The 72,089-nt window shown below is 43.8% G+C and overlaps 1 protein-coding gene across 1 annotated transcript; it reads left to right on the forward strand.

Annotated features, from left to right (window-relative positions):
• The first annotated feature begins 11,440 nt into the window (after nt 1-11,440).
• Nucleotides 11,441-14,623, forward strand: LOC115103600 (homeobox protein Hox-B1-like). Its single transcript, XM_029624439.2, has 2 exons — nt 11,441-12,101; nt 13,105-14,623. Exons 1-2 carry the CDS (start codon nt 11,465-11,467, stop codon nt 13,410-13,412), a joined length of 945 nt encoding a protein of 314 aa, XP_029480299.1. The 5' UTR covers nt 11,441-11,464; the 3' UTR covers nt 13,413-14,623.
• The last annotated feature ends 57,466 nt before the right edge of the window (nt 14,624-72,089 follow it).

Raw genomic sequence — 72,089 nt, forward strand, 5'->3', positions numbered from 1 at the left:
ACCATAACCTGCCTGGAGGGGCCTATAGAAAAGGGGGGTTGTGGGAGAGGGATTTGGGGAGGGTCATATCCTGTGGTCTAGAACATGGGTGGAGAACCGTGCTGCTGGTGAGCCAGGATAGTCCCCTCCGTCAGCACCTCATTCAGAACCTGAGCAGCCATACGAGATGACCTCATCCAAACTAAGGCTTCCATATGGCCATCCACATCATCTGAGGGAGAAAACTAACCAATCAAGGTTGTTTTTGTGTCATACTTTGACGTGATTGTGGAACACACAAAAGACAATGGAGAGTTTCAACCAAGAATCTGTGACACTTGAGAATATCACTATATACCAACCCTTTTTTCTCTCCTCTAGTCTTGTTTGTTTCCTGGTTCCTGGTGGAGAGTGGTTCTACATTCTACATTGCGGCAGTGTTAACGTAATAGGCTGCCTACTCAGCAGTCGAGAGGGAAATCTCCTCATCCAGTTGCTTATCACATTCCACGCTTTTCGGGAAAGACAGGGCCTGCTTCCAGGAATGCTGTAATGGGCCCGGAGGGTCATGTGACTGTCTAAAAGCCCAGAGTGGTTCTCAGACCGCCCTCTGTATAACGGAAGGATCCGATAACACAGCGCTTAGGGAATAGGTCGGCGACAAGCCGCACACTTCAGCAGTATGGCCATTCGGTATAGGGGCATTGTTTATCAAAATCAGTAGGTCTAGGTGTCATGATATGGCCCATACACTGTCTGAAAGTAGAAGGACTCACACTCACAGAAGCGGACAGGCTCTTTGAGGAGTGCGTCTCACACAAAGTGGGTTTAGTCAAATGACGGAGCTCTAACCAGGTCAAAGGTCATGGGGTCCTTATCGAATCAAACTGTTAATATTTACGATGAAGAGAAGATGGCATAGCAGGTTATTGCACTGAAGACACTGACTTGCAATAAAGCAGTAGATCAACAAATATGTTTTACCTGATATTGCACAAATTAAATCTGCTAATTTGACACATATCTGTTTGTTATATTCAATATTAAAATTTGGAAAATATAGAACTAAATATATAAATGGTATTTTCAGAGCCATATACACTGAGTGTACAAACATAAGGAACACCTTCTCTTTCCATGACATACACTGACCAGGTGACAGCTATGATTCCTTATTGACGTCACTTGTTAAATCCACATCAAATCAGTGTAGATGAAGGGGAGGAGACAGGTTAAAGAAGGATTTTTAAGCCTTGAGACAACTGAGACATGGATTGTGTATGTTATGTGTGCTATTCAGAGCGTGAAGCGGCAAGACAAAATATTGAAGTGCCTTTGAACTGGGTATGGTAGTTGGTTCCTTGGCGCACCGGTTTGAATTTGTCAAGAACTGTAACACTGCTGGGTTTTTCAAGCTCGATAGTTTCCCGTGTGTATCAAGAACGGTCCACCACTCAAAGGACATCCAATGTGGGAAGCATTGGAGTCAACATGGGCTAGAATCCCTGTGGAACAATTTCGAACACCTTGTAGAGTCCATGCTCTGACAAATTGAGGCTGTTCTGAGGGCAAAAGGGGTTGCAACTCAATATTATAGGAAGGTGATAATAATGTTTTGTACACTCAGTGTATAGCGATGTAGTCTATGTAGCGTTGGTTATACTGTATTAGGACATCACGATATTCAAATGTGTTTTATCACCTGTTGATGGACGTCATTTTCTCCCCTGAGATACTGCAACACCCATCACAATGGTGTTGCCACCGAGCACTGTACAAATTGTTACATTGAGTGGCTGGATAGACAATAACTGTGGTGACAGCAGTTGACTAATCATCCCTGAGAAATACCTTACTCTGAAGTATTGACACACAGCGTGACAGGTACCATTATGAAATGAAAAACTAGCTGTCAAAACGGACTTCATCCTCGCGTTGTGAAGAATAAAAATTGCTTCAATGTCTTACCATCTGGTGTAACTACAGTAAATCAAGTCAACATAAGCCACAGTCAATTGATACAAAGGCCGGAATAACTATCTTTTTTAAAGACATAATGAAGGACAAAGAACAAAATAAGATAAATATCTATCTGAAGGGTAAGTTAAGAAGAGGGTGTGGAGGGAAATAATGTATGGGAAATACAAGAAAGCCCTTTCCTACAATAAAAATGTTTTAAGAGGACATTAGGAAATACTGGTAATGTGATGTCATAGAACAGTGGCAGCCGCTGGTTGGCTGAAAACCCGGTGAGCAGGGTGGTTGGAGTTGTCAACAAAAGCAGCATGACAGAAATATGATGCCATATTTTCAAACTACCGGTAGTTTCTTTGAGAAGATATATAAAGCGATCTGTGCATTTCAACAACAGCATAAATACACCTATTTAACTTTTGCATGTAAAAAAAAAATGAATGACCACTGCTGCACATGCGGACACTGTTTTGAACAGATTAGATTATACTATTCAGAATGAGCGGCCAGCTCACGAACTGAGGAGTACACAGTTGAGTACTCAACAAGCATGCAGATGCAATAAGTGAAAACACAATATCCCTAACTGGGGATAGCTAGCTGACATAATGTCATAAAGCATGATGTGCTAGCCAGTTAACTTCCACTCTGAAAAAAACGCCATATTTTTGAGTAACTGAAATATTACTTTAGAAAGACTTGAAATTGGCATGGGAGCTCACTAGCTAGCAAAGCTACTAAATAGCTAGCTGCTTATCAAAGGTCAACTGGTTAATTTGACAAAAGAAATGACTGAACTATTTCTCAATGTTTCTCAAAATGACTGGAGCTGGCTAATTCATTTGATCGTCCTTTGCGCTACACCCCCGGTTTTATGCTGTTTTCGTCGACACAACATGTCAATGTCTCACCCACAGGAGAACCTGATGAACAATCAAATTGGCCAGCCACCGTCATGGCTTTTTTGTCCTCCCAGACCTGCGATGAGAAAGTTCTAGCTAGTGTATCCCTCTGTCCTTCGACTCTTGTCGGTTGTAGTCGTCCGGTTTATCAGGTCCCAGGCTCCCATGACTGTTATGATTATTTATTTACAAGTTAATTACAGTTGGCTTTTTGATAGAGCAGATCTAGTCTCACATGCACATTTGGTGCAAGAGGCTTATTGGGAGGGAGAGCAGACCCAGACGCTCTGACGGGACTCACATTTGAGCGACCCAGGACAGTCCAATTACTTTGCGCTGTCACAATTTGTGCTAGAAAAATCTGTAATTTTTAGTTCCCCCTCATAGCAAATAGCTGGCAACACAATCCAAGCAATGTTTGCATGGCCTATGCACCTGCGGAGCTGCTGGCAGTCACTGAGGGGCAGAGTAGTAAGTAACTGAACAGCTTGTTTTTAACAAACAGGTAAATATACACATTTACCACACTTCTATGAGTATTTAAAACATACATCAATGAATTATGTAATATACAGTACCAGCCAAAAGTTTGGACACACCTACTCATTCAAGGATTTACATTCATTTTACTATGTTCTACATTGTAGAATAATAGTGAAGACATCAAAACTATGAAATAACACATATGGTGTCATGTAGTTAGCAAAAAAGTGTTAAAGAAAATCAAAATATATTTTATATTTGAGATTCTTCAAAGTAGCCACCCTTTGCGTTGATGACAGTCGACACAACAGTCGTCCTTTGGTCTGATGAGTCCAAATGTGAGATTTTTGGTTCCAACCGCCGTGTCTTTGTGAGACGCAGAGTAGGTGAACAGGTGACCTCCACATGTGTGGTTCACCAAACCTCAACCCAAATGAGATGGTTTGGGATGAGTTGGACCGCAGAGTGAAGGAAAAGCAGTCAACAAGTGCTCAGCATATGTGGGAACTCCTTCAAGACTGTTGGAAAAGCGTTCCAGGTGAAGCTGGTTGAAAGAATGCCAAGAGTGTGCAAAGCTGTCATCAAGGCAAAGGGTGGCTACCAAATAGAAAATGCATTTTGATTTGTTTAACACTTTTTTGGTGTTAAGGTAAAGAAAAACCCTGGAATGAGAAGGTGTCCAAACTTTTGACTGGTACTGTATATAGTTTTATACAAAAAAAGTGTTTACTTATTTTCTTGGACCACCCTAATGGACGGGCCGCCACTGTCATAGCATCAAAAACATCAAGCAACCACTAGCTATCAGAACATGACCCTTTGCAGTACCAGATCTAGCCAATGGTGGAGACAACTATATGGATTCCATAGTGACAGGATGCCTGGCCACATTCCTCCAACATTTTCATCAATCACCCACAGCTTGTTACGGTAAATGAATAGTATAATAGCTCCTTCAGAAAGTATTCATACCCCTTGACTTATTCCACATTTTTGTTGTGATACAGCCTACAGATTTCAAAAAGGATTCAATAAAAAATCATCTCAGCCATCTACACACAAAATACCCCATAATGACAAAGTGAAAACGTTTTTAGAAATTGTAGCAAATGTATTGAAAATGAAATACAGAAATATCTCATTTACATAAGTATTCACACCCCTGAGTCAATACTTTGTAGAGACCCGTTTGGTGGCAGTTACAGCTTCGAGTCTTCTTGGGTATGTCTGTATCAGCTTCGAGTCTTCTTGGGTATGTCTGTATCAGCTTCGAGTCTTCTTGGGTATGTCTGTATCAGCTTTGCACATCTGGATTTGTGTATTTTCTCCCATTCTTCCTTGCGGATTTTCTCAAGTTCCGTTAAGTTAGACAGGGAGCAGCGGTGAACGGCAGTCTTCAAGTCTTTCCACGGATTTTCAAATCAGATTCATGTCCAGGCTTTGGCTGGGCTGCTCAAGGACTTGCACATTCTTGTTCTGAAGCCATTCCAAATCAAATCAAAGTAGATTTTTCATGTGTGCCGAATACAACAGGTGTAGTAGACCTTACAGTGAAATGCTTACTTACAGGCTCTAACCAACAGTGCAAAAAGGTATTAGGCGAACAAAAAGGTAAGTAAAGAAATAAAAAAAGATATATAAAAAGACAGTGATGCTTTGGCTGAATGCTTGGGGTCATTGTCCTGTTAGAACATAACAATTCCCCCCTATCTAAGGTCTTGGCACTCTGAAGCAAGTTCTCAAACATTGGCCTGTATTTAGCTCCATTCGTTGTTCCCTTCATCCTTACCAGTCACTGCAGCTGAAAAAGTATCCCCCATAGCATGATGCTGCCACCACCATGCTTAACAGTGGGGATGGTGTTAGACGGGTAATGAGCTGTGCCTGGTCCCAGAAAGCCCAGATTGGGGAAGTGCTGGAGAGATTGCTGTCTTGGCAGGTTCTCCTATCTCAGCCAAAGAACTCTGTAGTTCTGTCAAAGTGGTTATTGGGTTCTATGTTACCTCCCTGACCAAGGTCGTTTGTGCACTGTTGTTTAGTTTGGTTGGATGGCCAGCTCTAGGCAGAGTCTGGGTAGTTCCATATTTTTTTCCACTTCAAAAGGATGGAGACCACTGTGCTCTTGGAAACATTCAACACTCTCGAAATGGTTTAATACCCGTCCACAGATACATGCCTCATCACAATTATATCTTGTAGATATACACAATTATATCTTGTAGATATACACACAGTTCCTTGGACTTCGTGAGTTTGTTTCTGCTCTGACATGCTCTGTCAACTGTGGGACCTTACATAGACAGGTGTGTTTCTTTCGAAATAATTTCCAAACAATTTTATTGGCCACAGACGGACTCCAATCAAGTTGTAGTGACGTCTCAAGGATGATCAAAGGAAATTGGATGCACTTGAGCTTCATTTGGAGTTTCATAGCAAAGGGATGTGAATACTTATGTAAATGAGATATTTCTGTGTTTCATTTTCACTTTGTCATTATGAGGTATTGTGAAAAAAAACCAGTTTTATTTATTTTGAATTGAGGCTGTAACACAATAAAATGTGGAAAAGGTCAAGGGGTATGAATACTTTTTGAAGGCACTGTAAATTAATTTGGCAAATTAGAGAAGTGTTATATTAGTGATTTGGTATATTGAGCTTAAAGCAACTGGTCCATATCACCAGAATACTACTAGACTAACTTATGCATGCGACACACACAAAAAAAAATGAATTTCTATCATTCTGAATACCAAACCACATAGCACCATACTTGAAAAACATTGATCAACACTACTTTCACATATTCAAAGCTGGTGAGACAAAATGCAAAAAGCCAAAGCTATTTGTGTACAGTACACAGAATGAGTTGACGTCCCTGAGAGAACACATCAAATACACGTTCTTTGCTTGGATAGAGCTGAAGGACAGTAGCTTTGCATGTAGGTAAATATTGTTGTTCGTATCTGGAGGCTGCAGGACACGTCTGAAAATAAGGGTCCATAAGGGGTCGGGGATGGTGGCATCTCCACGCTCAGCCAGCTGAAACGAAAACAGCAGGGTATACTGACGGAAATCGCTTAGTGCCATTTGCATCATCATTTGCAAAAACACTTCTGCATGGTCATTTGGACTGTGTCTCAAATGACACTCAATTCCCTATATTGTGCATTATGGGATCCTAATGGACTCTGGTCAAAAGTAGTGGACTAAATAGGGATATAGGGTATAGGGTGCCATTTGGGATACAGCCTTGGTCAGTGCCAGATTGCAGCATCGGGGCACTTGAGGATAGGAGATGATGCCACTGCCACTCTGTAGAGTCAGAGTCTGGCTGCAGTGACATTGCTAACAAAACAAGGCTTGTAAGATTGTGATGTGATGATTATGATTTTAGCCGCCCATCTGCATCTGCATGATTCAAGTCAGCTAACAAAACAACAGGGCACAGCCTGTGTTGGGGACAAGTATCCACCAACAGCATAGAAGGCCACATTCAGATCTAGAATGTAGACTGCAAATTACCCAAGTGGGTGTTCCAAACTTCCTCAGATATATTTGCCCCCCTTTCGACTCCCCTCCTCATCATAAGGACTCACGCGAGCCACAACACCAATGTAACAAACCCAGGTCTCCTGTGTGCAACCAAACAGTGTTAACCTGCTAAGCTGAAGCTCAGGGAGCCAACATGCGCACATTGGAAGTCGGCAGTTTACATACGCCATAGCAAAATATATTTAAACTCAGTTTTTCACAATTCCTGACATTTAATCAAAGTAAAAATTCCCTGTCTGAGGTCAGTTAGGATCACCACTTTATTTTAAGAATGTGAAATGCCAGAATAATAGTAGAGAGAATGATTTATTTAAGCTTTTATTGCTTTCATCACATTCCCAGTGGGTCAGAAATGTACATACACTCAATTAGCATTTGGTAGCATTGCCTTTAAAATGTTTAACTTGGGTAGCCTTCCACAAACTTCCCACATAAAGTTGACAGAGCTGGTGTAACTGAGCCAGATTTGGAGGCCTCCTTGCTCGCACACGCCTTTTCAGTTCTGCCCACAGATTTTCTATGGGATTGAGGTCAGGGCTCTGTGATGGCCACTCCAATACCTTGACTTTGTTGTCCTTAAGCCATTTTGCCACAACTTTGGAAGTATGCTTGGGGTCATTGTTAATTTGGAAGATCCATTTGCGACCAAGCTTTAACTGATGTCTTGAGATGTTGCTTCAATAAATCCACATAATTTTCCATCCTCATGATGCCATCTATTTTGTGAACTGCACCAGTCCCTCCTGCAGCAATGCACCCCCACAACATGATGCTGCCACCCCCGTGCTTCACGGTTGGGATAGTGTTCGTTGGCTTGCAAGCCTCCCCCTTTTTCCTCCAAACATAACGATGGTCATTATGGTCAAACATAATCTGTCTGTAAAGAATTGTTGGGAGAATTACTTGTGTCATGCACAAAGTAGATGTCCTAACCGACTTGCCAAAACTATAGTCTGTTAACAAGAAATTAGTGGAGTGGTTGAAAAATGAGTTTTAATAACTCCAACCTAAGTGTATGTAAACGTCTGACTTCAACTGTAAGTCTTTACAGGTCTCAAGCAAAGTTACTTATCATGTGAGCATGGTGAACGAGACATAATGGTCTGGGGAAATTAAGAGGTATTCGGGCTATGCTTCAGCGGCAATAGAAAGTCTTATAGGAATTCCTGACTCATTCTCAAAGATTCCTCTTTACACTTAGATCTGAAGTGTTCCTTATCTAGAGTCAGCTCTGGAATCTTTCACTGACCAGTAGACCAACTAAAGGGGGGGGCAAGAGAAAATCATGTTGAAAACACAACATTAAGAGATAGAGATTTACACAACTTTCTCCACTTTCTAGTATTGCGCCTTTTTTAAAATTCACTGGGCTATCAATAAAAGTATATTCACGTCGTAGCCACATTTATTATTTCTTGCTATTATCCTCCCTTATAAACTACTAATGTAGCCAGCCTACTATTGTCATGATAGTGTTATTATGATTACATGTGAAATCAAATAGATTCTAATGTGATCTTGTTATCGCTTCGAGTGGTACTACAAAGATATCTGTTCAGGAGCATAAAAGTTAAGACAAGCTGGAATGGGACTCTGAAAAAACATCGCCAAGAAGAAATCGAACTCCCTGTTGTTACGTCATCGTACCGCTAGGTGGGTCCTACCAGTGTCATTACCATTTGCTTGTATGGCCGTATCTGTTCTGTTTGTTAGCAGTTTTCTGTAAAGGGATTACACGCTGGGAAGTGTTGAAAAGGGGGCAATGATCAGAGCGTTCGATTCTAATCCCTGTTCACATTTGCATTTGAATTCATCTTTAGATGGATCAAGATTTCTTTCTCCATGACCTTTTGTTAACCTTGCAGCTAACTGGTGATTTTACCACATTTTCCTCAATGGCCTGGAAGACTTTACCGTGTAAATGACAAATTGTGTTAAGGTAAATTATATGTTTATTATAAACTCACAAACGTGGATATATTGGAGAGCATATTAGCTATCAAAAATAGTTTTTCAATGATCCAACAAAGTATTTTCATAAATAAAACGAACACAAACGATCGAAGGAATTCGTAGCCTACGCATAGTCAGATGCGGCCGTGCGTAAAGTCCATCCAATAGGAAAATTGTCCATTCAATGGGAAAATAACAATTTCCATAGTTAATGAATATTTAAAAGACATTTCACATAGCTATTTAGCTTTATTTGGAGCGTAGCCTATTACACAATGTGTAATGGTTTTTCTAATTGATTGTTGTTTTGTATGTTAACAATTGTTAGTGTTTATTGAAAATTACCATGTAAGAAATAGGTCTACTATAACCACAAACAAACATAGCCTAATGTGGGCAATTTCGTTTACACCTAGCTTTTAAATCGTTTGCAGGCTGCTCATTGGTATATTGAATAGCGTTTGGACATTTTTACCTTTTCATTGTCAGTTTGAATAACTTTGCCAAAGAAGTTGGAATACAAAAATAAGTCATGTTTTATATGAAAGTAAAGGATAGACATGTATGGATTTGATTGACTTTAATGCATAGCTAGTTTAAAATGTGTTTTATTTCATAACATATTTTTAATTAAAAAGACATCACAGATTAGAGTTGACGTCTAACACAGTCGATAACGAATATAATGTAATCTTGCCTATGTTTTGCATTGAATAAACAAAGAAATTGTGAGTTACAAAAACATAGCTATTTAGAATAAGAACAGGCTTTTTAAGAGTATATAAAAGTATTAAGCTCTAGTGTAAAACTGAAACTGAAACAAGAAAGCAAATGCAAGATAGTGCATGATTTTCATTGTTGTTATTGAGGCGTTACAACGCTCCTCAACTAATGATATGGGTCACTCGTCAGGGGCAGTGTGTTGAGTGTGTGCGTGAGGGGATGGTGGGGGTGAGCAGGTTGAGATGAGATTTTCTCCTGAGAAATACCAGGCCTGGTTGACTTACTTGCAATCAATGTTTTCTGAAGAAACACGCTGAGGTTAACCAAAATACTGATTTTTTCCCCCGATAGAGTCAATGACAAAATGATTGTAACTGAGTAGACTACTAAACCTATAACGATAGACCATATAACCCATTAATAATATTTTGAAAACTAGGACTACTTTTGCAGTGAGGCATCATATCGAATGACACTCTAAAGGTTGGCTCTACTAAACCGATAAGTACATTTGAGGGGTGGTGGCTAAAAGGCTGGAATACTCGTAAGAGAGAAAAGACATCACCGAGGTAAACAACAAGCTACTTGGTTTGAACTTTTGGCCACGCAATGCAACGGTCCGGTTCTCGTGGATGCGAGCCCAACAGTAAACATCCTGACAAGTAACAAATGACTGTGGGCGTGGTATTGTTAGTCCCTCTTGTCCACCATGTATCAACGAGCAAATATATTGGAGATTCTCCATTCTCCCTCTGAGCGTGGGCTGCTTCATGAACAGACTGACTTTCTTACCTATTGTCACCACAATTAATAATTAGCCTTCGCCATTTCCTCTTTTCTTTCCTCTCCCACCTACTCCACCTACGCTTGTTGACGACTGGTCTAGACAACTCATTCACTACACTTATTGATGGGGTCCTGGTTGTTATGGAATGTGGATGAAAAATATATATATCACATGTTAACATAAGCATTATGTTCTTATTATGCTCAGTAATGCTTATTCTGCCTTTCTTAAATTGCAACGTCATGTTAGTTCAGAATATAGAACAGAAAGTTCCATTCAACACTTATGAAACTGTACATACAATGGACTCTCCGAATCAGTGAGAAATCCTGACTTCTTTCTGCTGGCCCGGGGTTACCAGAAGGCTTGCTGTCGGCCTAACCTCGTTTCTGTAATAGATCAGCTCATTGATTCAATTAGATAGGCCAATGCAGGCTCGGGACCGACCTGAAAACGATGGCGTCACTTCCAATTCGAGTGTTAAACAGATTTCAACCCAAAAACAGATATTGGGTTCTGTGGTGAGCCCTTTTCACTTGGGTCAGAAATATCTAATGATATTACGCAGTCCTCCTTGTGTAACGCGGACCACGGAAAACCGTGTATTTTATGTATTTCGTTTTAGCAATAAGCAAAGTGCATCCACCTCTCACCATAGCCCAATCCTCTGATAGGCCTAACCAAATGGATGTCTACTTTAAGTATAAGGGAATAGGGGAGAAACGAAATGGGGGGGGTAGCGAATTTCCAACTCTTTCTTTATTTCTCTGCCGGTTCGGGAGAGGTTTCTTCAGAGGGGTTTGACATATACGTGCTGTTATCAGATTGATGGGCCGGTTTGATTGAAGTGGCTTTGTCATGCAAATGTCAGCTACGTGATCGATGATCGCAGTGCGCTGACAAACTTCTGGAGGTCCCCCTCACCATTGGCGCCGTGACGAGACACGTGACCAGCAGCTGAGGTTAAAAAAGTGTTATAGGGAATCCCAGGGTGACTGCTCAGGGAGGTGAGCGCTTCTTTTTTCCCCCTCTTCCACATGACATACCGAGAGGTTGCAGGGTAGGAGGAATCCCCCGAAACGCAGGTTGACCCTCCGTCATCAATTTGCACATGGAGAATTCTAGAATGAACTCTTTCTTAGAGTACTCAATTTGTAACCGTGGGACGAACGCCTACTCACCCAAGTCCGGATACCACCACTTGGACCAAGACTTCCCGGCCCCTTTTCACTCGGGCTCCGGCACAACAAGTGACAGCTATAACGGTGATGGACGGCTTTACATGGGGGGCAGCGCACAGGCGGTTGTGGCTCAACATCAGCACCAGAGCAGTAGCTACGCGCATCATCACCAGCCCCAGCCGCATCATGCCAGCATGGTCCTTCCATATGGCAGTACAGGCACTGCGGGATACGGGGCGCAGGCGTGCGCAAACTCGGACTATGGACACCCACAGTACTTTATCAACGAGCAGGAAGGGATGTACTATCAATCATCGGGCCTTTCCGCCTCCAATGTAGGCCCCAACTACGGCTCTCTGGCCGGGGCATACTGCGGGGCGCAGGGGGCTGTCCCCGCGGCACAGTACCAGCACCACGGCTGCGAGGGCCAGGACCACCAGCGGGGTTATTTGCAGAGCACCTATGTTGACATTTCGGTCTCACAGGAGAGGGAGAAGGACGCAGAGCAAACACCACAAGGAAAGACTTTCGACTGGATGAAAGTCAAGAGAAACCCCCCTAAAACAGGTGAGATGGAAGAGTCCAAAAAAACAATCACACTGACCCATGCACGAAATCGAAAGGTTCTTGTCAGATAATGTAATTCAAAGTTCATTGCAAGTCAACCAGGTGACCCAAACATGTCGACCCACCGCTCAGGTAGGCTATTGGGCGTGATAAGTAAATGCACATGCACTCTCCAGCCCATAATGGATATACATGACTGGGGATAGTGTTGCCTCACTCCACTATCGCTGATCCACAACATATGGGGATTTCTCAGCACCATTCCGGGTCATAGTGGTATCTCTGACCAGACATGCCTCTGGTAGATTTGCCTGATGTGTTATTTTCTCCCCGTCTACTCAGCCCATGCACTAATGCATCGAGCAGACGTGCTTTCTTACGCCCTAGGAAGTGCCCCAACTATGTTGTCTTTAACTTGTCCCAGTTCTCGTTTTTGTTGGCCTCCATTGTATTCCCCGGCCTTTCCTTCCTCGCCATGCTTGGCCCGTCTGAACTGAGTTTAACGACCCACGTTTCAACCTCACTCAGTAGGCCTACTGCTGTGGTCAAAGATCGTAAAATGTTACGGTCGGAATATGGAATTACACGTATCATATGCGTTTATATCTCCCCAAACGTGGATCAGCTTTATTTAATTCTTCAGGAGTGAGTAATGGGAAAAGAAGGAGGAGGTTGAGTCTGTGAACTTACCTATCTATATACAGTAGTCAACAGTTTGGGACGTGAAATGGTTGGGTGCGTAATTGATGACCCCCTTTAGTATGACATTATTCAATCTTCATTCCAAATAAATATTTTAATCATTAAGAATGATTTATGCGGTAGTGATGTCAAATCACACTTTTTTCCCTTTAGGAGCTTAAAAATAGAACGATGGATTGGAGAATTTAATATGACTTCGAATATGGGACAATTTTCCTATTTTACACATACAATTTTCATATTTTTAGGCATCCAATCTATTCCACATACTAATGCGTTTCTCCCCCTCTTTCTCTCCCAGCTAAAGTGGCTGACTATGGAATGGGACCTCAGAACACCATCCGCACCAACTTTACAACCAAACAGTTGACCGAGCTCGAGAAAGAGTTTCACTTCAGCAAGTACTTGACGCGGGCCAGGCGCGTGGAAATCGCCGCCACCCTCGAGCTCAACGAAACGCAGGTGAAAATCTGGTTCCAGAACCGCAGGATGAAACAGAAGAAGCGCGAGAAAGAGGGCCTGGCCCCGGCCTCTAGCACGGGTTCCTCCAAAGACCTGGAAGACAACTCGGACCATTCCAGCTCCATGTCTCCCAGCTCGGAGACCTAATGGACCAAATAAACTGCAACTTGCAGGCACTGAACTTCAAAGTGAGGAACTCGAATGTGAAAAAAAGTTGATTGATTGATAATAAGTCAAAACATTCCCATACATGCTTGAATAGACTATTCGACTTGTTATGCTACACGTCTGTAAGAGTAAAAAAAAAGATTTAAAGTCAAATAATTACTTCGAAACGCACATTTCGAGAGTGAAAAAAACGAGGTGACAAAAGCACAAATGTGGAGGAAGTGTGCAACATCTTTCCACCCCACAAAAATCAGTTTGGATGTAAAGGGTCGTACATCTTCATAACCACGACTATTGGAGTGATGCACTTTTTTGCATGTTTACAAATCTCAAAGCGAGCCTTATAACAATGTTTATACAGGGAGCCTCTTGGCAAAACATAGTATTGTTGAATTTGTTTCTATTTTGTAGTGTTTTTTGGAATGTATTATTATTTTTTGGTTCTTATTTGTATATAGGTTTGGACATGAAGCAACTTTACCGTCAGTAAGTAAGGTAGAAAGGGTTCATGTGTTACTGACTCTGCACTATGGAATTACAGGGTATTACTTTCCAGGGGAAGTTGTGTTCTTGACTTGGCGGATGTTCTTTAATTAAAATATAGAGTAAAATTACTCATTTAAACACGAGCCGGTGGATTACCCAATGAAATGCAGTCTAGTAATGTTAACACATGTCTGTATAGCCTATTGTTATTGTATAAATAGCAGACGTGAACCAAACCTATACAGGGAATGGTTCACGCAAGCGAAGTTATCCAAAATGACGAATGATGATTAGAGGGAGTATTTATATTATTAAATGGCCAGAGGATAGAACACGTTTATCATGTCAAACAACTAAAAGGAACGTTTATTACAACGTTTAACACCTGCCTGAGTGAAACCAACTCGACAATTTACTTTTGAATTGGGCCTTTTTGGATAAATACGGCTGTAACCTTTCCAGTAGGGAGTCAAAGGTTTTGATAATAGGCTAGTGGTCTTGCGAAAAACAGGGTACTCTGAAGTTAGTTTTATTTACTACGGTTAGGCCTACATTTCTATTTCAAGGCAATAGGAGTGAATTGTACTATTTGTATGTGCAGATCGACTGAGTTGTATTAGTTAATGTCTGTTTTACATGTTTTTGGAAAGGATCTCAATCAATGCTGGTTCATCTCTGTCTACCTCAAATAAAAAGATATTACAGATTTTGTTGTTAGTAATTCATGGTAGATAAGTGCATTTATAATTGGTCTTAATGATTATATTGATTGTAAAAAAAAGAGGAAAAAGTATATTCCATGAGGCATGAACATGGGCCTAGAGTAGCCTATTTGTTGCCATGGTCGATTCCTTTTGAATTCCCCAAAATGTGTGATAGCTAGTACATCACACAAGAGACGTACAGATTCTAAAGTATTTCAAATGGTATTACTGCGTACAGTAAGCCTACCCTTGGTTTGACCTCCGTGGAACTTACGAAACTAGCCCTACAAGCCCAATAGTGTTGCCCTGCACTCTGCGTGGGGTGTGGAATGCTGCGGTGCATTCCGGGTGGCACATGCTGACCTTTTTACCCATGGACGTCTCTGGGATATCTAAACATGTAAACATACTCTCCTCTCCCCAAGTCGCTCTCTACCACACACTCTCCGTATAGGCTCAAATCAAACTGGTGCGAACTTTGCACTGTTTATAACGTTCTCTGATGGGTTGGAGCGGTAAACTCACGAGAAGAAGAAAACAAACGCATTCTTTAGCGTGCAGTGTTTGTTTGTCCATGTTCAGGCCTATCAAGGAGCGTCTCTCTCTCGGTCTCATCTGTAGCTATGACACTGCTGTCCCCATGCATGACCCTATAGCAGGTGAAGACTAAAACAGACTTCAACTGGGAATAAAATAGAGTCATATACAGGTGTAGACGGCCAGCCTAGATTTATGTACAACGCCACAAGCCCCCCTCAATGCTGTTCACTAAACAATCTTCTGATAAGAAGCCAGGTGTATGATAATTAGGTATACATAGAACAGAATATATGCTATTTCAATTAGTACCATGCAGGTATGTCACAATATTGTGGTAATACAGACCACTATACTTGTAATAAAGAAAATGTTGGAAAGTTGAATTAGTGACATTGTTTGGCTATTTTAAAACACAGACCATTGATCAGCAGGCACATTTAAATAGGAATGTAGGGGTTCTTTTTTGACTGTGTGTCAAGCTCAATCATCAGCTCGTCTCTGCCACTGGGGTTTGGTGAAAGGCTGCTGTCCATCCAATACCCCCCCCCCTCTCTCACACACACACAGGCCTTAAAAGGTACGGATGTAAACTGTAGTAGCCCTAAAACGAACCGCTGCAGCATCAATTCAATTCGTCCACGTAACCTATTAAACAATGACTTAAACCTATCAACTGATAAAATACTTAAACCTATATCTAATGATGGTGGGGGATTTATTGGACAGTTGCTGAGCTTATTTTATGGTTGACAACTATAACAGCATGGTTATTTCTGGACATAGTGTATTTATATTATTTCTTAATTAGTTACATAAGTAGGTTAGTCATTCCGCAAACTAGGTGATATAGGAGTTTTTATAAACAATGCACCAACTATTGCTTTTAATGTAAACTGTTAGAGAGGCCATAACGTTGTGTGGAGAGTAAGATCACAATAACTTACATTAAAGGGACAGACTCCATTGTAATACATCAATTATAACGCAACATGAAATCATGCATGATAGTACTGTGGATCCACACAGTGGCAATGACGTGCCCTTGTGACCATCTGTGGTGTAGTTTATGTTCATTTCAAACCTGCTGTTTGGGCGTTTGTCCTCTGTTCCCTCTGCAGAGCTTTGATCCGGCCGCTGATCCCCGCAGTGTCGTGCACATCGTCACAAAATGACGAAGAAGCTATAGGCATACGGTGGTATACCGAGTTGTCCAAAGCTCGCAGCCCACCTATGAGTAGCTCACCAAACAATTCTGAAAGTACATGCAATTTTCACGTGTTTCACCACAAACTGTCGTAAACAAATATCACTGGTATCAGACACCAGTTGATGTGATAACCGTCTTGACAGAAATACTTTCTCGAAAACCTTCTCAATTATATGTTAACCCCAAAGTAGACTTACCTGGCAGAAGTATATAATTTGTGTCTATTATTTGTTATTTGCAAACTTTCCCATGAAATGAGCAGCAACAGTACAGAACCATAGCTAGACAGGCACATTAGATGGCACATTAGATGGCACATTACTCACTAGCTAGAGGCACAATTGAAAGGGTCAGATGCGCAATTAAGGGGGAATTACACTACTAATGCAAAATGTTATTTTTAAAACCTTTATTTAACTAGGCAAGTCAGTTAAGAACAAATTCTTATTTACAATGACGGCCTACCGGGGAACAGTGGACTGCCTTGTTCAAGGGTAGAACGAGAGCTTTTTACCTTGTCAGCTCGGGGATTCGATCCAGCAACCTTTCGGTTACTGACCGAAACCACTACGCTACTGCCGCAGTTTTCTTCCAGATGAAAAAAGGTCTTCAGGTGTGATATAAGCATTCACATGGACTCAGAACATCATGTTTCGTTGTTTCTCTATGAACAATTGTAATTTTGAGAGTTGAAAAACAAAACAAATCTAAAACCAAGATAAATAAAACTCAGAAAACATCATTTATAGGGCCCCACTTAGAGTTGTTAATTAACTCTTATTTTACCAGGTATATTGACAGAACACATTGCACTACTTTATATTGTACGCTAAGGACCTGGGGAAGAGTTGCAGGGGAGAGGAGAAGAGAAGAATGTGCATATTTGAAAGCTAGAAAAAAAGAGCCATTTTTAAGTAGCTGTCATGCTAGAGAAGGTTGGAGACCCCTGGTATAGGCCCAAAACCTACCATTCCCATGAATGATGCTGGCATAAACCTTTCAGATAAACCTTAATATAATAGTAGGCCAATAGGCAAAATTATTTTTATAACAAAGAATTTAAGACATTTCCATGTTTCACTAGGTGACCTGTTTTGTTTATCTGTAAAGTGGAGCCCTGAACTATTGAACTATTAACCATTTGTTAATAGTTTTTCCCCCGTTTGTCAGGCTTACAGTATGTCAGGCTTACATACTCTCCTCAAATTCAAATACTACATCAAAGACGAAAACAATATTTGCAGAAACCTCAGCCTCCTGAACTTGAGATGAGTTATGGAAGGAAAAATCAGAAGTCAGGGGGTAACCCGATGAGTTCACCCTGAAAGAATCTCAACTCACCCCCCTCCACCCAAAGCAAGAATCGCGAGATAGCCCGGTCTAAATTTGCCATGCAATTAGAATGCCCAATTTAGCCTCTCTGAGCTAACAGGACGCGCCCGCAGTGGACAGGTGAGTCAAGGGGGCAGGCGTAATTTAAGGTGTTAGGGATTGAGTTCTGGAAGGTGCTGACAACATGGGGGGGGGGGGTTGAGGAAACGAGTTCGACAAAGTTTTTTTTCCAAGCTCTCTCTCGTGGCCTCATCTCTTCTCCAAAGTTTACGCAGACTTGGCAGTTCCATTTCATCCACGACCCCCTGACGGACTGCTTCAATATTTACACAGGCGGATTGGTTTGCCCAGGCCCCTGCCTCAAACAGCCCCGGCTTGCCAGCTTCGCTTTCCCCAGGCCCAGGTTCACCCCGAGTTCAGGCCCAAATTAATTCTCGAAAGGCGTGGGTCAGCCTGTCAGGAGCCGTAGATGAGCTTCCATCTCTCCGGGGTCATCCGCAGGTCTCTCTCTCCAAGTGCCGGTCCTGGAGCAGCACTCCGGGGCTCGCTTTGTCCGGCTCAAATTCTAAAGAATCTCACCGTTGTCTCGTTTCTTTTATTTCTCTTTCCTTTGATTCTATTTAAGGAGTTCTGTACTGTACATTTTCATTTTGGAAGCGATAAAAGGCCCAGCTTTTCAAACTCATGGCCAGCGAACCTATTTCTATACGAATGACGGGAGTTTCGTTGTTCCAATTGTTGCCTGTAAAAAGGTCAAAGTTCAGGCTTTCACTGAAGACATGCATACATAAACGAGAAGCATAATGTCCCGTGCCCGCGCATAGCACAGACAGACATTGCATCAGAAATTGTTGTGTAAAACGTCACAAAAATGGTAGGCTATCGATGGCAAAAATGACATTTCAATCAATAGGAATTTAAGTTAAATGCTTAAAGCATTGTTTGGAAATGTTAATATTAAAATCATTTTATTCAGGACTAATTGCAGATTTCTACAAACAGATTTTACAGCTACAGAACTAATTATTTTACTATCCTTAATCACGTAGGTTCCTTGATCGCGCCTATGATTTTCTTCATCAAAATTAGCCCACAAACTAGTCTAATTCTAAAATAGGTTCAACATTCACTCTCTGTATAGAGTTTTCAGAGATATCATGTATTTACATTAGATGTTAGGCTAACTAATTTAACAGAATATGTCCAGTTTCCTTTAAAAATAAATTCAATCGATGTTGACCTAGCATTTCTGAAGTGGCCTTGTACAGCTACATGCTAAACACTTTGATTACCAAACCCTAATAGTATAAATGCGTTTAAAATGTGTAAAAAGGACCCATGACAACTTTATTACAATGTTAGAATTCACTAATTCAGTTTTTTTCTATTGAAAATGTAAAGGAGACAGACTGAAGCTTTGAATTGTTGTTCTGATATGCAACAATAGTTTCCACATATATTTATTAAGCTTTTATTATTATTATTGCTAATAATTGGTGTTGTTATGTGGTTCCATTCTGACAGTCACTTTGGTTGGCCAACTTCCGCCAATGCTGATTCTTCAAGGTATGTTTTTACTTTCTTTAAATAAAAAAAGAATGTAATCACGAAAGTAGATGTAGCAGTAAACCGATTAAATCTAATATTCGAGGATATCTTAATCGAAATAAGTATATATAGGTCTATAGTTATTATTGTATAGCCTAAGGATCGTAGCAGAACTATTATAGCATGAATTCATAACCATAAGCTCAAACAGCTTCTTTATTACTCATTTATTAAGCTTTAATTGTGTATTTGTTCATAAAAGATAACAGGTCTAATGAAACGACGACTTTTCTATTAACATGTTGAGACAATTGTGTTGAACATAGGTGCCTGCAAAAAAATAACAAGCTGAAACTTTTTTGTTTTATAAAACATAATGCAGAAAATATTGTAGGACAAACTTTATATGAAGGCTACAGGCCCATGACATTATGATTTACAGAGCAGCATCAAAACTTTTTTCCAACCATTTTGCTTTTGTCCACGACATGGTCAACAACGTTGAATACTCGAAAGAGTATTTTCAACTACAATGTCTCAATAGGAAATTATACAAAATAATTGTTATGATTACGTATTATGATGATCAATGTTCATAATATGAATATCAGCAGGCTACACAGGCCTACATGATCGTATAGGCTAGTAATAGTAGGCTACTGATGACTGCTGCAGCTTATTGTTATTATCCAATTATCAAATGCCATGTTTTTCCACAGCAGAGCAAATTATTCGTGCAAGTAAGTAGATGCGGCTGAGGGGAGGACGGCTCGTAATTAAATGGCTGGAGCGGAGCGAATGGAATGGCATCAAATACATGGAAACCACCAGACATTATTACCCCAAGCCCGTTCTCCCCAATTAATGTGAGTCATAGAAAGTACAGGGTGGCTTTCCAATGCTGCTCAATCGAATGAAGCATTTACAGACCTTGTGAGTGAGCCTCCCTGCAAAGACATCATTTGACGAGCACTGTCGTTGTATCATGGTCCCACACCACGTCCAATTTTGTACCATATTTAGAAACGAATAACAAGACCAGTCCATGTGGAAATGATTTGTATAATGATAACATTACATTTATATAGCGACTAAAATATATGCTCAATCTCAAATTTATTTGAGCAAAACGATCTTCGCAATCAAGGTACATTTCTTGAGTTCGAGTGTAGTTTTTTTAATCCTGTTTTTTTGTTTTTGTTTCAAGTGTTACGGACAAGCCTCTCTCTGCTTCGCATCACATTTTTGTGTGAATCCAGATCAAAAAGGTTATCGACGTGACATTCCTAACTCCAGCGGACAAGAGTGAAAAAGCCCAGGGAAAACATTTAGAACGCAGTCATGTGGAGACGGACAGATTGTGTGGTGAGACCACGCAAACGTTTGATCGAAAATTGTACAGAAAAAGTTTAACCAAGGAGCTGTCTATTTTATAAGCATTAAACTGCTATCTAACTTCATTGATAAACTTTATTGAACTTTTATGGCAAAATGACATGGACCTACTTATTATTTTAAACAATATAATTCCAGGCTCAATCTCACAATCAATCCGATATCCTGCAATAGCGCATATTTCCATTTTAGAATCGACAAGGTCTCAACGACATAGTAGTAAGTCACAGGATCAGTTTAATGTCATTTTCAATGCCCGATAGCTTTCGATTTAAACGTCATGGCACATTCCTATTGCACAGCGTCTCCCACTGTAGCATTCTTTCAACTACCTGACTGCTACGGTAATGTCATGCTCAGGTGAGTGAAATGTGCCCGCGCCTTTATGCTATGACGGGCTAAATCCCATCATGTCATGGCGTGCTAAATGAATACAGGTGATATGAGCTGATATGATATCTAGTACAGATAAAAGATAGTCATCCCTGCACTTTGGACACATGTGAATGTGGCCACCTATTCAATGAGGAAATAAAGAAGAACGGATGTGTACTAGGGGGCAATTGGGTTACACTGACGTAATTGACAAACTAGATAATACCGTGATACCATGGACCTATGGACTTTGCATTTGTCTTTGTGGGGGACTGAGAGGGTTCAGAGGTTGACAGAACACAATATAGTTGTGACTTACAACAGCGGAAGAAAACGAGCTGACTGTTAGAGTGGGGATGTCAGTGTGTAGTGCACAGGAGGTCGGTGGCACCTTAAATGGTGAGGACGGCTAGTGGTAATGGCTGGAGCGGTGTTAGAGGAATGGTATCAAATACATCGAACACATTGTTTCCATGTGTTTGATGCCATTCCATTTACTCCGTTCCAGCCATTATTATGAGCCACCCTCCCTTTTTTATTTTTTATTTTTATTTTTTAATTTCACCTTTATTTATTAACTAGGTAGGCTAGTTGAGAACAAGTTCTCATTTGCAACTGTGACCTGGCCAAGATAAAGCATAGCAATTCGACACATACAACAACACAGAGTTACACATGGAATAAACAAAACATACAGTCAATAATACAGTAGAAAAAAATAAAACAAAAAGTTTATATACACAGTGAGTGCAAATGAGGTAAGATAAGGGAGTAATAAATAGGCCATGGTGTCGAAGTAATTACAATTAAACACTGGAATGGTAGATGTGCAGAAGATGAATATGCAAGTAGAGATACTGGGGTGCAAAGGAACAAGATAAATAAAGAAAGAAAGAAAATACAGTATGGGGAGGAGGTAGATAGATGGGCTGTTTACAGATGGGCTATGTACAGGTGCAGTGATCTGTGAGCTGCTCTGACAGCTGGTGCTTAAAGCTAGTGAGGGAGGTAAGAGTCTCCAGCTTCAGTGATTTTTGCAGTTCGTTCCAGTCATTGGCAGCAGAGAACTGGAAGGAAAGGCGACCAAATTAGGAATTGTCTTTGGGGGTGACCAGTGAGATATACCTGCTGGAGCGCGTGCTACGAGTGTGTGCTCCTATGGTGACCAGTGATTTGAGATAAGGCAGGGCTTTACCTAGCAGACACTTGTTGATAACCTGTAGCCAGTGGGTTTGGCGACGAGTATGAAGCGAGGGCCAACCAACGAGAGCGTACAGGTCGCAGTGGTGGGTAGTGTATGGGGCTTTGGTGACGAAATGGATGGCACTGTGATAGACTGCATCCAATTGGTTGAGTAGAGTGTTGGAGGCTATTATATAGATGACATCGCCGAAGTCGAGGATCGGTAGGATGGTATGTTTGGCAGCATGAGTGAAGGATGCTTTTTTGCCATATAGGAAACTGATTATAGATTTAATTTTGGATTGGAGATGAGTAATGTGAGTCTGGAAGGAGAGTTTACAGTCTAACCAGACACCTAGGTATTTGTAGTTGTCCACGTATTCTAAGTCGGAGTCGTCCAGAGTAGTGATGCAGGACGTGCGGGAAGTGATCGATTGAATAGCATGCATTTAGTTTAACTTGCATTTAAGAGCAGGTAGGGGCCATGGAAGGAGAGTTGTATGGCATTGAAGCGCGTCTGGAGGTTAGTTAACACAGTGTTCAAAGAGGGCCAGAAGTATACAGAATGGTGTCATCTGCATAGAGGTGGATAAAATAAAAATATAAAAAATCACCAGCAGCAAGAGCGACATCATTGATGTATACAGAGAAGAGAGTCGGCCCGAGAACTGAACCCTGTGGCACCCGTATAGAGACTGCCAGAGGTCCGGACAACAGGCCCTCCTCCGACTTGACACACTGAGCTCTATCAGAGAAGAAGTTGGTAAAACCAGGCAAGGCAATCATTTGAGAAACCAAGGCTGTCGAGTCTGCCGATAAGAATGTGGTGATTGACAGAGTCGAAAGCCTTGGCCAGGTCGATGAATATGGCTGCACAGTAATGTCTCTTATCGATGGCGGTTATGATGTCGCTTAGGACCTTGAGCGTGGCTGAGATGCACCCATGACCATGTCTGAAACCAGATTGCATAGTGGAGAAGGTATGGTGGGATTCGAAATGGTCGGTGATCTGTTTGTTAACTTAGCTTTCAAAGACCTTAGAAGGACAGGGTAGGATAGATATAGGTCTGTCGCAGTTTGGGTCTATAGTGTCACCCCCTTGAAGAGGGGGATGACAGTGGCAGCTATCCAATCTTTGGGAATCTCAGACGACACGAAAGAGATGTTGAACAGGCTAGTAATAGGGGTTGCAACAATTTCGGCAGATAATTTTAGAAAGAGAAGCTCCAGATTGTCTAGCCCGGCTGATTTGTAGGGGTCCAGATTTTGCAGTTCTTTCAGAACATCAGATATCTGGATTTGAGTGAAGGAGAAAAGGACAGGGGCTTTGGCGGGTTGCTGTGGAAAGTGCCGGGCAGTTGACCTGGGTGGGGGTAGCCAGGTGGAAAGCATGGCCAGCCATAGAGAAAGGCTTATTGAAATGATCAATTATAGTGGATTTATCGATGGTAACAGTGTGCCCTAGCCTCAGAGCAGTGGGCAGCTAGGAGGAGGTGCTCTTATTCTCCATGGACTTTACAGTGTCCCAGAACTTTTTTTGAGTTTGTACTACAGGATGCAAATTTCTGCTTGAAAAAGTTAGCCTTAGCTTTCTTAACTGCCTGTGTATATTTGTTCCTAACTTCCCTGAAAAGTTACATATGACGGGGGCTATTCAATGCCAATGCAGAACGCCACAGGAAGTTTTTGTGCTGGTCAAGGGCAGACAGGTCTGAAGTGAACCAAGGACTATATCTATTCCTAGTTCTAATTTTTTTAATGGGGCATGCTTATAGAGGATGCTTATGCAGATGGTGAGGAAGTCACTTTTAAAGAATAACCAGGCATCCTCTACTGACGGGATGAGGTCAATGTCATTACAGGATACCCCGGCCAGGTCGATTAGAGAGGTCTGCTCGCAGAAGTGTTTTAGGGAGCGTTTGACAGTAATGAAGGGTGGTCGTTTGGTCGCAGACCAATTACGGATGCAGGCAATGATCACTGAGATCTTGATTGAAAACAGCAGAGGTGTATTTGGAGGGCGAGTTAGTTAGGATGATATCTATGAGGGTGCCTGTGTTTACGGATTTGGGGTTGTACCTGGTAGGGTCGTTGATAATTTGTGTGAGATTGAGGGCATCAAGATTAGATTGTAGGATGGCCGGGGTGTTAAGCATGTCCCAGTTTAGGTCACCTAGTGGCACGAGCTCAGAAGATAGATGGGGGGCAATCAATTCACATGGTGTCGAGGGCACAGCTGGGGGCAGAGGCTGTCTATAGCAAGCGGCAACAGTGAGAGACTTGTTTCTGGAAAGGTACATTTTTAGAAGTAGAAGCTCGAATTGTTTGGGTACAGACCTGGATAGTAAGACATACCTCTGCAGGCCATCTTTGCAGTAGATTGCAACACCACCCCCTTTGGCAGTTCTATCTTGGTGGAAAATGTTATAGTTAGGGATGGAGATTTCAGGGTATTTGGTGGTTTTCCTAAATCAGGATTCAGACACGGCTAAGACATCCGGGTTGGCGGAGTGTGCTAAAGCATTGAGTAAAACAAACTTCGGTAGTAGGCTTCTAATATTAACATGCATGAAACCAAGGCTTTTATGGTTACAGACGTCAACAAATGAGAGCACCTGGGAAGTGGGAGTGGAGCTAGGCACTGCAGGACCTGGATTAACCTCTACATCAGAGGAGAAGTAGGATAACGGTATGGCTAAAGGCTATACGAACTGGCCGTCTAGCAGGTTCGTAACAGAGAGTAAAAGGAGCAGGTTTCTGGGAACGATAGCATAGATTCAAGCCATAGTGTACAGACAAAGGTAAGACGTGAGTGCATTGAGGTAAACCTAGGCATTGAGTAATGATGAGAGAGATATAGTCTCTAGAGACGTTTAATCCAGGTGATGTCATCGCATATGTAGGAGGTGGAACATGGTTGTTAAGGCATATTGAGCAGGGCTAGAGGCTCTACAGTGAAATAAGACAGTTATCACTAACCAGGACAGTAATGGACGAGGCATATTGATATTAGAGAGAGGCATGCGTAGCCAAGTGAACATATGGGTCCAGTAAGTGGTTGGGCTGGCTGGGGACATGGCGATTCAGACAGTTAGCAGGCCGGGGCTAACAAGCTAGCAGTTAGCAGACTGGGTTAGCAGACCGGGTTAGCAAGCAAGCAGTTAGCAGACCGGGGCAAGCAAGCTAGCAGTTAGCAGACTGGGTTAGCAGACCGGGTTAGCAAGCAAGCAGTTAGTAGACCGGGGCAAGCAAGCTAGCAGTTAGCAAACCGGGGCTAGCAAGTTAGCAGAAGGGCCTTTGGGGGACGTCGCGATGGAGGTAAGTCTTTTTTTGCCTCTTCGTGTGCTGACGTTCTTTGACCAGTCGTGGATTAGTAGGGTTCCAAGTAGGTCTAGGGAGCTAGCAGGTTAGCAGAATGGGCCTTCAGCGGACGTCGCGCCTGAGGGGCTGTTGGAATCCTCGGGCAAATTATGTCGGTATTCCAGTCGTAGAGGATCGGCGGGGTTCCGTACCCCGTACTGGCAGTGGAAGGGGTCCGGATATTGTAGCCCAGGAGTGGTCTTCGGTGGTAGCCCAGGAGCCCTAGCCGGGATAGCTTCAGGCTAATTGGTGCTTGCTCTGGGATGGAAATGCTAGCCAGGTGTAGTCACCCAGGATTGCAGTTAGCTAGTTGCGAAGATCCAGATGAAAATATTCAGTTTGCGGTAGGTATCCGGGGATATGGAGAGAAAAGAAAATAGGTCCGTTATGCTCTGGTTTGAGTCACGTTGTACGAACTGGCGAGAGCTTTCCGAGCTAAAGGTTAGCTGATGACCGCTAGCAGTAGTTTGCTGACTGATAGCTGGTAGGTAGTTAGCTGGCTAGCTTCAGTTGAGGGATTCCAGATCCAAAGTAAATAGAAATACTTTAGAAAAAAAACAGATCCATGCTACATTGGGTGAGGCGGGTTGCAGGAGAGTATTTAGAAGTTGAGGTTTAGGTAAATATTTGAAAAAGATATGCGAAAAAATATATATATACAAGGGACACAACAGGAAAAAGACATCTGACTGCTACACCATCCCTGTGGTGGAGTGAGCCGTGTCAGATGGTTGGTTGTTCAGTGATTGAGGGAGGACTAGTTTGCTCCTTCCTGACCCCATGTCCCCATCCCCACCCATACACACCTCTACTTGCTGGTGGGTGCTGAATGAAGCTGGCACAATAGAAAAGTTTATCTTGGACTAACACTGCATGTGGACACTTGTTTCTCTTGGCACAGAGAGGAAATTAGCAGCTTGAGCTAAAATTACATTCTCTTCCTTTACTAGGGCCAAGGCGAGGGCTGATCAATCACGTATACAACAATGACCGCCCTGCAACCACACCAGGACCGCACTGTGACCGCAGTGGTCACACAGCAAACACAACATGACCACAATCGATCAATGTCTGCTACCTCTGTGACAACCCAATGGTCCATCGTCATAGATAAAGAACATGCATCAACATTTTACTTTCAAAACGGTTTGTTTACATTTTATATTCCTCTTACTTCACTGACTTACATTAACACTCTCTTTGTCAGAGTAGCTAGCTACTAAAGTGATTACTGTACAGGCGACAACAAACCACTCTAAACCACATACAGGTATCTGCCAAAATAAAGGAAACGCCAACATAAAGCATCTTAATAGGGCGTTGGGGCCACCACGAGGCACCAGAACAACTTCAATGCTCCTGTAGCCAAAACAATAAGCAACTGTGCATTTTTATACATGGCCCTAAGCATGATGGGATACTAAATGCTTAATTAACTCAGGAAACACACCTGTGTCGAAGCACCTGCTTTCAATATACTTTGTCTTCCTCATTTACTCAAGTGGTTCCTTTATTTTGCCAGTTACCTGTAGATCCCAGCGTGATCTCATTCCAACACCTATGACCACACGTTGACCGTGTTTTAACTTCAATGCCCTGACAAACTTACGGTCACTCATTATGGGTCCTTGGGTTTGCCAGGTCTGGATCCTTCCTGCCCCCATAGATGAGTTTGTCTCTTGATTATGACTGCTTCCTCCCCCATCACCTCCGACTTGATGAAGGCATCCTAACGTCACTGAGCCCTCCAGTAAATCACTTGGGCTCAGTCGCAGAGCTGACAAATAGAGAGATGCATGCACGTCAGTGACGTTTAGGGTCAAAAGGAGTGTGTCCGTCAAATGTAAGCATCTTGTTGATCCCTTTAGTCCCCTACATTGACAATCCCTCTACTGTAATGTTTGTATTGGTCAAACACGCTACAGGCCAAACAAGCTATAGAAGTTGGCTTGATGTGTTCCAAAGGACTGCAGAGAGTCATTGGCATCATGTCTTATGAAATAAGCACACAGAGGTTATGCACCTCTTATGCACCAGATGTGTTGTGTGAGCACCAGTCAGTGTTTCGCTATAAACAGATTATTTGGGCCAAATCTAAATGAACCATGTTTCTCTTCTCCCCTCATGTTTTTCGGGTGGTTGTTGTCGTCCATCAGGAGCATGGGTTTGACTCCAACTCCCAGAATTCCCCAGAGCTTTGGAGGAAATTCAGACAGAGGAGGTGTGATGCTCAGTGAAAGGTTTCAGACTGCAGAATTTCCCCACTGCCTGCCCCTCTGACTCCAGTCTGAGCTTCAGCCATCACACAGGGTCTCCCAGAGGCCTCTTCAGGGGCCCCACACTTAGAACTCCAAGCAGAGGGAGAGCGATGGAAGTCGAAGAGAGCGAGAGAGAATAAGAGAAAACAAGGGGGAAATAGGGAGCGAGGGGTGATGAAGAGATTGGAGTTAATAAGAGAGGGACATGGTAGGGAAAAATAGTAGGAGGCAGGAGAGTTAGAGTGATAGGGCTAAAATAAATTATATAATTTATTATGTCTGGAAATGCACACACCATTACTACATTTTGCATACATATGCAAATCTATTACCAGGATTCAGATATATCTATACTACTTGCCCTCCCCTTTCCTATTTCCATCCTCTCTCATTGCTCAGATCTATTTTTTTTTTCTCCCAGCCAAACCCTTAATCTTTTCTCTCTCTTCCCCTCTCTCTCTATTTGACCTGGTTTCCATTTGTTTTCCAATTTATCTACTCTCCCTCCAACTCTTGCTTGCTCTAATTCCCCCCCCCCCCCGACTCTCTGTATATCCCCTGCCCCCCTCTCTCTCCTTCTCTCCTCCCTCTCCCTCGCTGCATGTAAAAACAAGAGGCTGGGGTCAGGCTAGATTCGGTTGGGCCGCTGATGCATGGCGTGTTGAAATCTATCTGCAGGAGCCGTCACTTTTCTCATCACCAGCGCTCTCAATAAACAATGAGCTCTCTCCAATTCTAGCCAACTCCCGCTACCCGACACCCCCTCTCGCACTGCTAGCCAAGGAGGAGTGTGTGTGTGTGTGAGTGAGTGTGGTTTTATTGGAAGGAGGAGGTAGGGTGGAGTGTTGGGAAGACATGGAGACAGGTCAAACTCAGTGCATTCGCCCTGACCCCTCCGAAACACTCACAGATTACAGCGGGAGATAGGAGAGGAGGGATGAAGAAATTGAGGGATGAAGGGGTTACAGGCTGCAGGGGGTAAGGGGCGGTCAGCTGTCGTTCCAAACCATTTTTCCCCCCGCCTGTCCTTTTTCGTGTTCGCTGTCAGCAATGCGTTTGGTTGCGGTCCCGTGACTGGTCCAAGAGCAATTCCTCCCAGACCTTCCTTCCTCCTTCGCCAAGAATAACAGGAGAGCTCGGCCCGTCAGTCTCCTGTCCCTCACCGCCTGTCTGACTGTCCGTGCTCTAATTCTCAACATGCGGAACGGAACAGGAGAGGGGAGTCCAGCTCATATACTCGCCATGAATGTGTGGCACCGAGCTCATGTGTTTTTATGTGATGGAGAATGTTGTCCGGGTGAGTCTACATCTATCAAATGTTTCTTTCCTCATGTACAAGAGAGAAAGATGGAGATGAGGAAATGGTACACTAAATGCCTTGCGAAACCACACCATATCCCATCTGAAAGGTTACAGAGAGGTGAAAGTGGTGGTGGTTGGGGACTGGCTGGCAGAACACAAGTAGGAGTTAAGGGGAAAGTCAGGGCAGGGTCATCCACTGGCAGCGTCCATCCACCATGTCCATCTTCCATATCTTCCCCACTTACAACAAACACCCAGACAGTATGTAGTTCCACCACTGTCTATGGAACATCTCCAACTCTAGACCACAACTTATCACCTGGCCAATTCATGCCCACTTGGCTTGTGTTGAGGCTGCAGCCTGGCTAGGTCTGTGTCTGTGTTGAAGGGTCCAGCCAGGGAATCAGAGATCTGGGGAATTTCAACCGGCAAGCCCCAGTAGGAGCGCCCCTCCCTCTGGAAGCTCGAAGGCTATCAGGGACTGTCAGGAGCCCAGCGGGTGGAGGGGTGTGAAAGGTATGGAGGGAGGGAGAGATGGGAGACAGGTGCAGCTCAGATGCCGAGGAGGAAAACGAAACTCAGGTCACATTATTTTCTCCAGACTTTTTATACCCTCCAGTGCTGTCACTCTCCCCTCTTCGGTTCTCTTCCTCTGTTAGCCCTCACTTGGCATTTTTTTTTGCTTGAACCCTTCTTTGAAACTCTTTAGAGATACCACATTGTCACGCTGACAGGAAGCTGACACACAATAACTGTACATGGGTTGGACCAATGGTGCCAGGAAATGAAAAAGAGAGACATACCTTTCTCATCTCTTTACGTGCACCCAAATGTGTTTTGGTTTGTTGGTGATGATGACAGAGTTTTGACCCTTTGGTCGCAGGTGACCAAACAAAGACCAGAGGCTTGAAATGTATAAAGTTCTTTTTTTCTTCTTCTATAGGTTCACAGGTAGGAGAGGGCGAGAGAGAGAGAGAGAGAGAGGTCCCCGAGGTCACAGTAAGTTGACCTCCTGAAAGATTACAGCCAGGTCAGTCCAAGAGACTCTTGAACTCTCCACTCGCCCCTCCCTTCTCGTTTTACCGTTCTCCACGCAGGACTTAGCAACACATGCACGGCACCCACAAACCCCATGCAACAACTACACACCAAGTTTGTAGTGTACAGCAAATGAAGTACAATCCCTTCATTGAGCAGTAAACAGCACAGCAGGTCTACCCGCTTGAGCATTATTTGGTACAATCACTTTCAATCCCAGCTAGTTGAACAGGATAGTTTGAAATTGAATTTTTATGGAAACATCTGTCTCTCCTTCTCCCTGCCCCTCCACTCCCTTCTCCATATATCTTCTCTTTCCCCTCTTTCCTGTCTTTCCCCACTTCCCTAACTTTCATGTCTTGTCCAGAGAGACATTCCTACTATGCTATAAAGCCGCTCTGATCTAGGGCTTAGCGTTACTAGACTGAGGTGATGAGAAGGTGGGAGTTGTGTGTGTGCCCTTGTCTGGACCAGAGTAAATCACAGCCACCCAGGAGGGAGATGGTATGAGTCTGTGTGGCTGGGGTTGGGAATCGGGCTGGGGCTGAGCTGGAGGTTGATTGGCTTCCATGAGGGAGATCCATCGTCCAGGGGCCTGTCCCTATAAATCAGATGGATAATTAGGTGAGGAGAAGAGCTTAAGTGGGCTTATCACTGTGATGAATACCGGCCTCCCCCAGGCTCTCCGTCCGGACGGACCCACGGGCCTTCTGGGCTGTTTACGAGCCGCACCGAGCCAGGGGAGAGAGTGTGTGTAAGGTAACAGGGCCGAGGGAGTAATGGCTCCACAAGGATAAGTGTGTGTTTGTGTTTGTACAGTGGGGTCCGAAATTGACACCATGTCATGGCTCTCCTGTGAGGATCCAAAGATCCGGTTATCGTGGATCAGCTCTACAGAACCCTCTCACCCGCAGAGGGGATGGGGAGGGATTGATGTGTTTTTTTTTTTTAATGACACCTCACGTCAGACCGACTCCTTTCTGGTCTCTAGCTTGGGAGAATGGAATGTGTGTGTTTACAGAAGAGTGACAACCCAAAACTTCAACATCAATCAATGAACACTGGGACAATATATTTCAACATCTGAATGGTGGGAATGATGAGAGATGGAATATGGAAAATTAATGTATATTTTGTGATGCCATTAATATTGATAGAAAGATGTTATGAATTCAGCAAACAATAAATAAACGTCCTCTCACTGAACTGCGTTTTTTTCAGCAAACTAAACGTGTAAATATTTGTAGGAACATAACAAGATTCAACAACTGAGACATAAACTGAACAAGTTCCACAGACATGTGACTAACAGAAATGGAATAATGTGTCTCTGAACAAGGGGGGGGGGGGTCAAAATCAAAAGTAACAGTCAGTATCTGGTGTGGCCACCAGCTGCATTATGTACAGCAGTACGTCTCCTCCTCATGGACTGCACCAGATTTGCCAGTTATTTCTGTGAGATGTTACTCCACTCTTCCACCAAGGCACCTGCAAGTTCCCGGACATTTCTGGGGGGAATGGCCCTAGCCCTCACCCTCCGATCCAACAGGTCCCAGATGTGCTCAATGGGATTGACATCCGGGCTCTTAGCTGGCCATGGCAGAACACTGACATTCCGGTTTTACAGGAAATTACGCACAGAACGAGCAGTATGACTGGTGGCATTGTCATGCTGGAGGGTCATGTCAGGATGAGCCTGCAGGAAGGATACCACATGAGGGAGGAGGATGTCTTCCCTGTAATGCACAGCGTTGAGATCACCTGCAATGACAAGACGCTCAGTCCGATGATGCTGTGACACTCCGCCCCAGACCATGACGGACCCTCCACCTCCAAATCGATCCCGCTCCAGAGAACAGGCCTCGGTGTAATGCTCATTCCTTCAACAATAAACGCAAATCTGACCATCACCACTGGTGAGACAAAACCGCGAAGTGAAGAGCAATTTTTGCCAGGCCTGTCTGGTCCAGCAACGGTGGGTTTGTGCCCACTGATGTTGTTGCTGGGGATGTCTGGTGAGGACCTGCCTTATAACAGGCCTACAAGCTCTCAGTCCAGCCTCTCTCAGCCTATTGTGGACAGTCTGAGTGGAGGGATTGTACGTTCCTGGTGTAACTCGGGCAGTTGCCATCCTGTACCTGTCCCGCAGGTGTGATGTTTGGATGTACCGATCCTGTGCAGGTGTTTTTACACGTAGTCTGCCACTGCGAGGACAATCAGCTGTCCGTATTGACTCCCTGTAGCGCTGTTTTATGCGTCTCACAGTGCCGACATTGCAATTGATTGCCTTGGCCACATCTGCAGTCCTCATTCCTCCTTGCAGCATGCCTAAGGCACGTTCACGCAGATGAGCAGGGACCCTGGGCATTTTTCTTTTGGTGTTTTTAAGAGTCAGAGAAATGTCTCTTTAGTGTCCTAAGTTTTCATAACTGTGACCTTAATTGCCTACCGTTTGTAAGCTGTTAGTGTCTTAAAAACTTCTTAGGGCTAGGCCCCTTTTTTCTCCATTTCCGCCTGAATGACGTGTCCAAAGTAAACTGCCTGATGCTCAGGCCCTGAAGCCAGGATATGCATATAACTGGTACCATTGGAAAGAAAACACTTTGAAGTTTGTAGAAACGTTAAAATAATGTAGGAGAATATAACACAATAGATATGGTTTGAGAAAAATATATATTTTTTTTTGAGAGACCATGCTCTTATAATGGCATGTAAAGAGCATACTCAATGCTATCTCCCAGGATGCAATTTCTATGGCTTCCACAGGGTGGCCGCAGTCTGTTAAAGGTTTCAGGCTTGTAACTTCCAAAACAAATAAGAAATATTAGTTTTAGTACAGGGACACAGTCTTGGAAATACGTGTTTGAGTGCGCCATTAAGAAAGGACACACCTGCTAAAATCAGTTTCCTATTGAACATACTTCTTTCCATGAGAAATATTAGAGTTTGATTACATTGTAGGGTATCTGAGGAGTAAATAGAAATATTTTGACTTGTTGAAACAAAGTTTAGGGGTAGATTTTTGGATTCCTTTCTCTGCATGTTGAACAAGCGGATTACTCAAATCGATGGCGGCAACTAAACAGACTTTTTGGGATATAAAGAAGGATTTTATCTAACAAAACGACACTACATGTTATAGCTGGGACCCTTTGGATAACAAATCAGAGGAAGATTTTCAAAAAGTAAGTGAATATTTAATCGCTATTTGTGAATTTATGAAGTCTGTGCATGTGGAAAAATATTTTGATGTGGGGCGCAGTCCTCAAACAATCGCATGACATGCTTTCGCTGTAATAGCTACTGTTAATAGGACAGTGCAGTTAGATTAACAAGAATATAAGCTTTCAGCCGATATAAGACACTTACATGTACATAAATGTTTAATGTCCATAATGTTTATGATTATTTATTTGAATTGCACGCCCTCCAGTTTCACCGGAAGTTGTTCCGCTGGCAGGACGCCTAGACCTAAGAAGTTGACTGTTCCACAGGTGCATGTTCATTAATTGTTTATGGTTCATTGAACAAGCATGGGAATCAGTGTTTAAACCCTTTACAACGAAGATCTGTGAAGTTATTTTGATTTTTACGATTTATCTTTGAAAGGTTTCTTTTTTTTTGCTGAGTTTACATGGAAACATTGTAACTTTAAGAGCTTGTACACTGTGTATATCAGGTTTACATCTAAATATTGTAAAAATGATATGATTAAATATGAGAATACTTTTGTGAAGATAGCAATGTGATTTTAGCCTTCTAAATGATACCATACCCCATTTAAAGGCACTTACATATGTTGTCTTGCCCATTCACCCTCTGAATGGCACACATACAGAATATATGTCTCAAGGCTTGAAAATGATTATTTGACCTGTCTCCTGCCCTTCATCTATACCGATTGAAGTGGATTTAATAGGTGACGATAAAAGATCACAGCTTTCACCTGGTCAGTCTATTGTTTTGTACACTCAGTGTATGTTGTAATTTTCAGGAAGGCAGATAGTGTTTTAATCAAAATAAATCCCTTTGGTATGTGAAAAAACAGAATCCTACTCATGAGTCCATGTGGTTAATTTATGTCACTTTTGTTTTGAGCCTACTTCACTGTGGGCTCCAAAATGAATGCAATCGCCTTTCACACAATGCAAACTCCTCCCACTGGGGTAACCTGTGCCAGATAACAGAATCCCTGTCACATGTGAAGTGTTCCAAAAACACAGATTTTCTCACGATTTCACATTTAAATTTTGCATTCCCATGTTGTCACATGTAGTTTCATGTTGTCACATGTTTATTCACGTCACATGTTATCAGATTAACTTCCTGTAAAATCCCATGATCAAGATGTGGTTTTCATGTGGTTTTTCCGTAAGGGCCATACCCCAAAGGCATGCTAACCTCTCACCATTACCAATAACAGGGGAGGTTAGCATGTCTTGGGGGTATGTTCTTTGACCCTCTAATTTTCTTACTTATCATTCAATTCAGGATTATCCATAACCATGGTAGCTTCCACATTAATGTAGAAGTGTTTAGAAACATTATATGTATAATTGCAATAACAGTGACTACAAAATGACACAATACATTATTTACCATTCATTTTTATTGGGCACAAAATCTGAAACATAATCAAAACAAACTGAAAATGCATCCAACAAGATTGTAAAGTCTGTTACGTTCCCCAGCAAGAAGGAGAAAAACAAGTCACGAATACTGTCACACCCTGACCATAGTTTGCTTTGTATGTTTCTATGTTTTGTTTGGTCAGGGTGTGATCTGAGTGGGCATTCTATGTCTAGTTTGTCTATTTCTGTTTGGCCTGATATGATTCTCAATCAGAGGCAGGTGTTAGTCATTGTCTCTGATTGGGAACCATATTTAGGTAGCCTGTTTGGTGTTGGGTTTTGTGGGTGATTGTTCCTGTCTCTGTGTTTCACAAGATAGGGCTGTTTTGGTTTTTCACGTTTCTTGGTTTTGTTAGTCTATTCATGTATAGTTTCTTTATTAAAAACCATGAATAATAACCACGCTGCGTTTTGTTCCGCCTCTCCTTCAACTCAAGAAAACCGTTACAAATACAGATGAGGAAATTAACAAAGTCACTGGCCAGCAAACAAAAACGAAAGAGGCTGGGTTTTAGGAGGGGTTCTGAAAGAAGTGTCCAATGAAAGTTGACAAGCAACAACTACTGGAACCTAAAAGGCAGCCACCATGAGCGTCCACTTATTTGCCCACTAAGAGGCAACAAAATAAATTCCACACCAAACGTATTGACAGGAAGCAAACCAAAAAGTGGCAGCAAAACAAAATCACATAAAGGATTGTCTAGAAATCAAAATCGGGAGAGGCAACTAAAGGTGTTGACCCTCTGCGTCAATCAAGACAACTGGTCAGCCACTCTTAAATAGCACCTGGGCCAGCACAGGTGAAACACCTTCTCACTAACAAGATGGCAAATAGCACAGGTGGAACACATACTGACTAATGAGGTGACACCAATTGGTGCGCCCTGTGTGCTAGCAAGCTATACGTGCTAAAGTCCAACCTCAAAACATGAATGGAAAAACCAGCCTGTAACAAGGTTGATATAGTCATTGCTGTGCTAGGAATATGGGACCAAATACTAAACTGTTGACTATTTTATTTATACTAATATTTAGGGGTTTGGAAATTGTATAAGTATAAAATAATATAGTTTCTGAATGTTTTTAGGATACAACATAGCTCAGTATTTGAAATATTTATTTTAAGCAATCATTATTGCTCATCTAACAAAACCCAGTTAAATAAGATCTGAGGAGCTAGATGTAGTTGAAGCCGCAGTGATAGTAATGACTGAACATAGTGGCAATATTGCTAGTTAATCACCATACATCGGGTCCTGCGGTGGATAGGCTTGCCAAAGACAGGCCACAGAGTTGTCTACAGTTTCTGCCGCCAAGCCTCCCTGTCTTCGATAACACATCCAGCGCTGAAGACGAGCCCTCACACCACTTGACATGTCACCTCTAGCTGAACTTCCATTACCCCTACCTCTGTCCAACCTCCTTCTTACCCCCTGCTCTCTACTCCTACACACCTCTCACACCGCCTGTCCTCACGCACCCTTATGTGTGCATGCTGGAATGCCTGAAAGTCTATCTTCGGTGTACACACACACACACACACACACACACACCTCTCCCCTGGTAGCCACAGGGTCAGTCCCTGCCTCTACCTCCCTAGCAGCCCAAACCCAGCAGTGTCCAACCCACACAACTTGACCAGGTGAGCCCTACGGTGCAGCTCTGCCTCTGGGCTCAGGCCTCTCAGCCATTCATCACCCAGACGACACATTCCTGCTGAACGCCTGGGCGGCTTGCACTGCTCTCTGACGCCTACGACCCAGCAGCCTACTGGCCCTGGGGTGAGCTCACTGAGAAGGCATAGCAGACTTTGTTTTACAGTAGGTTCACTTTAGTTTACATCATTTTAAAGCAGTACTTTACTTGATACCTACAAAAAGGAAATGTTGATGACCAAAACCAATAATTTATGCATAAATTCAGTTCAGTACATATACTTGAACAACCACATAAACAGTGTAGGCTAGTTTACAGGAATTAAGTCCACCCAATCCAGCCCTAGCTCTTAGATTCAGCACTATCTACAGGAAATCGTCCTTGAGTCTAGCTAAAACCCTCTTACTCATGTCCATGCCTGCTTTTCCCCTGTACTCAGTCACACCTGTATATAAGTCTCAATACTGTCTGCACCACACCAGCAGCCCAGCCACTTTCACCAGACCTGATCCCAAACCACCAACCGACAAAATCTGTGTTTGCAACACCATGCACTTCCATCCGTGTACAATCTGATGCCGTTGCCTTCCTATTTGTTCGTGTTTTCCTCTATCTCTCTCGGCTCTGAGTCCCAGCAACAGCTGGAGCAGCTGGAGATCATAGATTTCAGACTGGTTCATTGTTTGATGTCCTCTGACATGCTCGCGCGTTGTTCTCCTTGCACTCCTGCTTCTCCTCCGCTCCTTTCCTCCGTCAGAGATGGATGGAAGGATGAAGCGGCTTCTCTTTCAAATGGACCGTTGTGTGTTTCCTGTTCAAAGGTTCACTACCAGTTGTCACGCTGCTTTAATTACACAGATCTCTGACTCTAATCAGTCCACCAATGGGCATGGCTGGAATCACCCGGGACTTCCTGATCTGAGTTTATTGGCTAATCCACAAAGGAAGGACCAGATGCTCTGACGTTAGTCTTTCTACTACTATTTAGAATACATAAATGCTGGAAGACTGATGGTATTAACAATTTTTTGGATGTCTTCGGCAAAGCCAATCTGGCGGTGGAATTCTTTGACTTGATTAAAGGCATTGTCTTTGTGTTTTATATGGTGGGGTGTGTGCAAATGGATGTTACCACCTCTGGTTGTACTCATAATCCTGCTATTCCACAGCGTGTTTATGTGCTGGGGTAAGCATTTGTGTGTGGGTGTTTGTGTTCTTTTAGTTACGAAGTGAAAGTTATGGTTTTCGGGTGAAGTATGTACTGAAGAGTGGCAAGAAAAAGTATGTGAACCCTTTGCAAATACCTGGATTTCTGCATAAATTGGTCATACAATTTGATCTGATCTTCATCTAGGTCACAACAATAGACGAACACAGTCCGCTTAAACTAATAACACAAACAATTTATAAATGTTCATGTATTTACTGAACACAGTGTGTAAACATTCACAGTGCAGGGTGGGAAAAGTATGTGAACCCTTGGATTTAATAACTGGTTGACCCTCCTTTGGCAGAAATAACCTCAACCAAACGTTTTCTGTAGTTGCGGATCAGACCTGCACAACTGTCAGGAAGAATTTTGGTCCATTCCTCTTTACAAAACTGTCTCAGTTCAGCAATATTCTTGGGATGTCTGGTGTGAACTGCTCTCTTGAGGTCATGCCACAGCATCTCAATCGGGTTGAGGTCAGGACTCTGACTGGGCCATTCCAGATGGCGTATTTTCTTTTGTTGAAGCCATTCTGTTGATGATTTACCTATGTGTTTTGGGTCATTGTCCTGTTGCATCACCCAACTTCTGCTGAGCTTCAATTGGTGGAAAGATAGCCTAACATTCTTCTGCAAAATGTCTTGATAAACTTGAAAATTAATTTTTCCCGTCGATGATAGCAAGCTGTCCAGGCCCGAGGCAGCAAAGCAGCCCCAAACCATGATGCTCCCTCCACCATACTTTACAGTTGGGATGAGGTTTTGATGTTGGTGTGCTGACTCCTGACTCCAATTAGCTTTTGGAGAAGTCATTAGCCTAGGGGTTCACATAATATTTCCAACCTGTGAATGTTTAAATGATGCATTCTATATAGACAAGAAAAATACAATAACTTAGATGAAGATCAGATCAAATTCAATGACCAATTTATGCAGACATCCAGGTAATTCCAAAGGGTTCATATACCTTTTCTTGCCACTGTATGTGACTTTGTATGGACGTATGCGAGTGCGTTTCATTGAGTTTGTGTATTGCTGTTTGCAGGGATATTTACCAAGTCAGAGATGTAATTGATGTGATGCAGGGCTGCAGGGTCTGCTCAAGGGAGAGGGAGAGGAGGAGGGAGGAGGAGGGGGAGGTGGGGATTTTAGGCCAGATGTGGCGTGGTGAGAGAGACATGGCTGTCTGGCAGGCAGGCAGAGATGAACGAGACCTGGCAACTCTCCTCTAGGTGGGGGAGACCTGGAGGGAATGATACTGTCCGGTACGTAACATACTATAGAGACCTGTAGCTGCACAGCGCGAGCGAGAAAGAGAGAGAGAGCAAGCCGAGAGAATGAGAGAGAGAGAGAGAGAGAGAGAGAGAGAGAGGGAGAGGGAGGGATGGATAGATACCATGCCTCCCTCTTTCCCATGCTGTGGATGTATCTCTTGCGCTAAAGTGGCAGATTGTTAAAACAGAGGAAGGACAAGAGAGTGCAATTGTGGCTTTGTTTGAGAAACTAAGCAAGAGATTGGGAAGAGGGAGCTGTTTTGGATGAGCTGTGTGTGTGTGTGACGTTTGGGGGGCTGCCAGGCCGGGCAGGGCCCAAGCTGTGGGCATTGTTGGCTGATCAGGAGGACAGGCCTCAGGCCAGGGGTCTGCACTGTGCCCCCTTCAGCCCTGTCACCCTGGCCGTTATTGATGGGACAGCAAGGCAATGGACCACTGGGACAGGAGGGTCCCCAGGCCCCAAACCCCCACTACAGGGACATACAGCGACACCCCCTACACCCTAGATGAATAAGAAACAGCTGGGAGAAGACTGTCCAGCAACTAAGGTCTGGGGGGGGTTTGAGGGGGTCAACCCCCCCCCGAATGAAATCGGTTTATTTTCTGGTGCTGACAAGGGTGTCAGTGTTAATTAAAGACAACGGGAGAGAGGCGACAGATTTTCCCCAGCTACCAAAGAAAGGGGATTGGACAAAGTCTCACTCGACAAAGGGGTTTTCAGATGAACATTACACAACGCCCATTTCAGTTGTTTTGCCCAAATATTTCAACAAACTGAATCCCATTTTAATGCATTTAAGATATTCATCTTCTTTTAAGCTATTTTTGTATATTCATCAGCAGTTGTCGTCCCAGTTCCATTTTCAGTTCAGTGATGTTCCCTCCACAGAGGAAAGCAGTCTGCACAGATACAGTTAGGCCACAATGATATACAGGCAGACGTGCTGCCATGACGATGGCTCTGTTGACGCTGACGACAATTATCCCTGCCCCTGAGCGACGGCGCACCAGATCAGAACCCCTTCGCTGTGCCGCAGGAGACCCGATGCGTTCTGACAGAGCTGTCAGCGGCCAGGTGGCGTGTTTGGGCTTTTTTCTCCTTTGCCAGCCCCGACCGTCACAGTCACCACCTCTATACCTCTCCTCTCCACAGCCGGTAATTTCGGCAGCCAACGTCGAAGCAGGGTGCCACCACCGTCGCACGTCGCTCATGTCTTAATTTCCCTCCGCAAGGCCCCGTTGTTCTGGCTGACAGTGAAAAATGGTTAGTCGGCTCGCATCTCTTTGCCGGAGCGCGCAAGGCCAAATGGCGCAACATCTGGCGGAGGTTCATTGTCTCGGAGTTTACTGGCACGAGTTCCTGGCTAGCACTTCTGGTTGCTTATCCTTTTTTTCTCTTTCCCACAACCCCTCCCTCTCCTCCAAGTGTCTTCCTTTCCTCCTCTTCTCCTCCCAGTGTCTTCCTTCCCTGCTCTTCTGTTTTAACTGCGTGAAGAAGAGAGGGAGATGCTACGTTGAGGCTAGGTGATGTTGAGGCTAAAATTCCTCAGAGAATATCGGGGGGGGGTCATTCTCCATTTTGTACTCCCTCACATACCAGCATGTTTCTGCTCTTGTTAAGTATGAAGGATACAACACATCACCACTTAGAGAAGACCACCTTTTTAACACAAGCCCCATTGCGCGATCTTATCAAAAGCCTATTTTTCCGTGATGAAGACCTCAAAGCAAACCCTGGGTGTCTTCAGTGATTCTTCACACGGGTAACATGGGCCATATCTCTGTTTTATGGGAATGGCCTTGGGTCTGAATAAAGACTCCCATAATTCATTGGTTAACTCGTCTAAGTTTCTATGATGATATACGGCCAGAAGAGTATTTTCCTCTCCGGCAGTGTTCTTTGGCCTGGTGTCTCAATCGGTTACAGAGGGTTCAGAAGCAATGCATCAGTATACTGCACTATTGTGAAACACACAGCGCATTTGGGGAAACACCTATGCCATAAAAGGGGTTAGCAACAATCTGAAGACCATCAGCTTGGACGGCTGCTGTTGGTGGCTGCGTTACTCGGGTTGACACACATTGATCATGACTTTGGTCGTGCAAACATCAATTGGACACCCTTTTCAAGTGGCACAGTCAACATATTATTCCACAAGTCTAAGGGCCAACGTGCTCAAGCGTCTGTCATCAAACAAAGTGGAGAACCGTGCCGTAACACTTACTGTTCTACTGACCCACTGATCCAGCCTTATACATGACAAATCATAAGTGCACTTATGACAAACTTTTATGACAAATCAATTAGCTTTCAAGAACTTATGAGCTTTGAAGGACCTACTCAGGTGTATTTATTTAGATGCCAGAGTAATGTTACAAGGTGTATTTGACTGTGTGTATACTACTGTGCATGTGCGGATGTCTCCTGTCACTGCTGTTGATCCATCCCCTGATCCGAGAGACGCTTTTGGTTCCTGCAATTAATCTCCCATGCGGATAATTCATTACCGTTTTGAAATGAAATGGTGTAGGCCTGTGAACAGATGTGTGCCTGTGATTTAAAGCTAGTGGAAAGGAGGGTGCAAGGAGAGCTTCTCCACCTTAGTTGCTGGACGCTGCCAGGCAGGTCGTAATTGTTTAATATTTACGGCCCCGGCGCAAGGTTGTGTAATCTACTGTTTTTTTTTGAAGGTGGAAATTCCTTGCGAGGCCGGTTATTAAAAACAGATTTATTCAAAGCATTGAAATATGCAGCTCCCTGTCCTCCTTCAATCTGCCTCCTCCTCGGCCGTTAACTCTCCATGGGAAACGTTTCTCTTTTGCCGGCAGGAAATGTACTCTCTCTCTCTCTTCTGGCAAATAATTCAGCCAGAACGCTACTGTAACTGAGTGGAGACAATGAGGCCGTTTTAGTCCAAACCGCAGGGCTGATGCAGATGGGAGAGAGATTAAAGGAGACTTGATTTCAGACCCCCCCCCCCCCTCACAAATCTACTTTACGAGCCCCTCCGGATCGAGCTGGGGATTCTCTTTTGGCCTTTCTGTGCTCCGTCCGCGTTGATTCCGTCTGTCTTCATTTTCATTCTCTCTTGCGGTGTATAAAAGAGGACAAATAAATCGGAATAAATCAGACTTTTACTGTACTGTTGCTGCTCCTCCGTAAACTGCGCGAAGGAAGGCAGCTTTATAAGAGCGCGGTTGCAGGAGGCTTGGAGCGAAGCGCTGTCGCAACGGGTCTTTTATGTCGTCGGGTCTGGTTTGAGGCTTTGCTCTTCTGGGTCAGTTGGTTTTTCACTGTGGAGACGGCACATCCAGCAGGTGAGACATTTGGATTGGAGCTGTAATTCTTTCGCTTTTGCTAATTAGCTCAACCCATATCGCTCTACATCCGGCTGCTCGGCAGCAACTCGTTTAAAAGACAACGGGAGACCAAACTGTCCAACCGATACATTTATAGGAGTCAAGTTCTCACAAGTTCTCAGTAGTCTATCACACAACCACAAAAGGTGTTAAACAGCTCCAAACTGTATCAGACCACAACGATGAGCTGAACTGCACTTGTTTCCCAAGGCTCTCCTTTATACAGTCTAGTGAATTCACCACAACTGCCATGTTATCTCATCATGTTCATTTCTCTCTCTCTCTGCCTCTCCCCCTCCCTCCAAGTTATTTATTGGCATGGGAAACATATGTTAATAGTTTAAGTACATTAGGGAAAATAAATAAACATAAATATGGGTTGTATTTACAATGGTGTTTGTTCTTCACTGTTTGCCCTTTTCTTGGCACCTCCTCCCAGCTGCCCACTGCACTGAAGCTAGGTAACACGGTCACCACCGATAAATCCATGATTATCGAAAACTTCAATAAGCATTTCTCAACGGCTGGCCATGCCTTCCGCCTGGCTTCTCCAACCTCGGCCAACAGCTCCGCCCCCCCCGCAGCTCCTCGCCCAAGCCTCTCCAGGTTCTCCTTTACCCAAATCCAGATAGCAGATGTTCTGAAAGAGCTCCAAAACGTGGACCCGTACAAATCAGCTGGGCTTGACAATCTGGACCCTCTATTTCTGAAACTATCCGCCGCCATTGTCGCAACCCCTATTACCAGCCTGTTCAACCTCTCTTTCATATCGTCCGAGATCCCCAAGGATTGCAAAGCTGCCGCAGTCATCCCCCTCTTCAAAGGGGGAGACACCCTGGACCCAAACTGTTACAGACCTATATCCATCCTGCCCTGCCTATCTAAGGTCTTCGAAAGCCAAGTCAACAAACAGGTCACTGACCATCTCGAATCCCACCGTACCTTCTCCGCTGTGCAATCTGGTTTCCGAGCCGGTCACGGGTGCACCTCAGCCACACTCAAGGTACTAAACGATATCATAACCGCCATCGATAAAAGACAGTACTGTGCAGCCGTCTTCATCGACCTTGCCAAGGCCTTCGACTCTGTCAATCACCATATTCTTATCGGCAGACTCAGTAGCCTCGGTTTTTCGGATGACTGCCTTGCCTGGTTCACCAATTACTTTGCAGACAGAGTTCAGTGTGTCAAATCGGAGGGCATGCTGTCGGTCCTCTGGCAGTCTCTATGGGGTGCCACAGGGTTCAATTCTCGGGCCGACTCTTTCTCTGTATATATCAATGATGTTGCTCTTGCTGCGGGTGATTCCCTGATCCACCTCTACGCAGACGACACCATTCTATATACTTTCGGCCCGTCATTGGACACTGTGCTATCTAACCTCCAAACGAGCTTCAATGCCATACAACACTCCTTCCGTGGCCTCCAACTGCTCTTAAACGCTAGTAAAACCAAATGCATGCTTTTCAACCGATCGCTGCCTGCACCTGCATGCCCGACTAGCATCACCACCCTGGATGGTTCCGACATTGAATATGTGGACATCTATAAGTACCTAGGTGTCTGGCTAGACTGCAAACTCTCCTTCCAGACTCATATCAAACATCTCCAATCGAAAATCAAATCAAGAGTCGGCTTTCTATTCCGCAACAAAGCCTCCTTCACTCACGCCGCCAAGCTTTCGTTCCAGTACTCTGCTGCCTGTGACTGGAACGAATTGCAAAAATCGCTGAAGTTGGAGACTTTTATCTCCCTCACCAACTTCAAACATCAGCTATCTGAGCAGCTAACCGATCGCTGCAGCTGTACATAGTCTATTGGTAAATAGCCCACCCATTTTCACCTACCTCATCCCCATACTGTTTTTATTTATTTACTTTTCTGCTCTTTTGCACACCAATATCTCTACCTGTACATGACCATCTGATCATTTATCACTCCAGTGTTAATCTGCAAAATTTTAATTATTCGCCTACCTCATGCCTTTTGCACACATTGTATATAGACTCCCCCCTTTTTTTTCTACTGTGTTATTGACTTGTTAATTGTTCACTCCATGTGTAACTCTGTGTTGTCTGTTCACACTGCTATGCTTTATCTTGGCCAGGTCGCAGTTGCAAATGAGAACTTGTTCTCAACTAGCCTACCTGGTTAAATAAAGGTGAAAAAAAAAAATTAATAAAAAAAAAAAAAGTATAGCCAATTGGAATTTGTTGTCTGTATATTTAATTTAATTGAGAATACCATCATCACCACAGGCCTTTTTGGGTTAAAGGGTTTGTATTTTGTCCTGTAGTTCATTCAATGCAATTGGATAATCCAGTGGGGTCTGGTAGTCTTTAATAGTTGATTCTAAGATTTGTATTTGATCATGCATATGTTTTTGCTGTTTGTTCTTTGTTATAGGGTGTCATGACGTTGGCCTGGGCGGTAGGTTTATGACAGTCATAAATACCTCTTCCCCCCCTTTTCCTCTCTCTACCCTACTGATGTTACATTTGCAAAACCCTTGGTTAACATAGAGATTCTGGGAACATCAGAAGGTGGCTGGAAATGAACTATATTCTGGTAATCCGACCAACTGAACATATGCGGTGGTACTTAATGAATATGATGTCAGTTCGGTTGCATTCTCATCAATGATAAGATGACATAAACTCTACAGTGGAAAGTCTACACATCAGAGTTATTGGATTAACATGGAATTGTTGTTCCATGTAAATGTTTGAATATGAAATTATTCATGATGGGATGAAATATGATTTTAGCTTCTAAAATGTGAGATTTGGGTTTTCATAAGATAGGGCTCTGCTCAATCAGTGGCCCGCCCCTGTGAAGAGACATGGGCTATAAAACTTTTCAAACACGCCCTCCTCTCCCTTCTATATAAGCCCTTGACGACAATATAACCTCCTGTTCAGAGGACGTGAGGACGACGGTCCGATATCAGAATGGTTCAGATAATAACTACAGAACGAAGCCAACATCAGCGTGAGCTTTGGTTGTGAATGGAATGAACTTTGAACTCTTATTCACTACATAAGTGATACCTCTTAGCCATTGAGTTAGCAACAGCCGCTGCAAACGAGGGTTAGGAAGGAACAGACAGAGTATTCCGTCTACCACACAACGACGTTACTACAACGTATTCAATTTACCAGCAGAGACATTCTTCAAGGGACAAAGGACTCGGTTGGGCAACACGGCCTTCCATCTACCACCAACCTACCGAAGCGCAGCTCAGAGTAAATATTTATTACATTTTTCTTTTCCAAATGGGCGCTAATTTAGTATACATAAGATACTGTATTTACGATAGCACAGCTTCGCCCTTTGTTCCTCAGTCTTCCTGCTCTTTCACTTTCACCCAGCCCCTTTTCTTTTGTGTAACAAGCTGTCATATCTGTTCCGCCCGCTAGGGACGTTTTCCTTTATGACGTAATTTGTAATCAAGTTATGATTTAATTATGTGTATGTGTAATTCTGTGTGATTAGTTAGGTATTTAGTAAATAAATAATTAAACCCAATTTTTTATTGCTGATTCAACTTGTTCGCCAGGGTTGGTGCAGATAACTAAGAATTTACAACTTTCAGATGAGACTGAATTAAGATGACGATTAATATTGACTGCTATTGATGTTAAATATTACTAGGTCTTTAAGAGTTTATTCGGAAGATAACAGCTCTATAAATATTATTTTGTGGTGCCCGACTCTAGTTAATTACATTTACATGATTAGCTCAATCAGGTGATATTAATTACGAAGAAATTATTTTACAGAATAGCATGTCATAACACTTAATCCGGCATAGCCAAAGACACGACAAGGGCCAAAAAAATTGGAGAAGTGGTATACCCATACATCTCCATTTTGGATAGATAACTCTTCGTGTTGTTTGTTAGGTGTTTTCCAATTTTCCCAGAAGTGTTTAGAGTCTATGGATTCTTCATTTACATTGCAGAGCATCCAGGCAGATAGACAGGACAGGTTGGAAAACCTGCGAGGATGCAAGGATCACAATGCTGCCACCATGCTGAGGGCAGTTGTCACTGGGCTCTTTTACACATCAAGTCCCAGGCCTTGTCACTTCCTGGGCTTGTGCTAGCCCCACTGTAGCGCCCTGTCACTCCATAGGGGAAACGCTTCAAAAGAGCTAGATGAAAGCTAAGTGGGGAGGGGGCCTGGGGGACGTTTATCTTTGTGCGTACCAAGGCCTCTTTCATGCCAAACAAACCCTCTCTAGCATTCCCCAACGTACTGCAGGCTCCAAACTCAAAGACAAAGGTGGTTGAAAATGAAAGTGATTGACGGGGAGGATAGCTGAAGGTGCGTGCAATGCGATCAAGGTGAATGCTAGCAATGTCATGAGCTAGCTACACAAGCTACAACTGCAACTCCAAAAGCTCGGTACAGTAGCCACGGTCTCATGTAGTGCTAGTATTCCAATGATACACTGGTAGGTTACCAGTAACATCACACTGCGATAAACACAAAATCAACTCAAATTAAATGTTTGCATGCTTTGTAAACAACAGGTGTAGACCAACAGTGAAATGCTTAATTTACAGGCCCTTCCCAACAATGCAGAGAGAAAAATATAGAAAACGAATAACACGAGGAATAAATACACAATGAATAACAATAACTTGGCTATACATACACGGGGTACTAGTACACGAGTTGATGCGCTGGGGTACGAGGTAATTGACGTGGATATGTACATATACGGTGCCTTGACATGATTTTTGAATGACTAATCCTTCCTCTGTCCCCTATACATAACACATATGTATGGCCCCTCAATCAAGTATTGAATTTCAAGCACAGATTCAACTACAATGACGAGGGAACTTTTAGAAAGCCTCATAAAGAAGGGCAGGGATTGGTAGATGGGCAACCATAACAAATCAGACACACAATATATGTTTAGAAACACCATTAAGGGTGCAATTCAGAAGGTGAATGGGCAAGACAAAATATTTAAGTGCCTTTGAACGAGGTATGGTAGTACGGTTTGAGTGTGTCAAGAACTGCAACACTGCTGGGTTTTTCAGGCTCAACAGTTTCCCTTGTGTAATCAAGAATGGTCCACCACCCAAAGGACATTCAGCCAACGAGGCACAACCCTGGGAAGCATTGGAGTCAACATGGTCCAGCAATCCCTGTGGAACGCTTTCGACACCTTCTAGAGTCCATGCTCGACACATTGTGGCTGTTCTGAGGGCAAAAGGGAGTGAAACTCTATATTAGGAAGGTGTCCTTAAAGTGTTGTACACTCAGTGTATTAAACCACCCAGACAGATCAAAGACACAGTCATCATTCTGAACTGAGCTGCAGGACAGGAATGAAGCTGTCACCAACAAGTCCATTGATGAAATTAAAACAGCTTACAGAGTCCAATGTCTCACTAAAACATTGTAGTGACTCCACAATCATGACCGAAATGAGTGAAAATAAAAATATATACACACACACACCTACAAACATATACATACAGTGCCTTGCAAAAGTATTCATCCCCCGTGCCGTTATTCCTATTTTGTTGCATTACAACCTGTAATTTAAATAGATTTTTATTTGGAGTTCATGTAACCGACATATACAAAATAGTCCAAATTGGTGAAATGAAATAAAAAATAAAAAAATAAAATGGAAAATTTGTGAGTGCATATGTACAGTTGAAGTCGGAAGTTTACATACTGTACATACAAATACATATACACACCTATACATATACATAAAATATTGCATCTTGTATGCAACAAAGTCCTAAAGTAATACTGCAAAAAAACAGCAAAAAGGGAATACAATACAACACTGAGTAACTGCTTTAATATTTTCAAGTGGCTGCATCAAGGTATGAGTTTTTCAGCATAAAAATAAATGGGATGGAGTTATTATAGGCAAAAATCGGGTGCAGTCTGCTTTACCCCAGAGACTGGGAGAGGAATTCACCTTTCAGCAGGACAATAACATACAACACAAGGCCAAATCTACACTTTAGTTGCTTACCAAGAAGACAGGGAATGTTCCTGACTGGCCAAGTTACAGTTTTGACTTAAATCTGCTTGAAAATCTATGGAAAAACTTGAAAATGCTGTCTAGCCATGATCTCGACAGAGCTTGAAGAATTCTAAAAAGAATAATGGGAAAATATTGCACAATCCAGGTGTGCAAAACTCTTACAGACTTACCCAAGAAGACGCTGTAATCAATGCCAAAGGTGTTTCTAATATCTATTGACTCAGGGAGTTGAATATTTATACAATGGCTATATTTTAGTTAATTTCTATTCATCTTTAAAAAATATATATGTACAGTACCAGTCAGAAGTTTGGGCATTCCAGGGAATTTCTTTATTTTTACTATTTTATATGTTGGAGAATAATAGTAAAGACATCAAAACTATGAAATAACACATATGGAATAATGCAGTTACAAAAAGTGTTAAATCAAAATATCTTTCATTTTTGAGTTTCTTCAAAGTAGCCACCTTTTGCCTTGATGACAACTTTGCACACTCTTGGCATTCTCTCAACCACCTCCACCTGGAATGCTTTTCTAACAGTCTCGAAGGTGGTCCTACATATGCTGATTTCTTCCACTTTGACATTAGATTTGTTTTGGTCTAGATTGTAGACAAAAAACGAAAATGTGATAACTGTTAATCCCACTGTGTAACATAATAAAATGTCAACAAATCCAAGGGGTCTGGATGCTTTTGCAAAGGCTCTGTAGGTTAGAGGTAAAATGACTAGGCAACGGGATAGATAATAGACAGTAGCAGCAGTGTATTTGATGAGTCTAAAGAGTTAGAGCAAAAAGGATCATGTGCAGGCAGTCTATGTAGCTAACTTGTTAATAGTCTTATGGCTTGCTGTTCAGGGTCCTGTTGCTTCCAGACTTGATGTATCATTACCGCTTGTCGTGCGTTAGCAGAGAGAACAGTCTATGACTTGGGGGGCTGGAGACTTGAGATTTTTAGGGCCTTCCTCTGACACCGCCTGGTCTAGTGGTACTGGATGGCAGGGTGCTCGGCCCTGGTGATGTACTGGGCCGGATTACCCTACGTAGCGCCTTGCAGTCGGATGCCAACCAGTTGCCACTGACCCAGTCAAGATGCTCTCAATGGTGCAGCTATAGAACTTTTGGAGGATCTGAGGGCCCATGCCAAATCTTTTTTTTTGCTTCCTGAGGGGGAAGAGGAGTTGTCGTGCCTTCTTCACGACTGTCGGTGTGTGTGGACCATTTCAATTCCTTAGTGATGTGGACACCAAGGAACTTGAAGCTCTCGACCCGTTCCACTACAACCCCGTCGATATGGACGGGGGTGAACTCGCCCCTCCTTCACCTGTAGTCCACGAGGGAGAGGTTGTCTCATCGTCATTGGTGATCAGGCCTGATCAAGCCAACAGCCGATGGCGTTGCAGTCGTGCGCGGCCAGGCAGTCGTGGTGAACTGGAAGTACAGGAGGGGACTAAGCACACACCCCAACATGGCTATAAATTGCAGCTGTTGAAGCCACTATATAACATGCTCTGATTTGCAACTTGATATCTGTGACGTGTAACTAGAAACACCATTTTAAATCCCCCTTTGGCATTCAACACATTATTTACTGTATGTTAAAGTGTAAGTTACGCCCACAGGTCGTTAGAACGTGGCCCACACTGGAGACTTCAAACGATGCCTGGACTGATACTGTGGAGGCCATGCTGTTCTACTAAAGCTTTGTGAGTTATAGCTACTGTACCGACGCTACTACACAAGCAAACTTCTAATGTGGCGTTGCTAAACTCACCAACCTACAGCATACGCAAGTTACGACACTGAAATGTCAAATGAACGCCACATTTCATAGAGACACCGTTTGCAGTGCAAAAGGCCACACTGTCAAGTTGACATTAACTGTGTGCTAGGGAGCGCTCAACGGGAAGGGAATTGTTTTTCACAGCCTGGAGGTCCAATCACCTAAAAGTCTCTATTCCGTTTGTGTGTGTGTGAGCAAGAGATATCCAATGTATATGAATGTCTTTGATGGGCATGATGTCTATGAATCTGAATAGTATTTGTAACATGTATCTGTAGGTCAGTTTACATGCATACATTGAGGTGGATGTGAGTGTGTGTGCAGTTATGAGTCAATTGTGCGTATTAGGTCTGTGTGGGTGACTAATTTGCATTGTGAGACGTTTCCAATGTGACAGTACAGTAGCATGCACGGGTAAGTATGTGTACATGCACACGCGCACACACACACACACACACACACACACACAGCTGAATTGATGAGCAGCGGTACATCAGCTTGAGATGAACTGGCTCAGAGGCGTCGGGTGGAAAGGATAAATGGGGGAGGAAGGAGGAGGGGAGGAGGAAAGGAATGGGTTAGATGTGCAGTGTGGAGGGGGGTGGGGAGGACGGCGGAACTCAATCAGGGCTGGGTCACATGGGTTCAGAGCGGCAATTCAGCGCTGCCGCCACGCTGAAAAATGGGAGGTGACAGTTCATTTTCGCCGGTGAAGGTTTTTGTCGGTCTCACTCGTCGGCTCCCTGGTGGACTGTGTGGTGGTGGCAGCGACGACGGCAGAAGAGAAGGGACTGGGAACAGGGGGAGGGAGGGAGGAGGGGGGAGTGAGCCGACCCAGCAGCATGTCAGGCAGGAACAGGCATACAGGAGGAGCAGCAGCGGCAGAGCAGTGACTAGTGACAGTGAAAAGACAAGTGGATCAGCCAACAGGGAACAGCTAAGGGGGAATAGCTATAGAGAATGGCCAAGGAGGAACGTCCAAGAGGAACAGTGACGGACAACAGGAGAACGGATCGATCAAGATTCAACAGTCAAGGCAAATGTTATGTCAATCTTATGACAGAGATATTAAGTATGGTGTTGCTATTATACCGCTTTTTATTAAAAATAAAAAATGTCAATCATTTAGCAGATGCACTTATCCATAGCAACTTACAGTAGTGAGTGCATGCATTTTCATACTGGTCCCCTGTGGGAATCAAACCAACAACCCTGGTGTTGCACTCACCATGCTCTACCAACTGAGCCACGTAGGACCTGAATATCTAGGACAATGCAAGAGATCACAACACAGTGCATCACACACACTGCATCACAGACCAGCCATGGCATTTCACGTGACACACTTTCATGTGTGCACACAGAGACTCTGGGGGTTCATTGAACAGGAGAGCGACACACGACTGACAGACACGTGTGTGTGTGTGTTGGCACCTCAGCCCGGTTTGGGGACACGAGCGCGGCCCAGCGGCTCGATTGACACTTGGGTAAATGAGAGACGATAGATGGCGGCGTGCGGTTGAATGGGCCCTAATTTGCATGCTAATTGTGTGATAGCCTGTGGATGACTGTTTTGGTCTGGATCAATGGAGAGACGAGCCGTGGCGGCCAGGGGAGATGACACACAAACATCAGAGAAAGACAGCGTCAACACACTGCGCTATCAACGCTCCGCTCTGCCAAGCCCAACCAACCAAGAGATATGGAGAGAAGAAGAAAAGAGGCCAGAGAGGTGTTCATGAAATTGGGGTTTGACAGTGTGTGTATTTGGATTGGTTGGGATTTATATATAAAGGTAGGTGTGCGTGTTTGGTGTGCGGTTGTGTAGTGTGTGTTTTTACTGTAAGTATACAGCATGCACATTGTTTGCACGTACGTGTTTGCAAGCACGTGTAGTTTAAAGTGTGTATCAATGTGTATAACACGCTGAGGCAAAGTGCACAGATTTGCACATTTTCGTTGGAAATACTTAACACTTCGGTCCACTAGCTTTCTGTTGCCGCATGCAGTCGTGCACAATACCTAGTGGGGTTTCAATGGATCCAACTGGCATCATCAGTCATGTAGAAATGAAGTGATTTATTGTCTTACAGCTGTCAATACTTGATTATGTTACGCATAGGCAAGAATGAACCTGTATTTGCTGGTTTAGTGTGAGGGCGCGCGTGTGTGTGTGTCTGTGTGTATTTTTTGTGATAGAGAGATAGCGAGAGACAGAGAAATAGGGAGAGAGCGAGAATAACAGATGTACAGGTAACTGCCAAAATAAAGGAAACACTTGAGTAAATGAGGGATACAAAGTATATTGAATGCAGGTGCTTCCACACAGTTGTGGTTCCTGAGTTAATTAAGCAATTAACATCCCATCATGCTTAGTGTCATGTATAAAATGCCCAGTTGCCATTATTTTGGCTACCATGTTAGTGACTTTGAAAGAGGAGTCTCAAAGGAGCATAGGGGGTTTAAAGTGTGTGTGTGTGTGTCTCAGTCGCCATATCTCAACCCAATAGAACAATTATGGGAGATTCTGGAGCAGCGCCTGAGAATTTATGGAATTTCTTAATGGTTTCATATCACTTCAATATAGTTCCAGACACTTGTAGAATCATTGCCAAGGCGCATTGAAGCTGTTCTGGTGCCTTGTGGTGGCCCTATTTAAGACACTTTATGTTGGTGTTTCCTTTATTTTGGCAGTTACCTGTATCTCTGGTCTGAACAAGGTTTTCAAATCTCATGCTGGCCCCTTTACTGTAGGTTGAAGGTCACTGGAACCCTTTTCATACCAAAACAAAATGACCACTCTCTGTTATCCATGTCTTTGGGGACAAAAAGGCACAAGTGTCCAGGTCAATAGGTCATTAGTGTACTCCCTCAATAGACCAAGACCGATACAGTCAGCAGCACCACAGGAAAAGACAATAAGACAGAGCAGATATTCTCCCACAGCAGGCGTCCATCTTGGGAATTCAAGCACTCCATTACTGCTCAGTCATCTATTGATCAGGATGGGTATTGATGGAGCGAGACAAGAGTTTTGATTTGGACTTCACTTGGACATTCTTCTTCCCAACATGGATGTTGATTATCTTTCCTTTTCATCAGTAGGGAATCTCTGGAGGAGTCTTTCTGCCGAGCTGACCACAGCTCTAGTGATGGTCTTAAAGGGAGAGAGAAAAGAGCGAGAGGGGAGGGAGGCCTGATAATATACTGAAAGATGGACTGTTAAGGATGAATCTTAAGGATACATCCCTAAAAGTCTTCTTTGCCTGAAAGATCATTGCAGAGATCCAATCTTTACTTGACCTTTGAATGAGCCTGTGTGCCTTTTGTTCAGTCTGACACGGGTCATGTGTTTGAATGCTAGTCATTCAAACCCCGATGTTAAACATTGGGGTTTAGCCTGAATACGTGTGTGCCGTATGCGACTTAGTGTGTATATGGGTGTATGTGTGTGGGTGTCAGTTGTAATGTCTGTCCCTCTGTCTAACACTGTGGTCGCAATACTGTCTCTCCATTGCAGGACCAACCCTCCTACCTGATGGCCAAAGTCTCCTGTCACACATGTACCAAAAACTGGATCGGATCTCAGACCCATGGCCCTCCTGCCCCCACCCGCACACACGCACACACACACACACACACCTTCCTCCTTCGTTTGGGATCCCTCGTAGTCCAGTATGATTTCCCTCCAAGTATTACAGGGTCAGGATTGTTGTGTGGGTTTGGCTGGCCATGGGTCTGGCGATAGCTGAACAGGCTGCTCCGTGACTTGTAGATCTTGTCACAGCGGGGGCAGGGATGATTCGTCCTCTGGCTTGACGCTACTGTGCTTCAAGGCATGCTCGCTTTCCGGCTGTTAATTCTCTTCTCTCGGCCTCAAAGAGTTGAATTCCATTGATGATGACCTCCATGAAGATTTGTCAAGGGCATGGATTTTTTTCAGTTATTCGGATTCACATGACATTTCTTGAGGTGTGCTTTGAGGTTGTCATGGAAACATTTTTTCCCGGCCTCCAGGGGCACGGGAACCACCTCCATCTCTCCACACACAAACATGCACAGGGTCCTGATAGGTTGCTGCAATGTAAATTGTTGGTGGTGCATTAGTCCTAATGCGTGCTCTCTGTGGGGGCGTTTTGGCAGCAGGCACCTGCTTAGGGAGGCTGGCCGTGGGTTGCCAGGTTGTCTTGGTGCAGAGCGCCGGAGGACGACGACACCATTACAGAGCTACAGAGAGACGGTCCTCATTTGCAGGCAGAACCCGTTGAGGTCGGGACCCTGCCGCATCCGTCGCCACGGCAACCCCCGTGTAACGTTGAGAGACGAGCACAATTCCAAACAACCCTGGCCTATCACTCTCTTTCTCCCCTTCGCTCCTTTCGGTGCCTGTCTTGTGTCCTATTTCTTCTTTGTCTCTCGGTCGCGTCGTCATCCTTTCTCTTCACTCCGACTGTATCTTCATACTTTGGTCAACGAATCGATGTTCCAATTTTGGGTTGTTTCAGCTCATCCACCAATTTCTATAGGCCTACCCTTCTCTCCATGGCCATTTCTCTAATTGTATTTGACTCTTTTCCTCTCATCCCTGTGGGTCCTTCGCTGCCTTCATCTCAATTTTCTTGACTCCCGACCTCCCTCGCTTTGACAACACCAAATGATAGATAAAAGCAGTCACACGCGAGCGCACACACACACACACACAAACACACACACACACACACCCCTTTGCCTCCTTCCTTTCCTATCTGTGGCAGAGGGTTGGTGAGGTCACATAGTGAATACCAGTCTCCTCGGCTAGCCCTGATAAGAGAGCCGCAGATATAAATCTGAAGGTAGAGGCCAGAGCAGCAGGTCACTGGAGACTCACACATAGCAAATTGGAGCCTGTGTGAAATTTGGTGTCATAACTGGTAACAATACTGCTCTGATATATTTCCCCCTGCTATTTAATTGCCTCATTCTATGAGGCTACCGTAGAGAGATTGTGAATGCACATAAACACATTGCACACAAACATACACACCTGTGAAGGTACACAAACATGCATACACATACACACCTGTGAAGGTAAGCAAAGTGCATACACACCTGTGTGGTTCAAGCCCTCTTACCTTTGCACTGTGCTCCACCCTCATCTATGTCAACCCTGTCTCATCTATCCACCCCCCCACACACACACACACACCAGTCAATAAGCCCATTCAAACCTCTTAGCAGGTCTACGATTCAGGCTTACAGTAACTTCCTCTCCCTGTCCAATCTATTATACGGTCATGTATCTGGTTTTGGGGAGTTCTGATACCAAGTCTGTGTCTCAAGTGGCACCTGATTCGCTATATAGTGCATCTGCTTTTGACAAGAACCCTATGGGCCCAGTAGTGCACTACTTTTGACCAGAGCCCTATGGGCCCAGTAGTGCACTACTTTTGACCAGAGCCCTATGGGCTGGTCTCACTGGGTGCCATTTGGGATACAGCCACAGCCTTTGCTGGTGTAATGGTCAGTGAGCAGTTAGGAGTGTGATTGTCATTCCCATGTTAGGGTATACTGGTCGGGGACAGACAGGTCACCCCTTGTGTCCAATCGCTCTCCCCTACTGCTGCAGGGAGTCTGGGCTCTGTGCACTACTGCCTATCTACCATGGGACAGTTCTGTCAGGTAGAGACAGCAGGGAGAGAGAGAGTGGAGGAGTGAGAACAGGCAGATTGAGGGGAGGGGAAAGTGAGGGGAGCGAGAGAATATGGAGTCAGAGGAAGAGAAGGGGTAGGGGGATGAGAGAGAAAGTGATTTTTAGGGCAATGAGAAATAGAGGGAGCAGACAGAAGAGCGGACAGGGGAGCGAGCGTGGGCGGGAGAGAGAAGGACAGGAAGAGAGACGGAGAAAGAGAGGGAAAAAGACAGAGAGAGGGAAAAGAGAGCAGCACTGTAATGGCTCTCGTCTTCTCGCAATCGAATTCTCACCGCTCTGTCGCACAGAGGGACGGTAATTGACAGGCAACCACTTAAGTCTTAATTTTCTTTTAAGATTGCCGGGTAAAAAGAAAGAGAATGGAAGAAAGGATATGAGGGAGGAATTCTAATGAGAGCGAGAGTGTCGGAGACTGGGCTCTTAAATGTGATTTTGCTTCCATTTCCCTCCAGACCCCACACTCTTATTACCATGCATTTGGATCTGGTATGGTAATAGACCACTGACTAAAACAGTAAGATCATACCAAAGGATGCTGTTCAAACCTAATTGGTTACCGGAAGTGCTGGATATACTGTCAAGCTTATCAATGTTATTTTTTTTGTGTTACAACGGATTAACTCGTTAAGCAAATAAGATGTTTACGGTGTGAAACAAATATGCACGAGACATTACAGAAACACGGACAGGGAGAAAGATGTTTTACCTCAATCCAGGAAGGTCTGGATACATTTCAATTGAATATGATATCTCTCTCTCACTCTCTCACACACACACACACACACACACACACACACACACACACACACACACACACACACACACACACCTGCAAGGATGTCACAAGAAATACCTGTATAAAATACCCCCATCCCACACCCCATGCAAAGATGTATTTGTGATTGTACAATCTTAGGGTCACAGGTAAAGATGACAAAGACAGTGTTCAAAAGAGAGTTGACAAAATATTGTAAGACAGTTCATTGTCTCTCTTTCAGAGGCCTCAACTTCAGTGTGAAAAGGCCACCACACATTTTATAATTATAGTAGTCAAGTAACAAACCCATCCTGTGTAAAGTGTAAGGATGTTTATTGTCTAGTAGAGACACAACGGCCCCAGTGGTGGTAAGCTGTATTACTGCTAGGCTACTTCCCCTTTAAATCTCTCCAGCCCTCTGCTTCTCTCAAGCCTGTTACCCTCCCATTAGTAGGCTCACAGACAGGACCCAGGTCACAGACAGTGAAGCTCGCCCCCTAGTGGCTAAGACATGGCACTCCAAGATGCTGTGGACTAAATCTGTTGGGGCAGGATTGGCTCAGCCAGCACAGACTGAAGCAGAGAGGAACTGGAGTCGAATAGAAAACAATGGGCCAGTGAGATCCCAGCCCTGGCTGTTGACCTCTATCTATTACTCTACCTTAGAAAACTCTTGTCTCTAAAACTCTCCAATACTAAAAAGAATGATAACATCAAATGGAAAATCCTTACTTGCTAATATCCTTAAGGAATTTCGATTACTTCATTATTAAATCAAAATGTTATTTGCCACGTGCTCCGAATACAACAGGTGTGAAATGCTTCACCCTGAAACGCTTACCTACAAGCCCTTAACCAACAATGCAGTTCAAGAAAGAGTTAAGAAAATATTTACTGAATAAAGTAAAAATGGTCAAATAAAAAGTACCAATAAATAAAAAAAATAACGAGGCTATATACAGGGAGTACCGGTACTGAGTCAACGTGCAGGTTAGTCAAGTTGTTTTGTACATGTAGGAAGGGGTAAAGACTACATACTGTAGTTGGTTCATTTTCACATTTGAATTCATGAAAAAAAAAAAAGTTTTCAAAGTGACACTGCTTTTCATTCCGATATAAACAACGTCACTTTGACTCTGTTACAGAGGGTCTTGAAGTTGTCCCACACACAGAGAAATAAACTAAAGGCCTCTTTCAGGGTCTGTATCAGTGTGTGAGAGAGGGGGAGTGTGTGAGTGTTTATGGCTTGGTGGGGATATACCACTCCTTTATCAGGCTGTTTTGGAGACCCAAGAAGTTTAGGCAGCATTTTATCTCCCTCAGGCCTCTTCTGCCCCCTCGTAACGCAGATATGATATCTGGGCCATATCAGTTAGTGCCCCCTACCCTCCCTAACTCTATTTAACCACCCCTCATCCAGAATCTTCTGATTTTGACAAGGCCTCTGCGTCGTAGGTGCAAAGCCGAGCAATCGGCGACAGCCCACAAAGAGAGCCAAAAGGTTATGGCTCTTACCTTGTTACAGAACCTCCCCCTCTCTTCCTAGACCCTCAACCTCTTGCCGAGGCCACCCATGCCGTCATGGCCAGTTGCCGTGGAGACCATGACGTTATCACTGTGGGCACTAACGGCAGCCTTTCAAACCCTCTCAGCTCCAACCTGAAAACGAGGCCTTCACCGATAACGAAAAAATGTAAACAGGGTTAAGCAGCCAAGAGAGGTGGAGGTCGTGAAACCGAGTGCTCCCTCTGAAATGGCTGAGGTGGAAGGGTGCACCGTGAGGGCACAGCTCTGACTGAGCAGATTGGTCAGGTAGGGAATCTGGGTCAACTAGGGTACAGTGGAGCTGGCACAAAAGTGCTCAAGACATTGTGAGGGCTGTGAAATTACCAACTAACTACCAATCGTGTCAAATCACAGAACGGCTGAATATGCTGAATTGAAAATGGCCTCGAGCTCAGCCTCATTACAATAATCAATTGGTCCAACCACTGCACTGTCATACAAAATACATCTTTCAATTCAGAGCGCAAGCAGTCCCCTACTGCATCAGCTAAACAACGCAAACAATCATTAAGCGGTAATCAGGACTGGAATATGGCGTCTGCGGTCAGATAGGTCAGTTTACATTGTATTAAACCCACCTCTTTATCTGCGTGCTGCATCGTTGACACAACAGATACGGTGGGAAAAGTTTATCCCTCTGCAAAGCTTACGTTATCAAGAGCAAAGCTATTACTCCTCACTGATCAGCTACCGATTGACAATACGGAAGTTAGACAAGTGTTCACCACACTTGTTAAAGGTTCACACAGGTTCCTGTTCGGTGACAAGGATACTGATTAGGCATGGTGTTGCCACCCAAATGGGCCTAACCTATAAATAAGCATCACAGGTATTGCCACAGTTCTAGTCAACCACAACAGACTCAAACTGTTTGACATGTGACAACACCACACAAAAGAGAAATTCTTTGGTTGCTGCCGTTTCAAAAAAAAAAAAAAAAAAACATTGGTTAAGTGACATGCAAATGAGTATCGGCTGTTCGATCTGCCAGAAAATGGGGAGCACAACATGAACTCTCCATCTGCAGTGACTACGCGATGATGCATTCGCACCATAGTCGCCCTTTGTTCTCAGTTTCTATCGGTGTGTCTGCCGGTCATCCGCAGACAACACAGCCGCCAAGAGTGTTGAGTTGAGTGAAGACTAATCCACGCAGCTTCGCCTCGAGCGGCTAAAATGACGTTCCTTTTTGCTAACCCGCTACTGGGAAACAACTCCCCGTGCGGGGGAGGGGGGGGGGGGGAAACAAACCAAAAAAAACAGCACCTGATTTTTCTCGCTCGCCTTTCTGTCCGTCATCAGGTGTCAAATCAACGTCACGTCCCTCGCTGCTTTATCTCCAGCGCTGAGTGGCAGATACTTGGCGGTTTAGCCCCAGACAGTGTCTGCCACAGCAGTGGTGTGATCCCTGGGCCAATGTCCCTCAGGGAGAAAGGAAATGGCTGCCGGTTGGCGTTCGCTCCCCGGAGGGCGTCAGTGCAGGGTCTACGGGGGTTCAGAGAGGAGATGAAGAACGGTCAATTGGGAACCCACAGTCACGTCATGCTTAATAAAATGGTGCTGCTACCTGTAGATGTTGCAGAGTAAAATCACAAAGATAGTAATATCAAGTCACAATAGGTAGCCTATGAAACTCATCTAGGACACTGACTTAGCACATTTTTGTAAAAAAGGATAAAAAGCCGTTTGACCACAAGACTAATTTGCAATTTGTGCACGTGAAAGGAACATTGCAAGGTCAAGCACTTAAGCCAGACCAGGTTTAGTGGCAGAGAGCATACACTGAGCCTGCGGGAGACTCTTAAGGTGTCTCTGTCATTGTGTCCAACATGTCATGGCGCACGGTGTCAACGGGCTTCTCAGACACCGAGCACAGATTGCACAGCACAGCACCGTGAGTGTGTGTGTGTGTCTGGTCTTGGTTTAGGTGCCTGGGTGAACGGTTCAGGTGTCAACAGGTTTCCCTCAGCTCCTGGTCATTAGCCTAAGCGTTGTCTTAACCTCAGGCCATGCATGCTCTTGATCTAGCTCAGACAGGCTAATGTGATCGCAACAGGGTTGTTGTTTTTTAAGCCTGGAGTTGCACCTGTAGTTGTCGGTCACCCTAGCCATCCATGTTTATGATCACTATACAGTATTTTACAGTTGTAGTTGTAGTCCACCCAGTTGTAGTTCTAGTTCACCTGTAGGCCTAGTTGTAGTTCACCCCGTTGTCGTTCTAGTTCACCTGTAGGCCTAGTTGTAGTCCACCCAGTTGTCGTTCTAGTTCACCTGTAGGCCTAGTTGTAGTCCACGCATTTGTAGTTCTATTTCACCTGTAGGCCTAGTTGTAGTCCACCCAGTTGTCGTTCTAGTTCACCTGTAGGCCTAGTTGTAGTCCACCCATTTGTAGTTTTATTTCACAAGTAGGCCGAGTTGTAGGTCACCCTAGCCATCTGTGTTCATGGTATTTTCCTGACCATTGGACCTGACCTGGGACAACCTCATGTTCTTAGCATCCAATCTTCAGTTATTTAAAAAATAATAAATAATGAAAGGTGCCGTATTGCTAGATAGACAACATCCGATTAACAATACTAAATAATCAACCACAAATAGACCAGACAAAGCAAAAATATAAACACAACATGTAAAGTGTTGGTACCATGCTCTATGAGTTGAAATAAAAGATCACAGAAACTTTCCATACGCACAAAAAGGTTATTTCTCTCAAATTTTGTGGATAAATTTGTTTACATCCCTGTTAGTGAGCATTTCTCCTTTACCAAGATAATCCATCGACCTGACATCCACCTGTGGCATATCAAGAAGCTGATTAAACAGCATGATCATTACACAGGTGCACCTTGTGGTGGGGACAATAAAAGGCCACTCTAAAATGTGCAATTTTGTCACACAATATAATGCCACAGATGTCTCAAGTTTTGAGGGAGCGTGCAATTGGCATGCTGACTGCAGGAATGTCCATCATAGCTGTTGCCAGAAAATGCAATGTTAATTTCTCTACCATAAGCCGCCTCCAACGTTATTTTTGAGAATTTGGCAGTATATCCAACCGGCCTCACAACAGCATACCATGTAACCACGCCAACCCAGGACCTCCACATCCGGCTTCTTCACCTGCGGGACTGTCTGAGACCAGCCACCCTGAAAGCTAATGAAATTGAGGAGTACTTATGTCTGTAATAAAGTCATTTTGGGGGGTAAAACTCCTTGTGCTATTTGCCTCAAATTTACCTGTCCAACCACTAGCTACTATCGATTTTCAAACATTTTGGCTATGGTGAACAGCTTAAAAACAAGTTAGTCTTGTCAATAAATAATATTTGACCAGACTTGAGAAGTAGGCCTATATGTATTTTGTTTTCGAGAAAACATTTTGTATATACTACATGGACTGCGTCAACAGGCTAAACTGTCCTCGTAATAGCTGTGGCCAAATAAACCAACAAATGGTTCTTCTTATAGGCTAGGCCCACTGAAGGCTCCATTATCCAAATTATTGTGAATATGTTCTCTTTCCATGAAATTCAGTAGTCGATACATGTAATAGGCCTAGAATTATGTGAGAATTCCTATCTGTAGCTTATGTGACTTTTGGCCTACATCTTAAACAAATAAGAAATCAATGCCATATTAAAGAAAATACATCTCAAGCCATTTTTGACCAGGGAACGAGAATAACTTTGCAAAATGATCTTTCCACCACGTTACACCACAATGGTAAGACAGCGGGGCCCCATTGTCATGGCAGCACAGTGATGGAGTGAGTGTGAGCCTGATCCTGGGTTCACACAGAGTGTGAGGGGGAGAGAGAGAGAGAGAGAGAGAGAGAGAGAGAGAGAGAGAGAGAGAGAGAGAGAGGGATGGAAGAGAGAAGGCAACACTAGGCAGGCGCTGCCTGGTGGGGGTGGCTCCCAAACCTTCTAGTGACTGATGATCACACTATACATGTAGCCTACAAAATGAGTTTGCTGAACAGCCTCGTCGAAGCCTGTCCAATAACACAGCTCAAAACCGCTGCGCTGGGGAAAGAGGCAGATCTGATCCCCATTACGGCTCATGCCATCAGCTTTCAATGAAAGGGTCGCCGCAACAAAAACTGACCCTCTCGCCCTCAAGTGTTGTTTTACCACAGCTGTAGATGTTAATGTTAGTCATTTGAGATGTTTCATGTGTCTTCATTTGCAGGTGGACGTTGAAATGTAACTGGACGTGGACGCAGGCAATGAAGTCATGTCAGCAAAATATCGGGTGAGTATAAGCAAAGAGTTTTCTTCACTCTTGGCCATCGTCTCTTGATGATTGGTTCAATCAGATGTGTTAATGTTAGGCGGGGACAAAAGCTGACACAATACAGCAACCCTTCTGGGCCGGTGAATAACACGGGTATATGGTATTCTCAGCACTTTCGGCCCACCAGTGCAACAGTATTAGCATGATCTATTCCCAGCCTTTTTAGTGTTGAGGAAGCTCTCGGCGGTACAGCAGGCCGTGTAGGACCCACACAGCAGACGTATCACGGTACATTGTAACCTTGTTTACTCTTCAAATAAAAAAATAGGGACATAAGAAGCCACACAGGACTAGTTCTCATTGAATTGTTTGATCTTCATTTGCCTTGGTAAAGGCAGATGGCACACATGGGGATTTGAACACAGCACGTGCCAGACTCCTTGCGATTGGGTAGTTGATCATCACTCAGTTCACTTGAACAATTCGGGAGCCGGTGCAGCTCTGGTCCACTGGGACGGCAGAAGGCTTCATCCCTATAGCATATGGATCGGTTGGACGGTGGATTGGTCACGGTGCCACACCAATTATAAGACAGTCGGTCAGTCAGTCAGTCAGGGGGACATGATGCAGAGGGAGCCGCACTAATCAGCTATCGGGGAGGACTGTACTGTACAGAGTGCTAGTTCTACACCGTAGGCAGTGTGGTAGGTCGACCTAGCATATTGGTGGTGTCATTGAATTGTCACCGTCTACCTATACGCTTTGACATGCTGATATAGACTAATATTGTAGCAAAGAATTAATAGGGATTGTCAACCCCTCTCCCTTGGTCTAAATTAGTATTTTTCAGTTCTGGTCTTGGAGAGCCACAGTGTGCAGGCTTTAGTTCCAGCCCAGGTTGGTGGTCTTGACGATGAGTTGATTTGTGGTCCACGTGGTCGAAGAGGACCTGAGAGGCTCCTAAAGATGGACGCCATGCACAATCTGGATGACCGCCACTCGCCTGAGAGGAGGACAATAACGGGAAAGTGGACGGTGGCGTAACCGTAATCCTGCTGCACTTACAGTAGATGTGTGTCGGCACGGGGTTTCCCCATCACTGTTTAGCCGGGCCGGCCCTCCCGGTGGTCCTAATTCACCCCGAGTGGGCGTGCGTACACCACACCATTTCCTTAACATTAATCGACAGGCGGAGCTGTCTGCCGCGCTCGGCAACGGCAGCGTTGGGAGAGGCATAGTAATGGGGGGGGGGGGGTGTGTGGATGTTATTAAGTCGTCTGACGGGAGGTCCTCAGCTGTTTTGCAGGGATCATCCATCAAAAAGCAGGCACTCTCCTCTTTCCTCTCCTCTCTGTCCTCCTCGTGTCCAACGTTATGCCAACACCGTAGGGCAGAGACACGCTCACAGTTTATAGGAGTGTTAAGGAGACGGTCAGGGACCGCACTGTCAATCCTCCCACAACTCTCTATCTGGAGTGGGCGGCCATTACGGGGCAAGTGGATGAGGCCGAAACGTGGTCTCATTGGCCACAGTGTGCGCTGCGATAGATAGCGGCTGCTGATGCAAATCGTTGTGCAAACCACGGATGAAAGAGTGGAGGTGTGATTGCTGACATCAAAGTATGGTGTTGTCAATGTCGTGACTTCTCTGAGTTAGGCTAGCACCCACCCACCTTGTGAGCCAGGTCTAGTACCGTTGTCCAATTCGTTTCATGTTTGTTACTCTTCGTAGAGGCAATGTAAACAGGCAAATCAGTTGCTGTGCTTGACCATACCAGGAAGTGGTGCATTTAATGTGAGCTTGGATTAATCGTTTTTACTGTAGGTGTTGTATGAAAGGTCAAATAGGGGCTGCTTATATTTGTCCCTATTTCACACATGTACAAGCGTGTGGTGAAATGGAAATGTGTTTTTGTTTGTTTGTTGCATATCTCACATAATCACATTCTATCCTTTTAGTCATGATAGACAATGCTCAACTGCTCTATAAACGAATGATTGCATCTAGCTGGTAGCGCTGAGAATACTCCAACGGGGCCGTCAATATTAGATATCGATCAAACGAGGAGGAGTTGAGGTATTTGACTTTCCAGGTCCTCAAAACAACGTTGAGTCATGACGATTGGGTTATTCCTGGAGCGATCTGAACGAGTGTATACACCGTTTAGTAGACGCTTTCATCTGAAGCCATTTGCAGTCCTCCGTGAATTATTTTGTATGGGCGGTCCACAGGAATCAAACCCACTACCCTGGCATTACACGCGCCGTGGTGTATGAACTGAGCTACATATGAAGTCACACTTTTACCGCTCACCTTGGGCGATGAATCATCGCATTAATTCTGACTTCTGAATTATGATCCATTAAAAGCAGCCTTCCATCCCTCCTTTTTTCCCCCAACCCGTCCACGGGAGCTAAGCGGGAAGAAGAAGAACGACCTTTAATGAAGAATTAGACGGGAGCTCCTCTAAATCCACCGGGAACCGTCAAGGCCCTTAAACAAATGATGAATACTAACCTTTTAACTCCTCAATAAAAAGAAATATCAACCGCAATGTAAAACTGTTGAAGTTTAATTACTTTTTAAAATTGCAACTCAAGCCGAGTGGCAGTGATATGGCAGATGGTGGCCCCTGTCATCCCACTGCTGTTGCCACTGCCATATCACACAGAGGGGATTCTCTAGTCTAGTCTATATCGTTGCTACACTTACAGTACACCTTGTCCTTTTCTCCAAAACACAATCAATATCTCAGATTTGTCGAATGTGGCAGAGTCATGTTGTTTCAGAAGTGCAAAGATGATCTATCGTGATAGGTTGGATTGGTAGATCATCAGCTAGTATGTGTATCAGTGACTGGGTCTGTACAGCCCATCTATAGTCCCTAGAGCTTCGTTATCTATTGTTGAACTGTGAAAGGGAAACCAGTCCTACAGGTCCTTGGTATACGGCACAGGGTGCCAAAACTGCCCTAGTGTAACGACAGCCCTGACATTTTGTTCAACCAAGATGCTAGTTTATGGCATTTGACATTTCGACATTGTTCAGTGAGAATAGCCCTCTCCGTCTCTCGTGTCAGATCTCGCTGTTCAAAGCATAGATTTCTATCACTGCTCAGTGATATTTGTCGCAATTTGACACACTGTCTTGAGTTTCTTCCTACACACTTGCTGTCTGGTTCCTCGGCTGTCCCCATAGGAGAACCCTTTTTGGTTTCTGGTAGAACCCTTTTGGGGCCCCCATTTAGAACCATTTTGGTACTATCATTTAGAAAGGGGTCTACATTTGAACCCAAAAAAGTTTGACCTGGAAACAGAAGGGTTCTGCTTACAGCCAAAAAGGGTTCTTCAACGGGTTCTCCTATGGGGACAGCCGAAGAACCCTTTTAGGTTCTAGATAGCACCTTTCTTTTCTAAGCGTGTATTCCTATTCCCATATGTTTCTGTTGTACAGTATGTTGTGAAACGTGCAAATCCTGATATGCTAATGTTAATGATAGTACACACATTTAACAGAGGGCCAAAAGGAAGGGGAAGACCATTACAAACTATGCATTTATATCTTTGTATGTCATTCTCCTCATTGAACCTCTAACGGTACTTGCTGCCTGGTCGCTGAGTTCCGGAAAGGAAACCAAAGGAAGGCAGTGGTGCATGTTGGGAGTTGCTTGTCTGGGGAAGAGATCATTCCTGTATGGCAATGATTAATTCCTGTGAATGTGATTCCTGAATGTCTCAGTTGGTAGAGCATTGCGCGTGCACTGCCACGGTTTTGGGTTTGATTCCAGGGGCCACCCGTAACGTAAAAATGTATGCACGCGTGGCTGTGTAGCGCTTTGGATAAATGCGTGTACATTATTATACATATCATTACATATTCATTGCAATGACAGCTTGATAGACTCCAGACCGAAGAGAACAGACAGTAGATTTACACTTGGAACCTTCACCTTGGCTTAAGAATGGCTTCGAAGTGCTCCAAATCCTCAACGGTTTAGATTAGAATGAGATTGAACAATGGCCATTATTTCTGCTATTCTGCACACCGTATGTTCCCGCTATTATGAGATGACTTTAGGCTCAGAGTCAAGACACTTTAAGGGGGGTCAGATGTAACCGCAACCACTTGAGCGGGAGTGACTCCAGGTATGCAACACCAGTTCGGTGTCTCACCAGAAAGTGCTTGGTAATTGGAATTGGAAAGCCCCTATTATATAAGGCCTTTATCAATGTTTGAAAAAATCCTCTTCCTCTGTCACTGGAGTTTCTCAATGTCTTTCTTGGAATGTGAAATCCCTCATTCTTTACAGTCCTGGTTCCAGCAGCAGTCCAAATATATGTGGTCAATTGAAGTGTATGGTTGCCATGTACCTCAATGAGGGTACAGCTTGGTGTTTGACGCAGGCAGTGTATTACTTGTCGCTCTGGCGTCATTTGATACCTCCTGGTGACTGCATGTCCTCAAATGACATGCATAGGATACTAGGCCCTGTTACGGCCAGGAAACTCTGTACATGTGAGAAAGAGAGAGAGGGCAGCATCAGGCAGACAGGCAGCCTGCCCGGCCTCTTAGCTTTATCAGCTGTGTCCTCTCTCATACTTACACCCTTCACACCTCACCCTATGTGGCTCCCCGGGCCTGGAATTTCACCCGCCGTTGAACCTTGTTTGCCCTCTACGTTTAACCAGGTCAAAACGCATCTCTGTCAAACGGATGACACTTCTGTCGTATGGGAAGCCATCTTATGACAACTGGTTTTACTGTATGACAACTGGTTTTACTGTATGACAACTGACTTTACTGTATGACAACTGACTTTACTGTATGACAACTGACTTTACTGTATGACAACTGACTTTACTGTATGACAACTGGTTTTACTGTATGACAACTGACTTTACTGTATGACAACTGACTTTACTGTATGACAACTGACTTTACTGTATGACAACTGGTTTTACTGTATGACAACTGGTTTTACTGTATGACAACTGACTTTACTGTATGACAACTGGTTTTACTGTATGACAACTGGTTTTACTGTATGACAACTGACTTTACTGTATGACAACTGGTTTTACTGTATGACAACTGGTTTTACTGTATGACAACTGACTTTACTGTATGACAACTGGTTTTACTGTATGACACAAACAGTTGTTAAGGTAAGCTAACCATGAAGTGTTTAGTCTGATAGTTTTTCAGGTCAGCTCAGGGGTGAAAGTAAGGCGGTACGGTCCGGTACGGCGTCTCTGCAAAATAAATAGTTGGGGGTATTTTTAAAATATTTTTTATTTATTTAAATTTTATTCATTCGTTATTTTACCAGGTAAGTTGACTGAGAACATGTTCTCATTTACAGTAACGACCTAGGAAATAGTTACAGGGGAGAGAGAGGGGGGGGGGGGGGGGTGAATGAGCCAATTGTAAACTGGGTGTAACGCTTGTCGTCTGGGGAAGGAGAGGAGGACCAAGGTGCAGCGTGGTAAGTGTTCATATTATTTAATGAAATATGCAACACTAGACAAAACAACAAACACGACAAACAAACAGTCCTGAAAGGTGAAACAAAAACACTAAACAGGAAACAACCACCCACCAAAACACAATGGAAAACAGGCTACCTAAATATGGTTCTCAATCAGGGACAACGATTGACAGCTGCCTCTGATTGAGAACCATACCAGGCCAAACACAGAAATAGAAAATCATAGACAAACTAACATAGACAACCCACCCAACTCAACAAAGGAACTAAGGTCAGAACGTGACACTGGGGATTATTAGGTGACCATGATGGTTTGAGGGCCAGATTTTGAATTTAGGCAGGACACCGGGGTTAACACCTCTACTCTTACAATAAGTGCCAAGGGATCTTTAAGGACCTCAGAGAGTCAGGACACCCGTTTAACGTCCCATCCGAAAGACGGCCCCCTACACAGGGTAGTGTCCCCAATCCCTGCCCTGGGACATTGGGATATTTTTTAGACCAGAGGAAGGAGTGCCTCCTACTGGCCCTCCAACACCACTTCCATATGCTATACGGTATGCTATACCGATAGGTAAATCACGAGCCTATCACAACAAATCAAACTAAATGTCAAGAAAACCACAGGCTATTACACCACTTTCTATCATTACTGCATGTCAGAGCCATGGAAAATGAGCGGATGGACTTGAAAACAATGGCATAGCCTACGAAATGCGATGTGGTTCGACAAGAACACTGACATTTTGCCAAGGCAGAGATGAGTGGCCGACACTGAGACGCACGCAGACACATACATTCTGGCCTAATGACAATCGTCAAACTCCATTACAGATGTCTCTTTCCATTCTCCACTGTTTGGAGGCTGGTAATATGTTGAGAGTGGATGAACGTGCGCTTGGGAGCCTAGTAAAGGAGACCTTTGAAGTGATTATTTGACAATCAGATGGAAACATCATGACTGGTTGTGTTTATGCCACAATAAGATGGAATACATTTTAAAAGTTAAATGACAAATCTTTACGACTAAGGCCCACAGAGATCCTATTGAATTAATAAGGATTCTATATGTAATTCTATAATTATGGTCATAAAATGTTTTGGTGCAAGCACATGCGCATATAAGAGGTACCGTACCGGGAAGAAATTAATTCAACTTTCACCCCTGGGTAAACTAGAGGCTGGCTGGTTGGCTGAATTGGCAGGGCGGTGAGGTGGGTAACATCAATGCAGAGATTAGGACTTTCTTTATTCACACATACAGTACCAGTCAAAGGTTTGGACACACTTACTCATTCCAGGGTTCTTCTTTATTTGTACTATTTTGTACATTGCTATAAAAGTAGCGAATACATCAAAACTGTGAAATAACACATAAACAAGTATTTCGGTCATGCTGTCTGTTCCAGCCTTTTGCTACCACTCATACTCTTGCTTGAGCGAGCGAGCAAGTTATCAGCGCCATTAGAAGGCGGCTCTAGAGAATGAGTTGCTGAAGGAGCATGTGTGTTATCCTCCTCTGGAAATAATGTAGCTACAGTGCGCTCGTCTGGTATTTCGTTGCAGTTGGCAAAGACAGTAGTCACATCCATGTGAGTTCTGGTTTAGATCAGGCTAATTTTAACCCAAGTAGGTCGGTGAAGTCATCTCCCCCACCCCCTTCTCTCACACAGACACACACACACACAGACACACACACATGGCACACACACGGTGCACACACACAGCTTTCTAGGGTAAAATATGTGTTTTCTAATTAGTCATCTGCAGAGAATGTTTGTGTTCAATATGTTTCCCTCAGTCAGTTCAAGGCCCTTAATGAGCTAGTAACATGACAGTATTTAAATCCTACAGGGTTGCCCTCATTCTATCTACCTCCTTTACTAACAATGCCCAACCGTTCTCTCGCTCGCTCTCTCTCTCGCTCTCTCTCTGTCTCCCACTATCTCTCTCTTTGTCTCTGTCTGTTTATCCCTTCATTTCCTTATTTTATCCATCTATTTCTCTTCTATCATTTATTTCCCCCTTCCTCATTCTCATTCACCCTCGATCCATTTTGGATCTTAAACATTAGGCCAAACTTGTAAAACACTCTTTAATTCCGTCTCTTTCGCAGGGATCTGCAGCTCAGTGATCCATCACCCTCTCTAGCATCTCACCCACCCTTTGCAGTCAAGCAGTATTTGTGTGTTAGATCAGTACAGCGAGCGGAACAGAGCGTCGCTGGTTTAAATCGCAAGTCTGATGGGAAACAAATTGAGTGGGATTCTAGGTAGGCAGGGGCGGCAGGGTAGCCTAGTGGTTAGAGCGTTGGACTAGTAACTGAAAGGTTGCAAGTTTGAATCCCCGAGCTGGCAAGGTACAAATCTATCGTTCTGCCCTTGAACAAGGCAGTTAACCCACTGTTCCTAGGCCGTCATTGATAATAAGAATCTATTCTTAACTGACTTGCCTAGTTAAATAAAGGTCAAATTAAAAAAAGTAGGTATCAGATGCCATCTCCTGCTGTTGTTCCCTTGAGCAATGCTCTTAATTCCTAAAAATTGAAGCACAGCTTTCTACTTTACCACACAGACTTACTTCACCTAGCCAAGCCCCACGCCACCACTGTCCCCACCAACCAATAATCTCCCTCATGGACTGTCTCCGTCCTAAAACAAATGGAGAAGTGCCTCAGTGACAGGTTTACAGCCATAAAGTACAGCAGGCCATATGTTCCCCTCTACTCTCCAGGGTCTGAGAATACCTTATTTTACAGCCAAAGGCAATAGAGGGTTTATCTTAATCTAGATTATATTACCTCCATTCTAGATTATATGACTCTCCAGTGCCACCTCTGTACAACTGGGGGTGCATTAGAATAGGAGTTACGGTTGTTATAAGAATGATACCATCTTTGTTTAAACTGATGATGTACTTGTCTGTTCATGTGATGTACTTTGTCACGTTTTATGTTTTGTTTGGGCCCCAGGAAGAGTAGCTGCTGCTTTAGCAGTAGCTAATGGGGATGCCAAAAAAAAATTGAACATATTTGTTTAAACTGTCGTTGTTAGATTGGGTTGGGTTTGTAGCCAATAAGCAAAATATGTCTTTGGATTTAGATTTCTCTGTTTTCCTAGACCGACAAGATATTGAGAAGTTCGAAAGAGGAATGCTCGGACGTGGGTCCATGCATCCCAACTGTACATGTAGGAATAGAGGTGTGTGCTTGTGTATGACCATACTTTAGGGCCTTCATACCCCTTGAGTTGTTTCACATTTTGTTGTGTTGCAGTCTGAATTCAAAATGGATTAAATTGAGTTTCTCTCTCTCACCCAACTACACACAATTCCCCCATAATGATGAAGTGAAAACATGTTTTTAGACATTTATTGAACATTTATTGAAAATGAAATACAGAAATATCTATTTGACATAAGTATTCACACCAATATTTTGTAGAAGCACCTTTGGTGGTGATTCTTTCTGGGTTAATCGCTAAGAGCTTTGCACACCTGGATTGTACAATATTTGCACATTATTATTTTTTTAATTCTTAAAACTGTTAAGTTGGCTGTTGATCATTTCTAGACATTCATTTTCAAGTCTTGACATAGATTTGGAAGACTATATAAGTCAAAACTGTAACTAGGCCACTCAGGACCATTCAATGTTGTCTTGGTAAGACATTCCAGTGTATATTTGCCCTTGTGTTTTAGGTGATTGTCCTGCTGAAATGTGAATTTGTCTCCAAGTGTCAGTTGGCAAGCAGACAACCAGGGTTTCCTCTAGAATTTTCTGTGCTTAACTCTATTGTTTATTTTTATCCTGAAAATTTCCTTAGTCCTTGCCGATGACAAGCATACCCATAACATGATGCATGTGTTGTGTTCAAAATTAAATTCAGGCTCTAACACAACTAAATGTGCAAAAAGTCAAGGGGTGTGAATACTTTCTGAAGGCACGGTATATTAAGCAGCTCTTTACAGCCAAACTCCCTGTAGGGAAAATTAGTGGGTCGGTGGGACTGAGGCCCAGTTCCCCTCAACCAGACCGTGTCCTGCTCCATTGCAGATATAAAGAAAGATGAAAGATTGGGAGGGAGTGAGAGAGAGGTAGAGAGAAGTCAAGGAGGGAGAGAGAGAGAGAGAATGCCTTCCAAAACCAAAACCCTCCACATGACTGACAGAAATGTATGTACGGCACAGCGTCGGCCGTGAGTGATGGCGCATCACTAAATCACGACACATCCTACCAGACGCTCGCCA

Source organism: Oncorhynchus nerka, unplaced genomic scaffold (genome assembly GCF_034236695.1).
Source record: "Oncorhynchus nerka isolate Pitt River unplaced genomic scaffold, Oner_Uvic_2.0 unplaced_scaffold_29___fragment_2___debris, whole genome shotgun sequence".
Taxonomy (NCBI): domain Eukaryota; kingdom Metazoa; phylum Chordata; class Actinopteri; order Salmoniformes; family Salmonidae; genus Oncorhynchus; species Oncorhynchus nerka.

Coding starts and splice junctions, on each gene's coding strand:
- LOC115103600 (XM_029624439.2), top strand. CDS start 11,465: ATGGAGAATTCTAGAATGAACTCTTTCTTAGAGTACTCAATTTGTAAC. Junction 12,102..13,104: donor GAGAAACCCCCCTAAAACAG/GTGAGATGGAAG, acceptor TTTCTCTCCCAG/CTAAAGTGGCTGACTATGGA.